The 66,554-nt window shown below is 47.4% G+C and overlaps 1 protein-coding gene across 4 annotated transcripts; it reads right to left on the reverse strand.

The window, feature by feature from the left end:
- Window positions 1–38,396: 38,396 nt before the first annotated feature.
- TRIM29 (tripartite motif containing 29) lies at window positions 38,397–60,089 on the reverse strand. Of its 4 annotated transcripts, none has more exons than XM_056509826.1 (9): window positions 59,139–59,969; window positions 52,142–52,237; window positions 50,777–51,010; window positions 50,265–50,463; window positions 47,346–47,429; window positions 44,411–44,470; window positions 43,458–43,556; window positions 42,560–42,639; window positions 38,397–40,251 (listed from the first exon to the last, which is right to left on the reverse strand). In XM_056509826.1, the coding sequence occupies exons 1-9, from the start codon at window positions 59,967–59,969 to the stop codon at window positions 40,189–40,191; spliced, it is 1,746 nt and encodes a 581-aa protein (XP_056365801.1). In that variant the 3' UTR covers window positions 38,397–40,188. The 4 variants fall into 4 exon arrangements, with proteins under 4 accessions (XP_056365801.1, XP_056365803.1, XP_056365799.1 ...); XM_056509824.1 differs by having other exon boundaries at window positions 38,404–40,251; window positions 43,458–43,559; window positions 59,139–59,991; XM_056509828.1 differs by lacking the exon at window positions 43,458–43,556.
- Between the last annotated feature and the right edge of the window lie 6,465 nt (window positions 60,090–66,554).

Here is a 66,554-nt window from a genome sequence, read left to right on the forward strand (position 1 = left end):
GTGCAGCCTCATTTTATCCCAATTTCCCTCTCTCTTTCCCCATGGGCTGAGGCACTTGAGAGGCACAGACTTCCCAAACACCTGATGAGATTCCCCTCTAATGTATAACCCTCCCTTTCCCTTTTTAATTCTTATACAATTCATAGTTTTTCCCATTGCTCCTTTCATCTAATATCTAATTTCATTTATCAGCAGATCTACAGTTTGTTTGCAAAGGCAAACAATCTTTTTTTCCATTCATCAGTCAGTGGAATCCCTCCCATTGTTTCTTTTATCTCTCATCCCAACAGATCCATGTCTTTATTGGGCAGGGAAAATGGGGACAATCACCCTCTTTTTGGTCACTTTTCTCTTGATCCATCCCAAGATATGGATTTCCTGGGAAGCTGGGAAAGCAGGAGCTGCTGAAATCTCCCTCTCCAATCTCAGCCAGCTCCCAGCAATGTGTGTGTGTGTAAATGCAGATTAAATAAATTTACAGGAACGCTCTGAAACGGGCGAGGATTTAAGGTGGAGCCTCTCCAAAATCAAACAACAGAAATTAAAGTTCTGTGATCACTCTCAGGAAAGATATCCACGACCACAAAGTGCCAGAATCACAGGGGGAAATGATTGCTGCTGAGGGGGATGTGATTTTTTAGAAAATGTTCTTTCCAAGGAGGAGAATATTGTGTGTTTTGACATCCAAATGGAGCAATTGTTTTTGCAAAATGACTTTTCTCCAGTTTTAGGCCTTTTTAGTGGCTTCTCATCTCGGAGCCTTAAAGGAAGAAATTGCTGAAATCTGACAAATTGATAGACCATAATGATCTAATGGTGTGTGGTGTGATTGTGGGAAAGGAGGGGAAGGAGAGCAGAGTCTCTGCTGGCATTTTATGGAAATTATTCCTGGACGTTTGGTTCTCTTTTCCCAGCACTAAGAACAATACCAAGCACCCAGTGGATTTCCCTCCATAAAGACACCAAAACTTCCTGCAGTGCTGGGTGGAGAAGGTTATCCAAATATTGGAATATTTATTTCAAATAAATCCAAATATTATGGAAATCAGCTTATATATATATATTTTTTTTTTTTTTTTGGTCCAATTACCAATGCATGCTCAGGATCTTGGGCAGCAAAGCCCCAGTAAAAAATTAATAGAGGCTGAAGCACTCAGGCAGCCCCAAGGGAGCTGTTATCTTTCACTCATGGGTTAACACCACATTTGGCTGAAGTAGGAGCAGCAGGATAAAAAAGAAATAATTTAAGAAAAGAAATTAAAAGTGATTGCAGTGACAAAACTAAATAAAAGTTTGGCAGTTCTGAATTTTTTACAGATTCTTCTCCTGACTGCAAAGCTTCCCTCAACTCACCCTGATTTTTGTAGTTGCTTCCTGCTGGTTTAAAACTGTTCCTTTTCTGGTTCTGGATACATTTCACAAGGAAACTGAAATGTCACCCAGCTTCAGCACTGAACTTTTCTTCCCTTTTTGCATCTGAAGTCACTGGAGTAGAGATTTCACCCAGCAAAATGCAGCCTGTGAAATTAGGGAGGCAAAAATTCCAAAACAATACAAGCCAGCAAAAGCAGAACTCTGGCTGGTGGCCAGAAGTGGAAATAATTGAATATTTTAGGGATTTGCAGCAGCCAGGGCCAGGGGCAGAGCTGGTGGGGTTGTTTGCCTCCTGTTGGAGATGCTCTGCTCAGTGAAGGTCCAGGAAGGCCTGGATGGGGTTTATCCCTCTTGGAAAGGGAAACAGGCATTCCAGGGGTAGGAAAATATCCAAAATATCCTTTTTTTGGTGCCTTTGTGAGGTTCTATTAGTTGGGCTGGAAGGGAGCTTAAAGCTCATCCCATTCCACAGGCAGGGACAGCTCCCAGTGCCCAGCCTGGCCTTGGCCACTTCCAGGGTTTATCTTCCCCTGTTCAAGGTTTTTCTGGAATTATGGCTTTTGTTTCGTGGTGTTTGGGGTGGGGAGAGCACACGGGTCACTCCTTTGCTTTGTGTCCACCAGAGGGGTGGGAGAGGGGGGAGTTGGATGCCCCTCAAAGTGGTGGCACAGCCCAGATGTCACCGTGTCCTTCCAGCAGCATCTGTCCCTCCAAACCCATCCCAAGCTGCTTCCCAAAGAAAAGATAACTGCACCCAGCCAGGCTTTGCCAAATCCTGGGAATCTCCCCAAAACAGCTCCTGGTGCTGGCCCAGCCTCATCCCAAAGCTGCCAGGACCTGCCTGGTCCCACACAGGGGGAAGGAGAGAGGGCTCTGAATTCCTGCCAAGCAGCAGAATGTGGGCTGGGGAGCAGCTCCTGTAATAAAGTTATTTCAGTCATTAATCCAGGCCAGGAAACTCAGACAATAATCTTAATATCCATAAGGTGACAGTTCTTGTTCCACTGAATGACCAAATAAAAATTTCCAGCTTTCAATGGCCAAACCAAGCAATAATAAAATATTTGAAAGACAAACTCTGGAGAGCACCAGTCTTCCCAACCAGACCCAAAATATCATCGGGCTGGCAGAATTCCTACAGAACAACAGGGCAAGGCACCAACAGACATCAAATCCTTCTCCCACTCCCCCAGCCATTGGTATTCAGGTGGTGCTGGTGCAGCAGCAGTGCAGGGGATGTGTCGAGGCAGTGTCTGTGAGCTCTGGCTGCTGTCTGATGTTCCGGGCTCGTCTCAGCTGTGACAATCCTATCTGATCATTAATAATACAATAATGAAATAGCGACTGGAGAGACACTTGGATAATCATCTGAGCAAAGGCTCATTAGTGCCGCAGAACAATCGCTGCCGTGTAATAACAGATCCCAGGAAATTTCAATTAAAGCTGGAACTCTGTTGCAATTTCATTTTATTTCCAGCCAGCCAGCGCACGGTGTAATTGCAATCAGCCAAGGCAACACAAGCTCCTCTAACTCAAACCTTCCCGTGGGAGTGGAGGTGGGCTGCCTGGCTGGATCCTGAGGTTGTTATCCAGCATTTCATTTCAATTCTGCCCTAACAGAGCAGACACAAGTGGATGTTGTTCCTTGCAACAGAAAGTGTTCCCCTCGTGCTGCTGTGCTGAGCTGGAATTGGGAATCCCAGACTGGGAGCATGGCAGGGACACCTCCCACTAGACCAGACTGCCCCAAGCCCTGTCCAGCCTGGACATTTCCAGGGATGTGGAGTCCCCTGTGTTGGAAGATAAAACAGGAAAATCTTACAAATATGAATGCTCAGATTCTGGGAATATATAAACCATGAACGAAATTGAAATGAAAGCCACGTTTGAGATGCCAAGCCTTAGTTACTGAATGACCATGAAACAATGGGATGGCCCCTGGAGGTAATCCCCTCTGGATAGAACAATGCCCTTGGCCAGAGAGCAGCTCCAAAGGTCCAAAGAGCAGTTTTTAGAGTTTAAAGTGTAACACACCCTGGTAATATAAGGATTCCTATAGGGTGTATGTAAATGCTACAGAATTTGTATCTTGTGTTAGACTGGTGAGTGGAAATTAAAATATTCATCATGGAAGAAGATTTATTGTATTGCAAACGGGAAATCGCTCTCTTTACTCTCTCTTCTTGCCCCTCTCTTACCTCCCTCCTGCTCTTCCTCTCTCCCTCTTCTATTACCTCACCACCCTTTTATCCCATTGCTCTTTTTCTTCCCCTTTTATCTCTTTGTCCTACTCTGGGCTGCACTGGCAGCTCTTAGCAGGGCTTTCACAATAAACTGCAACTTTTAGCTTATACAGACTGAATGAGTTTCATCCCTGGCCACCATCTATCTTGACACAAAGACTCCTGCACTTTCCCAATATCCTGCTGCTCTGCAGAAGTGGAAAAACTGGCAGTCCCTGCCATTGTACAGGGAGCTGAGGCAGATGGAAGACCTTATTTTTGGGAGAATCAGGATATCAGCATGTTGAAGTCCAACATTTAGCCCAAAACACTTCAGCATTTTGTGCCTGGGGAGGGGATGAGGTTTGCACTCTCTGCTTTGATTCTGCCACCGTGCAGGGGTGTCCTGTGCTGCTCCAGCAGAGCTGCCCTTCCCTTTGTCCTGCTGCTGTTGTGCTGTCCCTGTGCTCCCTGCCATGTCCCCTTGTCCTTGGGCAGGACAGCAGGGTGTCCTCAGGGACGTAACCAAAGGTCCCCAACCCTTTTGTCCACCCAGCCTGGATATTGGCTGGCGAAGCTCCAGGATGAGTAATTGCATCTCACCACCTAATTAACATTTCTCTGTGCTCTCCTTCCCTGCCTGGCCCCTTTCATCTGTCCTTGGGTGCTGTTCCAGGGAAATGCAGGGAGGTGTGTGTGTAACAGCTGCTGGAGAGTGGGGTGAGAGCTGAGGAACCCTCCTTGTCCATGGGCAGCAGCTGGAGGAGTTTGGGAGGATGGATGCTCAGGGATGGTTCCTGTGGAAGCTCAGGGTTCTCTCCTGCTGGAGGAAAGTGAGGTTTTGTCCCCAGTGAGGTTTCCCTTCAGGAGTCCTGGCAGTCCTGGCACCTCACACCCTCCCTGAGCCCAGCCCAGCTCTCTGATAGTTCTGTCTGCACAGCAGGCTGTCACCTGGCTGTCACAAAGTCACCCAGTGCCCTGGGAGAGACAATTCCAACCCAGGGATGAGCCTGGAGTCACCATGAACTTCATAACAGAGAGACTCACAGCAAATTTGGGAAATCTAACTCATCAATACCCGGTTTTATTTGCAGAGCTGATGGTTTTGTGCAACCCAAGCCTTGTCTCCTTGGCAGTCACCTGTGGAGGCAGCTCCTGGGGACGTTTGGGATGGAAAGTGATTTTGTTTTAATAATTTATCTAAAGCTTTTTAAAAGTTATTTGTTATCAACTTGCATTTTTCTGTAAGCACCAGGATCCTGGTGGTGCAGAACAAGAGGTCAGAGTGTGTGCAGCAGGCAGCAAGGTGCACTTGGGTCTCCTACACTTTGACTTTTAGCTGGGGATGCAGAAAATGAAATCTCTTGGCATCGCTGCTCCCTGCTCTCCACAGTAATTGTGTACATATTGAGTTCCACGGTATTTGCTGGAGTTTTGGGATAAAAAAATGGCTCTAAGGGCTCACAGCCTGACCCAACACAGGAATTTTCATGTTGTTGAGGAGCTGGAGGGGTCAGTAAAGACACCTCAGGGTTTCTCTGCTCATTCACGGTAGGAATGGAGCTGCACCCCAAATCTCCTGGAGCTCTGGGCCAAGAGGCAGCACAGGGCCCCCTCCAGCCCCCTCCAGCCTGGTGTTTGCAGGACTTGACTGTTCTGGGGGAATGGTTCCACCAGGGTGAGCAGCCACACATTCCCTGAATTCCTGATTTGTCCTCCTTCCCCTTGCCAAGGTGCCCTGGGGAGGATTCCTTCCCAACCACCAGCTGCACCCTCACAGCCCAGAGGAGATTCCATCCCATTCCTGCCTGATTCCCTCCTGAGCTGCTGGACCCTTCCCAGCTGCTCCCACCCACACCTCTCACAGCCTGGAGCACCTTCACCCTCCCAAAATGCTCAGAACCCCCCGGTGCCCCTTGCAGCAGCCCTGCCAAGGTCTGGAGAGGCTCTGGCTGCAGGGGCAGCAGGAGGAGACAGGAATGTGCCAAACACACCTCAGGGAGGGGAGGGAGGTGCTGGAGGGATGGAAGAGCATTCCAGAACAAGGAAAGGTGCTTTTGGCTTGGGATAGGCAGTGGGTGCCAGGGATGAGCAGAGCAGGGCTGTGCCCCAGAGGGTGACACTGTCTGGGGCTGCAGTTCAGGATGTGCCAGAAATGTGAATTCTGTCACAGTGACCCTGATCTCCTGGCACACTTTATCTGCTCATGGGCCATCTTTAAACCAGCTGGGCAATCATCTTTATCTTCCCACAGCCCATCCTCCCTCCAGGAGATATCTCCTGTTCATGGCCACTGAGTCCCAGGGCATGACTGATAAAATTCCATCATCCCACTGGGAGATGCTCCAGCCAGGGGAGGAGCCAAGCCTTTCCTACCCAGATAAAAACTGAGATTTGGGACACCAAGGCACCTTCTTTCCACTGGATTCCAGAGGAAAGCCAGACCTTTGCACATCATCCCTGGAGCTTCAGAGGAAACTGCACCTTCTCCAGGAGCACTGCTCCAGCTGAACCACATCTGCCCCTGCAGGAGGATGCAGCCACCATTGAATGGGACTGTGCCAACACCCTGACTGACTGACGGGTGTCAGCTTGGATTCTGACTCTGGCAGAGTTGGGATTGTTCTGTGTAATACTGCATTTCTATTTTAATTTTCCTAGTAAAGAACTGTTATTCCTAATTCCCATCTCTTTGCCTGAGAGCCCCTTAATTTCAAATTTATAATAATTAGAAGGGAGGAGGTTTCCATTCTCCATTTCAAAGAGAAGCTCCTGCCTTTACTGGCAGACACCTTCAAACCAGGACAGTGACTCAGGGCTGCTTTTCCCACTTTTCCTGCAATTTTTCCCCCATTCCCATGGCAGGTGAAGGGCTGCACGTTCAGCCTGGCTGCTGAATCCTATCTCCCCCTGACAGGTTTCTCCTCTCGTGTTTTGGCACTGCTTGTAGTGCCTGTCATGTCAATAAAGCCTTTCCCCTAATTTGAATTTATCTGAGCATTTGTGCAGGTTTATCCATGTGTGAGAGGAGCTGTGTGTGAGATGGATTTATTTCAAGAGGGATGTGCCAGTGTTTGCCAATAGCCAGGAGTTACAAACACCTTGGAACAGCCGTGCCCTAATCCTCATCTTGTTCTGCTGATGCTCAGACAGCCCCCAGAACACGGCTGGGACACAATGTTCCTTGTCCTGCTTTTTCTCGTTTGACAGGAGCTGTTTAGCACCTCTGAAAGAATCAAACCTTAAACAAATGGCTCTAAAAACCCAATTTCCTTGCAGTGGGTTTCTCCTGGCACATCCCAAACTTCCCTGAAAATGTCTGAGCCCAAGCAGAGATGGATAAAGCAGCTCTGAGGTCAGGGGAGGCTGAAGCTGTGATGATTTGGATCTGGAATTGTCCCATTCCCTGCTAGATCCACACTACCCTCTTTTTCTGGGGCAGGATTTAGGATCTAGAGTTTAGCTTGACCCTAGGACAGGGTTTAGGCTGAAATTTTGTTCTCACCCTGGTGTTTGCTCCCTGCAGCCTCCTGGATGCTGAAAGCTTTGTCCTCTGTGATCTGAGCTTGGCTTTGTCCCCATCTCTGTCAGTCTTTTGTGTTCTTTCCTGATATTTGTCTCATCTTTAGTTGTTTCTTTAATTAGCTGCAGCTTTTTCCTCTCTTTGATCTTGCTCTGGTCTGCTGAGACCATCAATAATCTTAATGGAGAAAAGGTCCTTTTTTTTTTTTAGCTTTCAGATTTTTCCTTTTCTTTTCTTTGAGTCTTTTTTTTGGGGGGGGAGGGGAGGATGGGGAAAGAACAAAAGAAAAGGAAAATTATCATCATTTTACCTGTCTTACCTGCCACTTCCTTATTGAAATCTGGAGATTGAGGATGAAGTGGTGGCTCTGGATCTATTCTTTCACCTCCCTGCATTTCTGAGTGCAGGTGACAGATCCTTGGGCTCGTGCAGGCAAATCCCAAATGCTTTGCTCAGCAGTCAGGTTTGCCTCCTAATCCAAGGCTTTGCTCAGGTTTAGATTGGATTTTAGGAGGAAATTCTTTGCTCAGAAGTGAAGCTGTGGCTGCCCCATCCCTGGAAGTGGGATAATGGAGATCAGCAGGACCTCATCTGCACACCAAAATCAAAAATGACTCATCAGGGCCAGGGAATCTGGGATCCAGAACTCACCCCAGCAACTCTGCAAAGTGGCCAAGCCCAGGAGTTTTTCTTAATTCTAATTAAGAAATGTTCTTATTTATTATTAAGATTTTTTTTTTCCTATTTTCTTAGTATTTTCTTAGTTCTAATTATGCATTTCCTGGTTTTTCTCAGACAGCCCCTGATTTATTTCCATTAAGGAGCTGGGATAATCCCTCTCCCCTGGGGAAACATCCCAGCTGCTTGAATCCCTCAGAGAAAAGAGGGAGAGGGGGATGAAGGAGAAGGAAGTGGCTTCTCCAGCACAGGCACCATGCTTGTTAACTCCAGATCATCCTGCTCTAATTATTATAATTAGGGCCTTGATGAGAATCTGTTGACATAATGTTCCTCAAGCCATGAAGCTCCAAAATCTGTTTCAAACACAATTTTCTCCACCCAGGGCAGAAGGAATGACTGACCATGGAGAGTCTGGAAGCCTGGCCATTCCTGGCTGGGAAAATGATCCTGGAAGCCAAATGTGCACTGAAATATTCATGATGAGGAGGGTGAAGGAGAATTTTGCATCCTCACCCCACTGAAATTGTCACAGCTTCTGTGATTTTGGAGTTTTACTACAGCTGCAGTGAGTGCTGCAACTCCCAGCTCCTGATGTAATTCAATCAAAAAGGAACCGACAGGGAGGTGGGGAAAAAAAGACACAAATCCTTAAATTCCATATAAAAATAGATAAAAGCAACTGGCTTAAAGGATTTGGTTGAGCCTTATTTAAGAACTTTTTTTTTTTTTTTTTTTTTTTTTTTTTTTTTTTTTTAAAGGAGAAGAAAATGAATTTAGCACACACAAACTCTTTTCCTTCGCTCATCAAAGGGTCACAAATTTTCGCTCAGATCCAGATCAGAGCAAGATTATAAAGGTCAGAGAGGGGAAATAATCTGGATGGGAGAGGTGGGAAGGGAGGGCAGCTGCACAATGTCCCCAGCACCTTCTAATTATGCTTCCCTCTGCTTGCCAGCTCTCAAACAGAAGGCAAAATTTGAAATAAAACATCCACTAAAGCACCTTCAGTGCCTGTCAGATTTGCTCTAAGAGGATTCTGCTTGTTACACACTGGTAAGGTTTTTATATTCATAAAATTCCATCAGAGCAAGCCAAAAAAAAAGAGGGAGGAAGAGGAAAACCAGCCTGTGGAATGGGGCTGGGCTGGCAGAAGGCACAGGTGTGGACAGGTTGGCCTGTGCCTCTGTGAAGTGATGTTCCTACCGAGTTTGGGCATATCCAGGGGTGCCAGGCAACAATCCTGAAGGAATCTGGAATTTTAGGGCAGTATCAGGGATTTTTGGGGTGCTGGGGCCTCACTGTGGGGTTTGGAGCCATCCAAGGCAGCGCTGCCAGTTTGGTCAGGAGAGGAAGGGGCATGTAGGATACCCAGAGACAGGGGGGACACTCCTGGAATGATCTGGGATTTACTTTTGGCTTTAAAAAAAAAAATAAAAAATTAAGCTGTGCTGTCCCTTTGCCAAGCTCTGGGTGTGGAGAGGAGCTGGGGGCAGGGTGTGCTGGGATAATTGTCCTTCTGCCTCTCCAACTCTCCCAGTGCCACCTCCCCATCCTTCCCTCCCCTCTATGGCTCTGGGGATTGTTCTGGCTCTTGTTTGGAGTTTTTATCCCAAATTCAGAGCTGGGCTTGCCCAGGTGTCCCCCTGTGCTGTGACCAGGGAGAAGGGCTGGGTCAGGGGAGGGTTGGGTTGGGTGTCAGGAAAAGTTTCTTTTCCCAGGGAATGGCCCCAACCCCGAGGCTGCCAGAGCTCCAGGAGGGTTTGGACAGGCACAGGGTGGGATTTGGGGATTTATCCACCTCAGCAGATCCTGATTCCCTGCAGTTGTCCCTGAGATCCTCCAGAGGAAGGTTCTGTCTCAAATCAAACCCTGAGCAAGCCCTGCAAAGAGGAACACTCTGAGGATGAGCAGCACTGGAAAAAGGGGCAGAACCTCTGCTGGGGATCAGTGAAATGCCTTTTCTGTGTGATAACTCTGTTTGCTGCACTGCACCTCTGTCTCTTTGGACAGACACAAAAACCACCTCTCCCTTCACCTTCCTTTGATGGTTCCAGTCCAAATCTGTCAACAGAGGAGTGGTAGCAGCCTACACAGGCAGCACTTTTATTTAACAAGATGCCTTTTCCTCCCCAGCACCGTTTTTCATTTAATCTTTCAAAGCCATAATTATCTAATATTAATGGTCTCATCATCACAACGCTCACAGGAAGACAGTGGGGCTTTTGTCCACAGAGACAAAGATCTCTGAAATTAATATAACGCTTGTACAGGATTGATTTCAACCTCAGAGGTGCCCTCAGCCGGAGGGACCAATCTGTTTAAAAATATCTGCTGCTAATTACCCAAAGAGCATCATTCAGCTGCAGGATGGAGTGAGATTGTCCTTCACATGTCACATCCACCTACAAATCCTCCCAGCCTTCATTGTTTCCGTGTGGCTCCGAAAACAAGTCGTGGTTTAACCCCAGGCAGAAGCTCAGCTCGGCCCCCAGGGTGGGATGGGGGAGAGGAGTGGAGGAGGAGAGGTGAGAAAACTCGTGGGATGAGATAAAGATGGTTTAATAGGTAAAGCAAAAGCCAGGAAAGCAAAGGAAAGCAAGGGATTCATCCTGCACGTTCCATCATCAGGTGTTCAGCCATTCCCAGATGGGCTCTGAACATCCCCTGTGTCCTCTTCTTCTTCCCCTTCCTCATCTTCCTCTTCTTCTTCCTCTTCCTCTTCTTCTTCCTCTTCTTCCTCCTCTTCTTCTCCTTCTTCTTCCCCTTCTCCTTCTCCTTCTCCTTCTCCTTCTCCTTCTCCTTCTCCTTCTCCTTCTCCTTCCCCTTCTCCTTCTCCCTCTACCTCCATGTACTGAGAGAAAATCAGCTCCATTCCAGCCAAAACCAGCACCAAAAGATTGAGATATTTTATATCTATTCCATGAGAGAAGGGAGAAACTGGGAACTGAGCTATGCAGAAGTGTAAATCTGTGATTGCAATGAGGAATCTGCCCCATCCCTGAAGGGTCCACGGGCAGGGTGTGGAGAATCCTGGTTCAGGTGTCCCAACGTGGCATTGTTGGAATGAGATGAATTTTCAGGTCCCTTCCAACCCAAACCATTCTGAGATTTGGGAAAATAGGAAATGATCTCATCTCCACCTTCCTTCAGAGCTTTGAGAGAGCCCCATTTGGAGAAAAATAACAATAATGAAAGGAGCTTTGGGTGTGCAGATGAGAGATTTAATCTTGTGCTCCGAGAGAGAGGAAAGCTGTGACACCCCGAGCTGGCACAGGGAGCAGTGGGGCAGGAAGGGGGCAGAGGCTGATCCTGCAGAGTCTCTGCCTGAGCCTCCCTGATGGCTCCAGATGGCCCAGCCCACGCAGCCTGGGAGCTGAGACAGCCCTGGGGGATGTGAGGCACGACAGAGGCAGGGCTGGCAGCCAGGACCCTTCCCTGAGCTGCTCCAGGGCACTGGGAATGCAGACCTGCCAAATCCCCTCTTCTCTGGGCTCAGAAACATTCCCCAGACATCCATAAAAATCCACAGGAACCAACCCTCCTTCCTTTAGTTTTCATCTCATTCTTTCCTTGTGTTGATGAAAAAGGGTTTTACTGGAGGAAAGCAACTTGGATGAAAAAAAAAATCAACTTCTGTGCTCTTCCTTGCACATCATCCCTCTTCTCTCTCACCCTCATCCACCAGAGTCACTGGACTGTGTGGGATTAAAGCCAAGGGGGGGAATTCAGGAGTTTTACCTGCACAGGTGTGGCTGTGGCTGCTCAAGTGCTCGATTTTAGGGCTGGGTTTTGCATCACCAGCTCTGCCTTGGCTCATTTTCCACCTGTGATTTTTTTGGAAGGCTCCACATTCAGCTCCTGGTGGCCTTTGCCTTGTCCCTCTCCAGGTGCTGATGGTGTCATGCAGCCAAATCTCCATTTTCCTGCCACCCCCAGCACAGCACAATAATTAAAATCCTTTCTTCTTCTCCCTGACACAGCCCAATCCTGGAGGAAATTGGAAGTTCCCACAGGCAAGTCTGGGATGGCTGCTGGAACCATTTAATTCCTTCACATGTCATCAAGACAGGTGCAGAACGAGCCTAATTAAGCTCAAAGCTCCAAAAAATTCACGAGCTGGGTTGGGTTTTTTTTTAGGAATTCACTCCAGCAGCATCTGTCTGATGGGTTTGGAGGGGAGAGAGGTGGGAAATGCTGGATAAATGAAAATTTCTTGCAAAGGACAGGAGGGGAAGAAGTTGAAAGCAGGAATGTCCAAGCTGAAAGTCCCACCCAGGTGACACCACAGCTGCTTTTGGGTTTGCAGCCAATTTTGCTGCAGAAAATTAAGGGAAAAACAGCAAAAAAAATGGGAAGGGAGAGATCCCTGACTATCCCCAAATTGCACCAAAAATCTGATTTTTGTGGCAGTGCGTGAGAGGGCTTGGAAAAAAAAAAGAGCAGCACTGAGAGGAAAATCTAGGAGTGTGTGGATTTTGTGCTTGGAATTCTGGCAGAGGAAGATTTGCCTTGCTCTGGGGATCAATATCTCCAAAGCCAGGCTGTAAATGCCCCAGCCTGGCATTTAGGGACTTATTTTTACCTTGCTGTATAATCCTAAATGGAACACCACCATGGAAAATTACACTTTTCTGGCCTGAAATGCTCTTTTTTTAGGGGGATATTTCTGCCTCCCCCTTATTCCTCCCCACCTCCTTCATCCCTAGAAGCAGAGCTGCCTCTCCCCAGCGTGACTCAGTGCTGAATGAACCAAACCTTCCCCAAAAAAAAAAAGACAAAACAAAAAAAAAAAAAACCCTGCAGTGCTGGGAGCTGTTTGATCGATCAGAGAGTGAGAAAAGAGAATTTGCTGCAGCACCACGGGCTGGGTGTGCTGGGGCTGCTCTCCCAGTTTGGAGGTTCTGGGAGCCCTGGAAGAGCAGCAGCAGCTCTGAACAGCCCTGGCAGAGAGCTGTGGGATGCTTTCAGATCACTCCTTAATTAATGAGAGGAGCTGCAGCTCCAAGTGGCCTCCCCAGCACTTTGAGTCAAATCCAGGGAATCCCCCGTGGGATTCCAGCTGCTGGATGTGAATTCCTGCCTTTAGTCGGGAGTTTGGTTCCATCTTTTAGCACAGAGATGCTCTGTGCTGTGCTGGCAGCAAGGCAGGGCCTTTCCCAGCCCTGAGGAGCTGCCAGGGAGGGACTGGGATCCAGGAGAATCCCTAAAGCTGCAGCCAGCCATCCCTCACGGGCAGGAGATCCTCCCTCAGCCATCCTCACCATCCAAATGGGGATTTTTAGGTGGGATATGGGGGAGGAATCCTTCCCTGTGAGGGTGGGGAGGCCCCAGAATGGGTTTCCCAAAGGATGTCCCATCCCTGAAGTGTCCAAGGCCAGGCTGGATGGGATTTGGAGCAATCCAGGATGTCCCTTCAGCAAAGAACAGGGAATTCTCAAAGGTCTGTCAGGAAAATTAACCCACCAACACCAGAGGTTTCTGTCCAAAAAGGAGACAGAGGAGTCCTCTTTGCTTCATTCCAATAAAGGGAGAGGCCATGGGCCATTCTCTCCAGTTTTTGGAGGGTGCAGCCTCCTTTTATCCCAATTTCCCTCTCTCTTTCCCCATGGGCTGAGGCACTTGAGAGGCACAGACTTCCCAAACACCTGATACCTGAGATTCCCCTCTAATGTACAACCCTCCCTTTCCCTTTTTAATTCTTACAGAATTCATGATTTTTTTTTTTTTTTCCCGTTGCTTCTTTCATCTTCCAATATCCAGTTCCATTTACCAGCAAACCCACAGCTGGTTTGTAAAGACAAATCCAACATTCCTCTCAGGTCCTTCCCAAGCCAGGCCATTCCATGACACCAGGAGGGGATGAATGGATGTTTGTGTTTTCCAGAAGAGCTGCTTTGATGGTTTTTTTTTGGTTTTTTTTAAGATGACATTAGCACAAGCAGTCAGCTGTAACCTCTGGGCAGATCAAAACCCTGCTGGAGCAGCTGGCTGGGAAAAAACAACCACTGAGGTGCTGCTAAATGCTTTTATTTCCTGCCACTCCGTTGTTTGAGATCCTTGTCAACGAGGAAAGGGAAAAAAAAGTTTAATTTGCTCCAAACCCGTGTTCAGTATCTGGGTCCCGGCCGAGCTCAGCAGCACAGACGCTCCTCTGTTGTTCTCCCTCCCTTGAATAATTCTGTGAATTAAATTGGGAATTGGGTGATTCACGGCGTTTAGAGCCTATTTTGGGAGGAAATGAGCAGGGCTGTGTGGGCTGAATTCACACCTTGCTGCGGCTCTTTGCTGCTGCCACTCATCCCAACCATCCCACCCCTCTCCAGGATCCATCCAGGCACTCAGCACCTTCCCAGCACATCATTTCCTCGAAAAATGCCAAACTTCGGCCTTACTTCTGGAAAATTCAGCTTTTTTTTTTTTTTTTTTTTTTTTTTTTAATGTATGTGCTTCCTCCTTCTCCCAATCCCACTGTGCTGCAGAATTGAGATTTTTTCCATTCCTTTTCCTAAAAATGATCCCATTCCCTTACCTCTGCAAAGAGGGGGACACCTCCACCTTTAAATTTGGATCTTCAGGGCAGCAGAACTTTTCCATTTTGGAGTTTATGGCCTGGCAAACCCCCTTGGGAATAATTCCTGCCACTGTGACACCTCCCAGACATGAATTTTGGGTGGCCACAGGTGGCATGAGACACTGGAAATGTCACCAGGATTTGTCCCTTCTCCCTCCCCCAGGGATGAGTTGAGGGACCAGCCCCAAAATCTCTGCTGGGGGAATTTCAGAATTTCAGGGAGGTTCAGAATTTCTGCACTGCCCATTTCACCTCCTGCTTAGCTCAGCATTTTTGTCACTTTTTCAGGTTTTTTTTTTCTGTCAAAACCTCCCCTCTGTACCTTTGAATGGGCTGTGCATCCTCAGGGCAGGAGGAGGGGAAGGAGAGGCTCAGAAATAAGGGGGGAAATGGGAAAAATGGGAAAAATGGGAAAAATGGGAAAAATGGGAGAGTGGGATTCCCAAACCCCCCTTATTTAATACTAAAGACTGAGCCAAGTCAATCTTCCCATTTTACTAAAACATTTGGCCATACTGTGTATTTAGGTCAGGAAAAATATGTTTTTTAAGTGTAAATATCACATTTTGTAGGTTAAAAGGAGGAACAGCCCAACACCAGCAAGGCAAACACACAAACCATCCCTTGAATTTTATCTCAGTGTCTCAAAGTGGGGGAAGGGATATATATCCCAAAATATTTGGATTTTCAAAGCAAAATCCCTTTGAGAATCCATCCCAGGATGGATTTTCCCTGCAGCCAGCTCGGGTGAGGTGCTGCTCATCCTGCACACGACTTTTTGGAGGTCCCAGCCCATGTCAGCTCCTTTCAGCTAAAAAAGGACCCAGCAGATGGGTTCATGCATACATTTAGCTCAGACATGAGGAGGTTTTTATAAGCACTGATTTAACAGGAGCAGAAAAAAAAAATAAAAAAAAAAAAAACTTTGACTGTTTTTAGGTGGATCTTGGTCAGCTTTCAAAAAGAAACAGGTTTGCTTCAGTGCTGGTGTTTGTAACCTCTCACATGATAAATTGCAATTTCAATCATCTCCCAAAGCCACAGCAGGGAAATTATTCCAAAACTGCCAAAGCAGAACACCTCATCATTGTCAATATTCTTTTATCCCTTTCTGGTCAAAATTAGCACAATTTCACAACATAATTTGCTTGGGGATGAATGACATTTTCACATGGAAAACAGGCCCCATTCAGCTGCTCATTCATTTGATTGGGAATGAATTTTTTAGTGGCAGTTTCACACACTTTGCTTTCTGTGAATACTCTGTGATTGCAACTTTCTCAGACGTGTGTGTGTGTTGGCAACAACAGATTCCAAAAAAGAGTTTCTCCTGATAAATCTTGGCCTAAAGCTTGTCACTTCTGGGTGTCTGGGAAGAGTATTTGGAGCAGCTTTGATTCTTGTCTGTGGCATGTTTTAAATCCCTGATTGGATGAGCATAAATCATGTCCTGTATAAATTTTCGTGTTTATCAAGCTCAGATTTGTTTTTTTTTTCTTAAAAGAGTGTCAAAGACACTTTTTTTTAAGCAATCAATTTACTGTGATTCTATTAAAATAAAAACCCAAACCAACATGAAGAGCCTCTGGACACTTCTTATCTGGAGAGCTTTTATCCCTTTCCTTTCATTGCCTACATTTGTTTATTACTTATCCCCATCGTGCTTAATTCTGGTTGAGATCACAGGGGCTTCTCAGCAGCATTTATCTCCCCATGTGACCACACAATTTCCAGCATAAAAGGAGCCTGTTCTGCTAATAAATAGCCCTGGAGGAATTAGATTTAGGGGAGATACTGGGAGGAAATATTTCAGTGTAAAGGTGGGGTGGGACTGGCACAGGGTGCCCAGAGAGAAGCTGGGGCTGCTCCATCCCTGGGAGTGTCCAAGGCTAGGTTGGACAACCTGGGATTGTGGAAGGGTTGGAACTGGATGAACTTTAAGATTTCTTCCACCTCAAACCATTCTGGGACTTTATGAAAGAATATTGTTCGTTTTTGCAGTGGATGTGTTGGGGGAGCCTCACCTGATCCCCCAGACTGAGGCTGGGTCTTGCTGCTACTGAACTTGAAGAAGGTAAAAATGCTTTAAATAGTCTTTAATTTACTGTAGTTACCCAATTTTTTTTCTCTTAGCTGTAAGGCTGGATCTTTTCATTCCAGAGCAGAGCTGAGGACACTTTTCCCTCTGTTACTGTCACCACACTGCCACTGATGGGTGCCACAAGCCAGGGCTGCAGTTTGAGGGTGTCAGTGCCACTGTGGCCAGGCAAGAACTGATCCCAGTCATCCCTTCCATCAAAAGCTGCTGTGGACAGGGAAAAGTCCCTCAGGAATGTAAGTGAGGCTTTGGGACAGCTCTCTCTCCAGGGCAGGAATCTGTATTCCTTTCAATCCTTTATCCCCGAGACTCTGGGATGTTCCTTTTTTTGGGACAATCCTCTGTCGGTGCTAGATCGCCACTGCCTAACTGCTCTGCGTGTGAGAAGAGTATTTCCTTTTATCAGCTCCAAATGAATCCTCTTTTAATGTAATTGCATCCCTTTATTATGGAAAGCAAAGCCAGGAGCCTCCAGCTGATCTTCCCGTGCACTTTATCACCTCACACGCCTCTACCACGCCACCTTTCCTTCCTCTCCTCCCTCAATTAATCTACTTTAATATTTTTAATCTCTCCTAACACAGAAGCCTTTGCAATGCCCACATCCTCAGGGCTGCAGCCAGGCCCTGTCCTGAGCAGGGTTTTAGCTCTGAATGCTGTAAGGAACTTTTAAGGAGTGATGGGATGAGTGATTGCAGCTCCTGGCTGGCTGTCCTGGTTTGCAGGACAGGTGTCTGCCAATAAATGCAGAAACTTCTCTTTGAAATGGAGAATGGAAACCCCCTCCCTCCTAATTATTATAAATTTGAAATTAAGGGGCTCTCAGGCAAAGATATGGGAATTAGGAAGAACAGTTCTTTACTAGGAAAATTAAAATAGAAATGCAGTATTACACAGAACAATCCCAAACCCTGCCAGAGTCAGAATCCAAGCTGACACCCGTCAGTCAGTCAGGGTGTTGGCACAGTCCCATTCAATGGTGGCTGCATCCTCCTGCAGGGGCAGATGTGGTTCAGCTGGAGCAGTGCTCCTGGAGAAGGTGCAGTTTCCTCTGAAGCTCCAGGGATGATGTGGAAAGGTCTGGCTTTCCTCTGGAATTCAGTGGAAAGAAGGTGCCTTGGTGTCCAAAATGTCAGTTTTTATCTGGGTAGGAAAGGCTTGGCTCCTCCCCTGGCTGGAGCATCTCCCAGTGGGATGATGGAATTTTATCAGCCATGCCCTGGGACTCACTGGCCATTAACAGGAGATATCTCCTGGAGGGAGGATGGGCTGTGGGAAGATAAAGATGATTGCCCAGCTGGTTTAAAGATGGCCCATGAGCAGATAATGTGTGCCAGGAGATCAGGGGCACTGAGACAGAATTCACATTTCTGGCACATCCTGGCCCCAGACACTGGCTCTGGTGGCCTGGCTGGACTCGCTCTGAGCCAAAAAAAAATCTCATTAATGAGCATCTCTTGGGCTGGGAGTGCTGCTGTGCTGGATTCCCCATCCCAAATGGAGATTTGGGAGGTGGCTGGCAGCCTCCCAGGGGCTCAGAGATGGGAATAAATCCCTAGAAAATTTCTGCTCCAGGGTTTTCCATGGATAACACCAGCTCAGAGTGTTCCTACAGCACAGCCTAAGGGTTAATCCTGGCCTGTCCCAAACCATCCCCACCTTTGGTGGAGGCCTTGCTCTTATTTCCAATTATTAAATCAAATTTTTCCTTCTCTTTCCCTTTCTCTTCCCTATCCACATCCATAAATCCTTAATAAAAGATTTATGAAACTAATTTGAACTTTTTTGGGGTTTTTTTGGCAGGGGTGTTCTTGTCACTCTAACTCCAAACAGAATTCTGAGTGTTCCCTGTTTCCTGTGCTGATCCCAGTGGGGTTTTATTTTAATTTTTATTTTATTTTCCAGGCTGCACATCCCAGGCTGGAATGACCCCCTGCAGGAATTTGTGTCAAATTTCACCATTCCCATTGAAGTCAGTGGGGTTATTCCAGATTTTTGATGAGATAATTTGTGTTCAAGCCTGGGGTTTTTCCCAGAGAAATAACAACAGAGGATCCAGCCACTGTTCTTCCAGAACAATGTATTTAATCCCAAAATAAATGGAAAATAAAGATGATGGAGAGGAGGTCACCAGTGGATAACTGGAAGGGGAAAACATCTCCTAAGATAAAAATTTCTTCTCCATAACATCAGGATTGATATCCTTGAAAAAAACAGGAATAAAAGCAAATTACTGAGCTCTCCCCTTTATATTTAAGTATTTTTTTCCTCGAGGCTTAGTGCTAATTGCCTAGCATTTAATTGTCTTGTATTTTTATTTGCTATTCATTTTTCCCAAGGATCGATGCAGTAATTCAGATAAAAGATTGGGAATCAGCTGCTGAGCCACTGAGAATTTATCATTATGTATCGATTCCCACGGCATCAGCAAATGAAACTCTTGTCCACATCATGAAAAAAATAAAGCAAAGTGGGATAAATGAAGAGAGCAGGAATGGCAGGGTGGGGTTGAGGAAGAGTTGCTCAATTTTTGTGTGGCCTTTGTGACCCAAAGAGGGCAGAGAAGGGGGGAAAAAAGGGAAATATTGTGGAGAAGGGGAAAAAAGGAAAATATTGTGGAGAAGGAGGAAGAAAAGTGAAATATTGAGGAGAAGGGGGAAGAAAAATGAAATATTGTGAAGGGGGAAGAAAAGAGAAATATTGTAGAAAAGGAGAAAAAAGGAAAGGAGGAAGAAAAGGGAAATATTGTGGAGAAGGGGAAGAAAAGGAAAATGTGGAGAAGGAGGAAGAAAAGGGAAATATTGTGGAGAAGGAGGAAAAAAGGAAAATAGTGTGGAGAAGGAGGAAGAAAAGTGAAATATTGTGAAGGGGGAAAAAAAGGGAAATATTGTAGAAAAGAAGAAAGAAAAGGAAAATAGTGTGGAGAAGGAGGAAGAAAAGGGAAATATTGTGGAGAAGGGAAAAAAAGAAAATATTATGGAGAAGAAGGGAGAAAAGGGAAATATTGTGGAGAAGGAGGAAGAAAAGGGAAATATTGTGGAGAAGGGAAAAAAAAAAAGAAAATATTGTGGAGAAGGAGGAAGAAGAGGGAAATATTGAGGAGAAGGGGAAAAAAGGAAAATATTGTGGAGAAGAAGGGAGAAAAGGAAAATATTGTGGAGAAGGGGGAAGAAAAGTGAAAAATTGTGGAGAAGGGGGAAGAAAAGTGAAAAATTGTGGAGAAGGGGGAAAAAAAAGAAAAATATTGTGGAGAAGGAGGAAGAAAAGTGAAATATTGAGGAGAAGGGGGAAGAAAAATGAAATATTGTGAAGGGGGAAGAAAAGAGAAATATTGTAGAAAAGGAGAAAGAAAAGGAAAATAGTGTGGAGAAGAGGAAGAAAAGGGAAATGTGGAGAAGGAGGAAAAAAGGGAAATATTGTGGAGAAGGAGGAAAAAAAGAAAATATTGTGGAGAAGGAGGAAGAAAAGGGAAATATTGTGGAGAAGGGGAAAAAAAGAAAATATTGTGGAGAAGGAGGAAGAAAAGTGAAATATTGAGGAGAAGGGGGAAGAAAAATGAAACATTGTGAAGGGGGAAGAAAAGGGAAATATTGTAGAAAAGGAGAAAGAAAAGGAAAATAGTGTGGAGAAGAGGAAGAAAAGGGAAATATTGTGGAGAAGGAAGAAAAATGAAATATTGTGAAGGGGGGAAAAAAAGGGAAATATTGTAGAAAAGAAGAAAGAAAAGGAAAATAGTGTGGAGAAGAGTAAGAAGAGAGAAATATTGTGGAGAAGGAAGAAAAAAAGGGAAATATTGTGGAGAAGGAGGAAGAAAAGGGAAATATTAAGTAGAAGGGGGAAGAAAAGGGAAATGTGGAGAAGGAGGAAGAAAAGGGAAATATTGAGGAGGAGGAGGAAGAAAAATGAAATATTGTGAAGGGGAAAAAAAGGCAAATATTGTAGAAAAGAAGAAAGAAAAGGAAAATAGTGTGGAGAAGGGGGAAGAAAGGGAAATAGTGTGGAGAAGGCTGCCAGGCTTTTGTAGAACATATATTTGATATAACATATATTTTATAGAATGTGTATTTGATAAAATCCATGTGTATAGAATATACATAAATATATAATATAAATACATAAATATATGTATTCTACATATAGAATGCATCTATTAGAGCCATTCAGTGCAAAATCCTGATTTTATATTCACCTTAAACTCGAGGCCAACCAAGAAATCTCCATGGCAGAATTATGATGTCATGATTTTAAAAGAAAACTGGAAATTCCCTCTGGGATTCCAGCCTGAGGAAAGTGAGTGAAGCGGATCAAGGATATGCAAAAAAATTTTTTAAGTCATAGGAAGAGCAGGAAAATTGCTCTGTGGATCCTGGATTTCTCAGCAATCATTTGTCAGGATGGAACCTCAGTTGCTCACATGTCCCTTTGTCACAAGCAGTTAAAGTGCTAAAGCAGCCTTGGAATGTAGAGTAGCCCCCAAAGTGCTCTGAGGAGGCAGGGAATTTAAAAAAAAAAATAAAAAAGGAGAAAGAAGAGGGGATTGAAATCTGAATTCAGAGATTTGGGAGCCATTTATAGCCCAGCAGCTCTGGGGTTGATGATGTTTTGTAATGGGATTGCTGCTGTACGTGAGATAATTATCTCACTTTTTGTTTAGGTGCAGTTAATCCCCCCGGTGCTGAGAGGAACAAGGACTCTGCAGAAGGATGGTCCTTCCCCTCAGACAGCTGAAATTAAATGTGCCAGGGGACAGAGAGTGAGCACAGACAGGAGTGAGGCAAAGAGCAGGGGTAGTTCATCATGATGGGCCAGGGATGCAGCCCCAGGAAAAGCTTTTTTTCCTCTTTTTCCACTGCTTTCCTCTGCAAAGGTGTTTTCAGGAGAGCCATGAAGGGGAACAAGGGTTTGGCTTTTCTCCTCTGGACTCTGAGCAAACTCCAGAGTGCCACACAAATGATAAAATAAATCAAGAGGGCTTGGCAGCCCCGTGTCTTTGGGAGAGACATCAATAACTCAGCAGCCAGGAGCTGAAGGGAGGAGAGGAAATGAGAAAAGCAAAGCAGCTGCTGCTCTCAGCTTGGCTGGAGGACCAACCTCACAGCAACACTTCTGCTTGGTCTGTAATTAAAGCTGCAGTGCCAACTGGGCTCCAGGGTGGGGAGGATCCTGCAGGGATCCCCAGAACCTCTCTGGAACCCCCAGGACAGGGATTTGGCTGGACAACATAACTTTCAGATTTTTTATTTTGTCTCCTTGACTTGATTTTGCCTTGGGGAAAGGAATTTTCTTTAATTTTTTTTTTTTTTTTAAAGAAATGTGCATCACTCTAAGGAGATGGGCTTGAGGTACCAACAGACTGGGAGTAGCCCAAATGAAAATTAAATGCATCAATGGAACATCAGATGCTGCAATGGGCAGCTGAGAGGATTTGTTAAGGATCCAGAACTTTTCTTAAACTCAAAACTGTGTGTAAACCCAAATTTTGGAGGATTGTGTGACTGAGGGGTGGGTACCCAAGAGTGACACAGGAATACAGAAGGATTGAGGCAAAAAAGCAGGGTGAGCCTGGCCAAGGGGAGAAGGGAAAATTCAGGAGGGGAGGAAATTCAGAGGTGGAATTAGAGGGAAATCAGCGTGTTCATGCAGAGAGAAGGACAGATAATGGGGAGAGGCAAGAAATGTGAGGATCAAAGTGGGTATTGCTGCTGCAACAGGCCGGGGAGGGATCAAAGGGGAGATATAACAGGTTGCCAAGGCATCCGAGGCTTTCTTCACATCCCAGCCCCCCTTCCTTGAGAGGCACAGGAACAGTGAGTGCAGTGCTGGGGAGCTGCATAAAGAAATCCCAGCCCAGCCTTGGCCTTTATTTTTGGTGTTTTTAAAGGTGAAATCCAAATTCTCCCATTCTCCTGATGGGTTTCTCCCTGTTTCTGCACAGTTTGGGTGCAACCCTTCCTAAAAATGGCCCTGAGCTGCTCACTCCGTCCTGCACTGACACAGTCAGGGGCTGCAGCAGCCCCCAGAGCATCCAGAGCTCTCCCACCCCACCAGTGCCTCACAAAATCCCCAAACCCTGGGCTCCTCTCTGCAGGAGTCTGTCTGGGATAGATGGTGGGACTAAACTCATTCAGTCTGTATGAGCTAAAATTTACAGTTTATTGTGAAAGCCCTGCTAAGAGCTGCCAGTGCAGCCCAGAGTAGGACAAAGAGATAAAAGGGGGAAGAAAAAGAGCAATGGGATAAAAGGGTGGTGAGGTAATAGAAGAGGGAGAGAGGAAGAGCAGGAGGGAGGTAAGAGAGGGGTAAGAAGAGAGAGTAAAGAGAGTAAGAGGTAAGAGGGGGAGAGAGAGAGAGAGAGAGAGAGAGCAAAGGCAGGAGGGAGAGTAAAAAGGGAGAGAGAAGAAGAAGAGAGCGATTTCCTGTTTACAATACAATAAATCTTCTTCCATGATTAATATTCTAATTTCCACTCACCAATGTAATACAAGATACAAATTCTGTAGCATTTACATACAGCCTATAGGAATCCTTATATTACCATGGTGTGTTACACTTTAAACTCTAAAAACTGCTCTTTGGACCTTTGGAGCTGCTCTCTGGCCAAGGGCATTGTTCAGTCAAGAGGGGATTACCTTCAGGGCCATCCCATTGTTTCATGGTTATTCAGTAACTAAAATTTGGTATCTCAAACGTGGCTTTCATTTCAATCTCGTTCCTGGTTTCTATATTCCCAGAATCTGAGCATTCATATTTGTAAGATTTTCCTGTTTTCTCACCTGCCCGAAGCCCTGTGACCACTGAGGCCATTTGAAGTGGCCTCCAGGCCAGGGAATGGGTGAAAATAAAGGAAATAAGAGATGCAGAGGAAGCTGCTGTGTTCACAACATTCAGGGTTTGTTCCTGAGCTATTCTTGCTGTTATCCAGATGGGCCCCGTTCCAGGTGGATGTTTGTGCAGCTCCTGGGGGGCATCAGAGCTCTAGATCAGCATTTTAATCTTCCTTCAATTCCTGTTTTCTTGTCTGGCCTCTGGGGACCATTCAGAGCTTTTAGAACATTAATGGAAGATTTAAAGTGAGATGAAGGGGGCTGGTGCACGGTAGGAGATGCTGACCCCAAAAAAATGGGAATTTCCCCAAAGTTTTCTCAGCTCTGCAGCTGCTCTGAGCTGTGATGACTCTGGAAGAACCTGCCTGGCAACCCAAAATGCAGACACAGCTCGATTTGAGACAAATCCCCCCCTGCCAGCTCCCAAAATGCACAAAGAAACCTCCCAGCCTTCAAAGCAAACCCCAAATTAGCAGGAAATGACTCATCCCACAGACACAGACTGGGAAATATTCAAGTTCTCATCCAGGTAGGAGAAAGAAAATCCCTTCACGAGGGTTTTGTGGGGGGATGTTTTGGAGGTCTCAGGTGCTCTGCTTGTCCTGTGCTGCTTTTGAGAGATGCCAGTGGAGCCTCTGCTGTGTGATTTATATGTGGAAAAGCTTTTCCTGGGACTCAGAATTGCTGCCCACACCATCCAGCCCAGCAGCAACTCTCTTGCCAGGTACAGGTAATTAGACAGGCAATACCCAGGTAATTAGACAGGTAATTAACTCTGACAGGAAACTTGGGCATCCCTTCCTGGGGTCATAACTCCAGGATGCATTTCCCACTGCCTCCAGAAAATAAATTTTATCCAGGGTGTGTCTCTACTGTTTAGGCTCAACTAAAACCTGTTTTTCCTTGGCAGTGCCCAAGAATTCTGTTCCACTTTTATTTCACGTGGGGGGAAGTGGATAGGGAGTGACAGAAGAACAAAACAAATCCAAAAATAATCCCCTGCCCTTGCTTTTGCTCTGTCCCTGGCTCCCTCTGGCTGTGCTGACATCCTCTCATGGGCATTTAATCACATTGATTACACTGAGATTGTTCTGTAGGGCTTGCTCTGATTCTTGGGAAAACAAGCAAAATAAAACTCTGCTGGACCAGGGGTAGCTGAGGAGTTTGGGGATGTTTTCCTACATAAATCCAGGTTTTGGGATTTTCTTTGGGGGAGAGATGGCAGCAGGGACAGTGGAAATCTCAAGGTCTGTGTGAGTTACTTTGATTCCCACCCTGTGCCCCTGCTGGGTTTAAATTTCAGCTCATCACGTTCTGCTGCTCCCATTCCACAGGGAATTCTCTCCTCATTAGGAAGGAAGCTTTGCTGAGACAGGACCTAGGGGGGTGATACTGGATTTTTTTTTTTCTCTTCCTCAACTCAGCTGTGGTAATTCTCATCAAGGATCCTTGGGTTGAATTTTCCTGATATATTAACCCCCCAGATTTGGGGGATTTCTGTTATTAATACCCTAAAGACAATCTGAACTGTTGTCCCAACACCAAAACCAAAACAATCCCAAATAAATAAGCAGAGCTCAATCTCCTCTTCCCCATTTAGTGTCTCCCTTTTTGGGGATGTGTCAGACACTGAGCTCATCCTTCCAAGCACTGTGCTAATGTAGAGGAGTTGTTCAAATTTACCATGTGTAGATGAATTAAAAAAGCTTGATCTGTTTATCTGGTGGGTGGAAATGTTTTTCTCTTAGGAGGTTCCAAGCAAAACTTAGTCCACTTTTCCCCACTGTCTTTCCACTGAACTGAAAAAAGATTATTTCATCAGATTTCCTTGATTTTTTTTTTTTTTCTAAATTTTTTTTTAGGCTTTTCTTAAAGCTTCACCTCCATGAATCATGTGTTTATCTTGAAAATCAAAAAAGAAAAACTCTCTGGCTCCCCCAGCCTTGCAGTGCCATTAAAAATTCTAAAAGCTGTGTAGCCTCAGAGAATAGCCTTTCCAAAGACATGAAAAAGAATTGCTGATTTATTTATTATTTATAGACCTCATTATATTTTAACTCCAGGGGGTGGCAAATATAGAATAGACTCCTTCAAACAACTTGTGGGCCCTCCAGTGGTGCTCTCCATGGTTTTTTTTTTTTTTGTTTTGGAGAAAGGAGGGAAGAGCAATTCCAGAAGAAAAGTGAAGTGAGGACAGGTAGGGTGGGAAATTTTGGGAGATTTGATGGATAAGGAATAAGGAATTTGATGGATAAGTTCAGCTGGGAATTATCTGGAATGGGATTCAGAAATTTGGGAGCTGGAGGGTTGGAGGAAGGGAATATTCTCCTTGAGAGTGCAGTGAACACTGAGAATTCCCAGCTTTTCTCCCCTGTTCCTGCAAAGGAACCTGCAAAGGGTCTCAGATGGAAAATGAGCCCTGGGAGTGTGGAAAAGGCAGAAAAATGGCCCCAAAATCCAAGGTTAATGAGCAGGGGAATTGTTTGGCAACCCACTCGGATTTCTGGTGGTTTTCCATCTCACTGGGACAGGGAGAAATCAGTTTTTGGGAGGGACTGAGCTGATTTTTGGGGCTCCAGCCCTGCTGCTGCTCAGAGTTGTTATAACCAACACCCAAACCTTCATCCTGCCCTGAGCTCCCTCATCCCCACGGGCCTGTCCCAAATCTCAAATCACATCTCACTGCTGCTGGCCGTGCAAATTCACAATAATTACAGGAGAAAAGTGCCCTGCCTTAATTTCCAACACTCAACTTTTCAACCTTCCACTTCTCCCTGTTTTTAGAGGGTTTGTGATGACAAAATGCAGATTTTTTTTTAATCCATTTTTTTGGTTTTTTTTTTTTCTAATTGTGACTCCATATCACAACTTTGGTTAAATTCTCCCCAAATCCAGCTCATTACCATAATTTGGGTGAATTTCTTCTGCATCTCAGCACTGCCTCTGATTATTTGTTGATCACAAAAAAACTTTGATGGAGAAGGAGACAAATACTCCCTCCCTTTGCCTATAATTCCTGATGCAGGTGAGTTTTGGGGGTGCAAACAAATGCAATAAAACATCCTGAGTTGAGGCAGGGGGAGAATTTTTGTGTTCCTCCATCAGGTGTAACAAAATTCCAGGAGTTGCACAGACTTGCTGCAAGTCCTTTATCTTTAATCTGGTTTTTTTATTTTTTTTTTGTGTTTTTTTTTCTGGTTTGTTTTTTTGTTTTTTTGTTTGTTTGGTTTGGTTTTGTTTTTTTTTGGTTTTTTGGTTTTTTGTTTTTTTTTTCCTGCTGATTAGAGCTTTCCTAATATTGAGGGTGTTCATTTATGTAGATTTATGCACCCTGGCAATATTTATGTGAGTGCACACCAGGAATAAGGGGGGGAAATTGTGTCAGAGATGTCCAGAGTGAGGGGAGCATCTGGAGAGGGAAGAAACTCTGCATCCAAATAAATTCCATCATTTTGGACATGAGGAACCATCTCAACCTCAACAGGGAGAAAATCAGGGAAATCTCAAATTGTGATAATATTCCAAGAGTTTTTTGCTGTTTAAATTCCCCAAGGGGAGAGGCAGCTTCTCCTGGGAGCTCAGCAAAGCTCACCCCAAAATCCCAAATTCCCAAATTCCCAAATTCCCATGGGATGTGGGGATGATTGTCCCAGCAGGAACAGATCCTGGCAGAGCCTTTCCTGATCCCAACTTGGATTTCCTGATCCCAACCTGGATTTCCTGATCCCAACTTGGAATTCCTAATCCCAGCTTGGAATTCCTGATCCAAACTTGCATTTTCTGATCCCAATTTTGATTTCCTGATCCCAACTTGCATTTCCTAATCCCAGTTTTGATTTCCTGATCCCAACCTGCATTTCCTGATCCCAGCTTGGATTTCTTGATCTCAACCTGGATTTCCTGATCCCAGCTTGGATTTCTTGATCCCAACTTTGATTTCCTGATCCCAACCTGGATTTCCTGATCCCAATTTGGATTTCCTGATTCCAGCTTGCATTTCCTGATCCCAATCTGGATTTCCTGATCTCAACTTGCATTTCCTGATCCCAGTTTTTATTTCCTGATCCCAGCTTGGAATTCCTGATCCCAACTTGCATTTCCTGATCCCAGTTTTTATTTCCCGATTCCAACTTGGATTTCCTGATCCCAGCTTGGAATTCCTGATCCCAACTTGCATTTCCTGATCCCAGTTTTTATTTCCCGATTCCAACTTGGATTTCCTGATCCCAACCTGGATTTCCTGATCCCAACCTGGATTTCCTGATCCCAGTTTTGATTTCCTGATCCCAACTTGCATTTCCTGATCCCAGCTTTCATTTCCTCATCCCAACTTTGATTTCCTGATCCAAATTTTGATTTCCTGATCCCAACCTTGATTTCCTGATCCCAGTTTTTATTTCCTGATCCCAACTTGCATTTTCTGATCCTGACTTTGTTTTCCCCATGGAAACTCACTCTGTGTCCTCAGCAGCTCCTGGATTGTTTTCTCCTTTGGGAAAAATGAGGATTCACATCTTGTTTGTCACTGTTGTCTCGTTCCTGCTGCTGACCCAGGGATAAGGATCTGGCACAGAACATTTTATCAGCTGTAGTAGATGTTCTTTCTTTATTAATTCCATTTGAGATCAATAATTAATGCTGCTGTCTCCTTTACAATCCCCCTCAGTGGGAGAGGAGGTCAGGATATCTCAGCTTTGTGTTTCTTGAAACCCTCACAATCCCAAAATACACAAGGATTCCTGTATTAAATTATTTTCCTTGTTTAGGGGTCAGCAAGATCCCAGTTTATGGGGACAAGGTGGATAATTGGGAACAGAATTCCCAGCACAGAGAAAAGATGGCAAAGACTGAGCAAAGATCATCCCATCCCTCCCTGGTCAGAACCAGAATAATTCAGAGAGACTTGTGGGGCAGAAAGTGAAATTTAAATTAGTAGGAAAAGCAGAAATAGAGAGGATTTCTCTGCCCATCACAATGCTGAGAGTTTCCTGACCAATCCTTTTGGCAGAAATCACCAAATTCCAGGTTTGGAACTCCACGTGCCCAGTGCTGATTCCAGGGTGGTCCCTTTGTGGTCCCTTGAGCCAATGCACACCCTGGAGCATCTCTCACCTCAAAAACCAAAGTGCTTTGGCTTCCAAATTCCACAAAACAAGCAGGGCAGGGCTCAGGAGACAGAATTTCTCTGGCTTTTAGCTGTCCTGAGCTGTCAGCTCCCTTGGGCCAGTGCACAGCACACCAGGGCTCTTCCTTGGCTGCTTTTCTGAGGCATTAACAAGAGCAGATAAATCCTAAGCTGAAGTTTATTTCTGGAACAGCAAAATGCCAGGGTGGGATCTCTGTGCCAGCAGCACAAATCTCAGCCCCACGGGCGGCTCTTGACCCTGCTGTGGGCAAAAAGAGAATTTCCAAAGGTGGCAGAGTAGCTGATAAAGGCTCAGTTATCTCAGGGTGAGAGTGGCAGGGGGATTTTGCACACCCTGCTGATCCAGGAGATGTTTTCCTCCTTCCAGGGAAATGAGGATAAAATTCCCAATTCCCATCTTTTCAGGTGGTTTCTTCTTCCTGCTGTCTTCTCACAGCTTCTTCCCTCCCCTTCCCCTTTGCCCTTAGTCAAACCCAAATGTAAAAATGGGGTTTAAATTCATTTACCTGACAAGGTGTCACAGCACTCAGCCTGCCAGCAATTCTGGGATGGATATTCCAAAGCTCCTCCTGGGAAGCTCTGGCTCCTTCATCCCAGCATCCCAGTTTGCTCCAGTTTGGCCCAAGCTGCCCAAATCCAGGAGAGATCTGGAGCAAACTCCAGTGTGGATAATCAGGTCCCTGCAGAACCTGCTGGAAAAGCTCCTCCTGCCTCTGGTGTTATTTTTTCTGTTGTTTTCCTCTTGCATCCCCAGATTTTTGCCAGTGGGGGGTTTGATTTCAGTGCCCAAGCATTTCTCCTGCTGTACCATTGTTATTTCCTCCTTCCTGGCTCTTTTTGCAAAAGATCTTCAAGCAAAGACCTTCAATCCCAGATTCAAAACTTAGTTCACTCTGGAGGTTGCTCCTTGCCCCCTGTTTGAACCCATGGATATAAACTGAATTAAAATCACCTGGGCCATCCTCTGCTTTTGCAAACACTCACTGGAGCATTCAGATTTTTCTTTCCTCCTCCACCTAAGGCATAAATGGGATTATTCCACAGCATTCCAGTCAGCCACAGCCCCCAAACAGGGAAACAATGGAGCTCTCTGCCAGCAAAAGTGAGTGTGGGATTCAGAGCCTAATTAGATGGGGAGACTGGGAGCAAATATGTAAATAGCAGGATGACTATTGTAAAAGATATTTTCAGTTATTTGTACTGCAGGATTTCTTGATTTGCTGCTGGGACCCCGAGGTTTATCTCTGTGGTCTCTTAGGGAAGGGGGGAAATGCCATGTAAATCAAAGCTTTGTTTTTCAAATGTGCTGGAAAGGGGGAAGGCAGGTGAGCATCACTCAATTAAAAGGAATGTAAGAGGAAAATGAAGAAAAAAAGTGTCAGAGATGCTTTGGGTATGAGTGGGGATGTCTGAGTGGTGTAAAATGTGGATAGATCCACCAAGGATCCACTAAGGAATCAAGCAGTGACACAAGCTGTGCTTTTTTGGGTGTTTTTTTAAATAAGTAGAATAAAAAATGTGTGGCAAGAAGAGTTTAATGAGCCAGGGATGAGGCAGAGGGATAAATGTCCCTCCTGGATGGGATCTGGACATTGCAGCAGGTCCATGTGGGACTCAGGGCTTGAATTCCCAGGCAGGAATTGGGGTTGTGTGGCAGGAAGGAGAGTTTGTGATGCCCTGATTGCCAGGAAGGAAGGAAGAAAGGAAGGAAGGAAGAAAGGAAGGAAGGAAGGAAGGAAGGAAGGAGCTGGGCTTGCTGGAAATGCAATTCCATCTCAGATCCACAGAAGGAAGAGGAAAAGCAGCTGCTGGAGGAGAGAGACCTGTGAGTAAAACTGCAGGAAATTGCAGTGGGCCCTCGGGGGAGGCTCTGAGGAGATGATTTCAGAGGGGTCAGAGCAGTTCTTGGCCCAAATTCCCTCTGTAATTTCTGCCAAGTGCCAGCCCATCCCCACTCTGAGCCCAGCATCTCCCACAACCTTCCCTGCCACCATCATCCCCTCCCCTGAACTCTGAGCCCATCTGCTTGAAATAAAAACATCTTTCCCTTTTTTCTGTGAAGCACAGACTTGAATTTATCCTTCCAGAGGAAGCAGATCCTTGCACCAAAGTGCTGGAGCTCCAGCTCTCTCTTTTCAAACAGCCAAAAGTTCAGCAGCTGAATTACATCCCTCAAGCACAACTGCAAGAGAAAAAGAAAAGAAAAAAGAAAAGAAAAGAAAAGAAAAGAAAAGAAAAGAAAAGAAAAGAAAAGAAAAGAAAAGAAAAGAAAAGAAAAGAAAAGAAAAGAAAAGAAAAGAAAAGAAAAGAGAAAGGAAACATCTTTTCAGCTGGCAACTTTTGCCCCATTTGTTTCCTCTGTGGCAGAATTCCTTCCAGTGAATATCCATGGAATTAAAAGGGGATTCCATTTCCATTCCCCAAAATCTGTGGCCACCACGTTTTTTCCAGGGTAAAACTGCCCAGTTTCTGTGCACGAGTTTGTGCTGCTCCTGATTTCTCCACTTTTTTAGGTGCCTGCAATGAGCAGAAAAAGAGAAATTCTTCCTCTTCAAGTGGCAGGAGCTGTGAGATTTTCCTCTCCTTTTAGCAGGGAAAGTAGGGGCTACTTAATGAAATAATTGCTCCTTTAACAAATTACCCCTCATTAGCCAAGCCACTGTGGCTGTGCACACTCTGATCTGCAGAATGAAAAGATATTACTTTAAAAATCCTCCTAATAATTGGCACAGCTGAGCTGCCTGGCCACTTTTAGCTGACAAAAAGTGATGCCCTGTGCTGCTGACAGCTATAATAATAATAATAATAATAATAATAATAATAATAGTAATAATAGTAATAAAGGATCACAACACAGATTTGAACTCCCACCTGGCTGGTTCAAAAATTTTGGTTTTTCCTGCAGGCTGAGGAGTTTGATCCTGAGGTAACAGAGGGAGTTTTATCTTGGGGTAACCCAGAATTGCTGTCCTGGCTCAGAAAAATGAGATATTTCCCACTGAACAAGGTCCATGCTGGCCTTGGACACCTCCAGATCTCCACATTTTTTCTTATATTCCATCAGTCCAAACCAGCCCTCTGTCCTTTATTTAATTCTCTGTGTTCCAGTCAAACTCGCTGCCTCAGAAGTGATGGAACTGGGGCATGTGGAGAGGTTCAAACAAGGATTAATAATTTCTCTGGGTGATGAAAATGCAAAGTTATTGTGTTAGCTGTGAAGGGCAGGAGTCCCTCATGCCTACTGAACATGAGAGGATGTCAGGATGAGATTTTTGTTCTTGATTATTTCCCTCTCCTTCCACTACAGCTGTTCTTTTAGCAGAAGCAAATGGATTTGGGAATATTCAGTCATTACTTCTCCCTGAAATTATTTTTCTTCTAAGTATATCAAATAATAAGTGTTTCAGCAGGGAAAATGTTCATTTTCTTATACTTTTTTTTTTTTTTTTTAAGAAAATGCATTATTCTCTTTAGCTTCCTCTGCTTCTTTCATTGTGTCTGTTATTCCATCTCCTATCTGAAGCATCCACACATAAAATATTCGAATTATTAACTACATTTTGCATAGGCCAAGGTTGCCAGAATAGAGAGAGATTTTAGACTAGATATTAGAAAAAAAAAGCAATCTTTGCTGTGAGGGTGGTGAGGTCCTGGCACAGGTTGCCTAGAGAAGCTGGGAAAAAAATTCCTCTCCTCATGGTCCTGCTTTGCTCCAAACTCCTTTTCCTTAAGAAAAACCCTTTCTCTCTGTTCCTGACCCCTTTGGGCACTCCCATTTGCTGGGGAAATCAATTCAACAGAGATGCTGATGCTCAGCTGTTCTGCTAATGGGCAGCCACCTCAGGTATGTGGTTAAGATGATTTAAAAGTGCTAAAAGTGGCATTAATTAGGGCCATAAGTGCTCACTGATGGGAGTGTCCCCAAGGGCAGCTCCCCCACATCTGGGGTGACAGCAGCAGCTGCTCTGCCAGATGTGCTGCTCTGCCAGATGTGCTGCTCAGCCAGCTGGCCTTGCTCTGCTTCCCTCTGCACCTCCTGGCTGATTTCCACCCCAAAATGTTCCCCTTTGCCATCTGCAGGGTGTCAGTGGCTGCAGAGCACGACCCACGTGGGAACCTGACACACCACAGGCTCAGGAACTGGGACCAGAAATCATAAATACTGCTGGCTGCTCACCTCTGCAAGCCCAGCTGTGGATTTTTCCAGCCCAGCCACCTTGTTGCCACCTGAGGTTTGGGTGGAGGGAGATCCTGAGGTTAATTCCCATTCCTTATGGAACCAAACAGGACAAGGAAAAATTTCCTTGCTGGTCACTAAAGTCTGGTGACAGCTTGGGACAAGGAGTTGGATCCCCTCAATGACGAACCACGGCCCAAATTGACTGAGCAGAGAGAAATAAAGTGCAGAATTCAGCACATGAAGCGTGGAGGTTTGGCACTGCTGCCCCAGCCCCACACAGGTCCTGACAGGCCTGTGACACTCGTGGCAGCAGCCAGCTGAGTGTGACACCAGGCAGAGCTGCTGCTGGGTTTTAATTAGGCTGAGACTAAATTACACAGGGCTCGGAAAGCCCGTCCTTTTCAGCGTGGCTTGGGGAGAATGAAAAGACGAGCATTTTCAATTTAAGGTTTAGTTAGATAATGCCTGTTGGTGCCAGTAGATTACAGAGTGGATATTAAATCCTCCAGGATTTGCAATGGCAAAGTACTCCCAGAATCCATAAGCAGGGAGGAGAGCAGGGCTGTGGAGCTGTCGTCCCCTGGAGGAGCCGAGCAGGAGGAGAAAATGGGAAGTAAATCTTCCCTTTGCAGGGAGCTGCATGTAAAGAGCACACACGGGCAGGCTGTGGCCTTTAAACACCCCTGCTAAGGAGATTTCCTGCTCCTGACAGGGAAAAGGTGATGGGGCTTGTTTGGAGCAGGGGGAGGAGTGCAGAGCTCCTGCTGGGGGTGTGGGGACAAGGATCCCCTGTCGTGGTCTGAAGGACAGGTGTCTGCCAAAAAAGGCAGAAACTTTTTTTTGAAATGGAGAATGGAAACTCCCTCCCTCCAAATTATTATGATTTTGAAATTAAGGGGCTCTCAGGCAAAGATATGGGAATTAGGAATAACAGTTCTTTACTAGGAAAATTAAAATAGAAATGCAGTATTACAAAGAACAATCCCAAACCCTGCCAGAGTCAGAATCCAAGCTGACACCCGTCAGTCAGTCAGGGTGTTGGCACAGTCCCATTCAATGGTGGCTGCATCCTCCTGCAGGGGCAGATGTGGTTCAGCTGGAGCAGTGCTCCTGGAGAAGGTGCAGTTTCCTCTGAAGCTCCAGGGATGATGTGCAAAGGTCTGGCTTTCCTCTGGAATCCAGTGGAAAGAAGGTGCCTTGGTGTCCAAAATGTCAGTTTTTATCTGGGTAGGAAAGGCTTGGCTCCTCCCCTGGCTGGAGCATCTCCCAGTGGGATGATGGAATTTTATCAGTCATGCCCTGGGACTCAATGGCCATGAACAGGAGATATCTCCTGGAGGGAGGATGGGCTGTGGGAAGATAAAGATGATTGCCCAGCTGGTTTAAAGATGGCCCATGAGCAGATAATGTGTGCCAGGAGATCAGGGTCACTGTGACAGAATTCACATTTCTGGCCACATCAATCCAGCACAGCCCCCAAAACCCCTTCTGGGAGTGTCCCTGTCACCCAGACAGCTGTGCTGTGGTGTCTGAGCTGCAGAGACCCTGTAACCAACTATGGCCCTGAAATACTGAATAAAATCACCCTGAATTGGTTCTGAGCTGATGCAGGGGTGATGAGCAGCTCCTGATTGCAGCAAAGCAAACCCAGGCAAGCCTTGGGGTGTGCAGCCCTTTTACCCCAGCTGCAGCAGGATTTGGGGTATCTAAGATTTGTCAAATTCTTCCTGGAGCTCATCAAAGCCAGGCTGAACCAGGTTTGGGGTGCCAGCCACAGGAAAATTGACTGGGATCGGGTTCTATCAGGGTAAACAAACTCTGAGACAGAGTTTGAAAGAATTTGCTGTGAATCCTCCCCAAAACACATCCCAGAGCACGGGGCTCAGGATCAGCAGGGCCAGGGAAGCTGCTCCTGTTGGTCAATCTGTGTCCTTATCAGGGGGAAAGTGTTGAAAACTCAAACTCAAACTCACACCAACATTAAAACTCTTATTTACAAAATACTGAAAACTTGGTAATAACAAACAGAAAGGACAAAACATTCATCCTTCATTGCTCTCATACATAAGAAGCTTTACAACTCCAGGTCTAGATACATGGCTGATGGCAGAGTGTAAGATTAATTCGTTTAAAAGCACTAAAATGTGCAAATTAATTACCACAACCATCCATGCGTGTTTTAGCTGGCTTAAATGCTGGGCTGTTTTCTCCAGGTTAAGGGAAATATTAACCTGTAAGGAGCTCAATCCATCTCTGTAGCCTGAAGAGCTACAAGCCCAAAGATCTGAGTCCTGGCAATGAAAATTCAGGAGCTATCATAGCCTTTGATTGAACATCCCAATAGTTTCATTAAGACCTCGTCCCTGTGTTTTATGTTTGCTAATTAGCAAATTCAAACACTTTATCTCCGTGTTATCTTTGTGCAAGAGAGTGGCAAATTTATGTCATTATAAAATATTGCGGGAATTTAAAGGTTCACGAGCAATTAGATTTTGTAATTCTTGTTTATGCCTCGGAAGGATTGTTCATTTTCAAACTTTGTAGTCAATATGTACAAAGATAAAACACTGGCCTGCGTTGCTCTGGTGACTGAAGTCAAGTGGTTGAGTGAGCTGAATTAGGAGGGAAAAATGTTTGGGAAGTGGCTGCCCTGATGCTCAGCTGGGTGTTTATTTTTTATTTATTTTTATTTTATTTTATTTATTTATTTATTTATTTATTTATTTTTATTTTAGGGAATTTACAGCCGAGCAGAGTCTGTGCCCAGCTTAGTGAGATTTTCCTTGGCCTGGTCCCGGTTAGGGAGCCGGGGACGATGCTCAGGGAGCAGGATGGAGCACAGGCTCGCTGTGCTGGCTGTCACAGCCGGGATTTGTTGGTTTTTGAGGGTAAAAAGCGATGGATGCGGCGCTGGAGCGGCGGGGATGCAGCGCGGAGGAGCGATGACCCCTGCTGGCAGCAGCGACCTGGGCTGGCCAGGGGGGCCACATCCCCGGGGCTGTCCTGGGATTGTCCTGGGATTGTCCTGGGACTGTCCTGGGATTGTCCTGGGACTGTCCTGGGATTTTCCTGGGACTGTCCTGGGACTGTCCTGGGATTGTCCTGGGATTGTTCTGGGACTGTCCTGGGATTGTCCTGGGACTGTCCTGGGATTGTCCTGGGATTGTCCTGAGGTTGTCCTGGGATTGTCCTGGGACCGACCACATCCCCCTGGGACTGTCCTGGGATTGTCCTGGGATTGTCCTGAGGTTGTCCTGGGATTGTCCTGGGATTTTCCTGGGATTGTCCCGGGACTGTCCTGGGATTGTCCTGGGATTGTCCTGGGATTGTCCTGGGACTGTCCTGGGACTGTCCTGGGATAGTCCTGGGATTGTCCTGGGATTGTTCTGGGATTGTCATGAGGTTGTCCTGGGACTGTCCTGGGACTGTCCTGGGATAGTCCTGGGATTGTCCTGGGATTGTTCTGGGATTGTCCTGAGGTTGTCCTGGGATTGTCCTGGGATTTTCCTGGGACTGTCCTGGGATAGTCCTGGGATTGTTCTGGGATTGTCCCGGGATTGTCCTGGGATTGTCCTGGGATTGTCCTGAGGTTGTCCTGGGATTGTCCTGGGATTGTCCTGGGACCGACCACATCCCCCTGGGATTGTCCTGGAACTGTCCTGGGATTGTCCCTGGGATCATGCAGAGACCCAGCACATCCCCTGGCATTGTCCTGGGATTGTCCTGGGACCAACCACATCCCCCTGGGATCGTCCTGGGACTGTCCTGGGATTGTGCAGAGATCCAGCACATCCCCTGGGATTGTCCTGGGATTGTCCTGGGATTGTCCTGGGATTGTGCAGAGATCCAGCACATCCCCTGGGATTGTCCTGGGATCGACCACATCCCCCAGGATTGTCCTGGGATTGTCCTAGGATCGACCATATCCCCCAGGATCATCCTGGGACTGTCCTGGGACTGTCCTCGATTGTCCTGGATCAACCACATCCCCCTGGGATTGTCCTGGGACTTCCTGGATTGTCCCTGGGATCAACCACATCCCCCAGGATTGTCCTGGGATTGTCCTGGGATTGTCCCTGGGATCATGCAGAGACCCAGCACATCCTCTGGGATTGTCCTGGGATTGTCTTGGGATCGTCCTGGAATTGTCCTGGGATTGTCCTGGGACTGTGCAGGGACCCAGCACATCCCCCTGGGATTGTCCCTGGGGTTGTCCTGGGATCAACCACATCCCCAGGGATTGTCCTGGGACAAGTGCCAAGCCACCTCCTGCCCCCAGCTTCTACCCTGGGGTGGTCCATGGAGCCACCTCCTGCCCCTTGGATTGTCCCTGGGTCTGGTCCTGAGCCACCTCCTCCCCAGGACCGGGCCCAGGCATGACCCCAGAGCTGCCACCTGCTCCTGGGATCCATCCTGGAATTGTCCACAGAGCCACCTCCTGCCCAGGAGCAATCCTGGAGCCACCTCCTGTCCCCAGGATCCACCCTGGCATTGTCCATGGAGCCACCTCCTGTCCCAGCAGGTGACATCCCTGCCCATGCAGGGTGTGCACTGGGATGGCCTTTAAGGTCCATTCCAACCCAAACCACGCTGTGATTCCATGATCCAGCTGGTTTCACCCCATGGGTGTCACTGAGCCTTGCTCTGACAGCCCCAAGTGTCCCCTGCACCCCCCAGCTGCTGGGGACCAGGGAAACCCATCACCCCTGTTCCCTAGGGAACCATAATTTGGGTGGGAAGGGACCAAAAAAAGCTCATTTAATCCAGCCCCTCACATTAAAAATGTTCATTATTCCATTCCAGCCCTGCTCCCTGCTCAGCTCCATCACCATTTCCTGGTGTCACTGAGCTCAGGGGATGCTCAGAATTTTCTTCTGCTCCAGTGGTGGAGCTGAGAGGTTCTGCAGCAGTTCCAGGACAGGAAGAAGATGTATCTTTGATTGCTTTTTAATCACAGTAATAACAGTAATGCAGGCAATGAGTGGAATTGATGGGAAAGAGCTGAGCTCTCTCCTCTGCCAACTCCCTTGTGGGGTAAACAAGGAGGATTTAGCAGCTCCCCCAGTGAATTGTTGGGATCCTCACTCTTCAGGATGAGTGCTGGTGATGTCTGGGGAAAAATCGCTGGTGTTTAGTGCTGGGAGCAGAAATATGCCAGGAATCCTCTGGAAATCTTCCTGGGAATAACCCTCCACACACAGGGATTGCTTCTTTAAGCTTCCATCAGTGCTACATCTGCTGTTTTTGGCCTTGAACCTGCACCTGTAGCACCCCAGAGGGGTTTTATCTCCTCAGGGCAAGGAGAAGCTGTGATGGATTCAGCACCTTTGGGTCCCCAGAAGGATCAGGTGGGTGGAGGGTCCCAGCAGTGCCCAGAACCAAAGTCCTGAGGAGATCCAGCTCCAGGCTGGGGCAAAATAATCTTCTTTTGGCCAGTGGATAGAGGAACAAGAGTTTCCCTGCAGAGGGAACTGCTGAGGTTTGACTCTGGCACAGGCTGAGGGGTTTGTCAGGACTTTTGTGGCACCAGTGTTGGGAATTGACCTAACTGGGTATTTTGGGGTGTTGTACTAGAAATACTTCCATCAGCTTTTGACCCTTAAGGATGTGGGAATCTCCTCTGACCTTAAATAGCCAAAAAAAAGCAGTGAAGGAGCCTCTGAGAGTTGGCAAAATGGGTTCTCCAAGCCTGCTGCTCACATGAAGGATCATTTGGAGAGACTCAGCCTGACTGAGAGCACAGAAACAGCAAAGACAGAGCTCAGCCCGTGGGTTTTGGTCAGACATGGAGCTTTCTCCTTTATTTCTGCAGTGTGGTGCACACAGGAGGGGCCCCTTTACATCACCAGCCGTGCCCTGCCTGAGGAGGAGGAAGGATCCAAACAGCTCCTGCCCACCTCAGAGCCTCCCTGGAGCCCCCTGGGAAGCAGAGGGACCACAGGGCTGGGGTGTGCCCCAACCCTGGGGGGAAAAGGGACCCCAGTGAGGTCCTGGCAGCCTCCAGGGCTCCATTCCTGGAGGGAATTTGGGTGTGGAAGGGCTGTGGGGGCACAGAGAGGGCAGGGACAGCAAAGGGACAGTGGTGGCCTCAGGCAGGTGCAGCTGGCACCACACAGCCTGGTGTGGGCAGGGAGGGGTTTGAGCATCCAAACTGAGGAGCAGGAGGAGGAGGAGGAGGAGGAAGGGTCATGCCCACATTTTGGAGCATAAAAAGGAGGTGCTGGAAGGTTTTGCTGAACCTGCTCAAGGGCAAAGCAATAAGACCTGGAGGGGGCTGGTTTTATCCTTTCACACACATCCTCAAACCCCTCAGTACTTTTCCCAGCAATTCCATCCCCTTTTTTTACATCCCTTTGGTCACATCCTGCCCTACCACACCAGCCCCTTCCCCCTCTGGTCTTTATGGGGAAAAAACAAATAAAAAAATCATCATAAAGTGACATTTCAAGTGCTCTGGAGCAAGCATTCAGCCCCAGGAGTTGTGGGTGAGGTGTTGGGTTAAAAAGCCATGAGTATCTTTATGAAGGGATGAGCCAGGAAGGAATTTTCAGGTGGGACCTCTCTCAGCAAGGTGCTGCAAGCAGGAAAAAGTGAGGGGAAGCCATTCCAAAATTGCTTGAATAGAGCAATCCATGAAAAGGAGCTTGGTTTTCATAATTTCATCTCTTATTCCCATTTCTCCCCCTGCATGGCATGGACTGAACCCCTCAGCTCGTCCATGCAGAGGGAAAATCACCTCAGGGAGATCATGGAATGGTTCTCCAGCCCTGGACATGATTCATCTGTCCAGGGGACAAATACAAAAATATTATCTTGAGCAAAAAGCTGTGGCAGTAATTCTCATTGCCCACTGCAGGGAAAAAAAAAATAAAAAATACCTGAACTACAGTATATAAATCAATTTTGGTTTAGGGGAATTAAGAAAAACCACCACAAACCAGAAAAGCACCCAGCACCTATGGCATCTAATCAATCTTGTATTACTAGGATGGATTTGCTTTTTATTTCTTAATTTGAAAAGGTGGCTGGAGGGGCACTTTAATGGGCTGGAAATTCTCCCTGCTCTCCTCCAGCAGCTCTGGGAAAATCCTGCTGGGGTTTTTTGGCAGAGCTGAGCTGCTGGAGGACTCTGGGGACAGGTGATGCCAGCAGGGGATCTGAGCCCAGAGGGAGCTGAGTGTCCCCAGGGAAAAACTGGAGTTTCTCTGTGCTGGGAAGAGCTTTGGGAACACCCAGCAGGGTTTACCAGCTCTGGGGACAAGGGGACAGCTGCCTAGCAGGGGGTGCCACCCAAGCATCCACGATTCCCAGGAGGGGCAGAGCAGCTGGGGACAGGGAGGGGACAGGCAGGGGACAGCAGAGGGTGTGAAGGCCTGCAGAGCTCTCCAGGTGAGAGATTTGGGGGTGATTTGGGGGGAAAGTCCTGCTTTGCTCAGGGCAAGGCTGTTCCCTGGTGCACTGCCCTGGCCCTGGCAGGGATGGGAGCAGGAGGGGTGGCAGAGGAGCAGGAACATCCATGGAAATCTGCAGCTGAGCCTCTGCTGCCAGCTCTCCCAGTTCCTCAGCAGCTCAGGGGGCCTCGTTGGAGGTGGCTCCGTTGCCTTTGTTGACGTAGAAGGGGCGATAATGTGACTGCAAGGCAGAATTTGGGGACATCAGTCTGACCCCCCTCCTCTTCCTACCTCACCCACCCATCCACATCTTCAAATTCCTCAGCTTTTCCTCCTGGACACCTCCTAAAGGTGCTGGGGACATCAAATGCAAATAATTTGCCCTTTTTCCTTTTTTTTTTTTTTTTTTTGAGCCAAACGATGCCTCATGTAAAACCTCAGACTGTGACTCACAGCTCGATAAGAGGGATTTTTGTGGGTTTTTTTTTTTTTTTTGGCAGAAGGGGAATGTCACCTTTATTTTTATGCCTCTGTCAGTGTGTTTTAATTGCTCACTAAGCTGACAGCTCAGGGGAGCTGTCACACTCCCAGCTATGAAAGTTGTGTGGGGTTTTATTTGTGCTCTCTGCCTGCCAGACCCCAAACTCCTGGGCATGGGAATTCTCACACAATGGGGTTTGGTTTTGGGAACTGCAGCACCCAATGGCTGCAAACAGAAACAGAAGTGGAGAGATGGGGTAAAACCAACAGGAATTGGCATTTTCTGCCTCTCCAGCTCTGTTTGCTGCAGTCCCTGAGTGATCTCCCCCAGCAGGACCTGCCCCTGGAATTTCACTCTGACCTGCCCCATTTCAACCAGCAGCACGTGGCACAGCTGGGCTGGGCATGGTGCAGAAACAGCAGCCAGTTTATTTACTGGCATCACTGGCTGCACCATCTCCAGCCTGGGCTGGAATATCCTCCCCCCACTGAGGGAATAACCACAGAATTCAGGAAATAAATGGGGCTTTGAATGCCCAGTCTGCCTCAGGTTTGTTCTCTGTGGGGCTCTCCCACCTTCTGCACCCCTGTCAGTGCAGAACAATTTAATATCAGGAACAGCAGGAAGCACAGGCAGAGCAACCCCAGCCCATCTCCCTGCTCAGCACCTCCTGCTCAATGTTCCCTTTTGTCAAAATTCTTTTCACTTTATGGCTTTAATTTCCAACAGAATTAAGATATGAAAGAGGGGGGGCTGCATTTAAAAGAGCTGCCTGAGCATGAAAAAGACCTTCCTCCTTAAACAGCACAGTCCTTGGTGAAAATTCATATTTACAGACCTTTTAGAAGGTGTATTACTTAAATACACATTTAAGGCTATTTTAAAAGCCAGATTATTAGCCCAATAGACCATAAAAGCTCCTGCAGAGATACTGCAGCCTGGAGTATGGATTTCTATTTTGGTGCTTTTAAATGCTTGTATTTATCAGCTCAGTTGTTGGGTTCAGGGCTGGGTGGGGAATATTGGCTGTAAAAAAAAATGGTCATTACAGATGTGTGCATGGGAGAGGAAGGGAGGCAGGGAAGGGATGGTGGGAGATTTTCTCTGTGGGGATTAAGGAGAAATCACCAGGAACACAATGGATGTGGGTGATGATGTTTTAGAGGGTCAAACCCCAGGCAGAATTTTGCTGCAGCACCTTCAAAGGCTCCAGGCTGGATTTCCTGGAAGAATCTGCCAAGGAACATCTCTTGCACAGGAATTCTCCTCCTGGGGAGCTTTGGAAAAGGAGCAGGTCCAGCTTTCTACCTGTGTGTGTTTGTGGGAATGCTCTCAGCTCCTACCCCTGCTCCTTACAGCTCATTGCCACCAAGCAGTAAATCATCTCTCACAAATGTGCAGCCAGAAATTACCAAAAAAAATTAAAAAATGTTTCATTTGTGGTGGCAAAAGCTCAATAATCTTAGTTCAGATCATGCCAGGCCTTAATGTAGCACGGTGTGAATAAAACCAGATTAACCTGGTGCTCCTGCATTAATTCTGAGACAACAAGCCCTAAAACATCACTGCCCTGTGCCTCTCATCATGATCAGTGTGAAATGAGTGGCTCAGGGATGTTGTGGTGATTTCTGACCCCTCATCTTTGATCCTGCATTTGCAGGACATGACCAGCCAGCACTTTCATGTGCTTGTCTCTGGTGTCATTTACACACTGTGGATGTCACAGAGTAACACAGAGTGGGTGACAGCCCTGCAGGCAGGAAAAGTCCTGCCAGTGTAATTTTACAGGATTTGCACAAAATTCTGCATCAAATTTTTACACCAAAAGGTTTTCAAACCATCATTTTTGCAGCACTGATTAGAGCTGTGAAAGCTGGGGAGGTTAATCTGCATCCTGAACAGGAGCTGTGAGGTTGAAGCTTTAACTTCCACACTCCCCAAGGACCCACCCTTATTCCTGAAGCCCCCCTGGAACAGGCTGAACCTCTCCCAAGGAAAAAATTATTTTTCTTACCAATACAGACTGCTTTGAACCTCTCCCCAAGGAAAAAAATTGTATTTTTCTTACCAATACAGACTGCTTGGAGGAGGATTTCCACGTCTGTGGCGTCACCTTTGCAGACTGGTGCCTCACTATGGAAGGGTAGGCTGGGAAAACACAAAAACACAGCCAGTGATGGCTCAGCCCTGTCACTGTCACCCCCCCTGTCCCCTGGGCAGCAGGACTGGAAGTGCCACCTCATCAGCATTGCATTGCTCAAGGCTGGGACAGACAGACAGACAGACAGCCCTCAGACAGCCTCTTCCACCACCCAAGCAGGCAGGAAAAGGCAGGAGAGAAGGGCTGGCTAATTAAAACCTCTGAGGAATGCAGAGAGGTGGAATGCAATCAGAGCAATTAAACTCAGGCCGAGTCCCCCAGTCAGCATTCTGCCTCTGGCAGAGAGCACTGCAGGCTGGTTAATTAGTGCAAGGAGCTGAGCCCAGGGCTCCTGCAGCTCCTCTGGCAGCTCCAGCAAGCCCCAGCCCTGCTGTGCCTGGGGTGCAGCAGTGTCACATCACACCTGGCCCTGCCCCACCGCCCCAGCCCATCACACCTCACCCTGCTGGGCAGGTTCTGGTGCTCTTGGGTTCCACCTCTGGTGGGTGATGAGATGGTGAGTGGGGGTTTGGTTCTGGGGAAGGAGGACAGGCAGCTCCTGCATATTTTTATTTTGTAAGGTCGTGCTCTTTGTGTTATTTTGCAGAAGGGCAAGTGGCCGAGGTGTCTTCCTCAAAAATCATCTAGAATTTATTTCTACCCATTGCCAACAAAATCAAAAATCCCTCCACCTGCTCCCTAGACAAAACTTTAATATTTTTTAGCACTCCTTGTCGCCCTGCTTCAGCAGAGAGAGCCAGGCCAAGGTGCAGGGCTGCTCCAGGGCAGGATGAGGTGTGTGCAGGGGACACTCAGCTCCCAGTACCGGTCTTAGTGAAGAGGCTCCCGTCAGACTGTTTGCTGAAGTCACCGGGCGGATTCTGTCCCACCGAGGAGAACTGAAAAGGCAGCTTAGTGCCATTGCCTACTGGAAGACAGAAGAGGTTGTGTTATTCCACGGGGCTCTGTGGGCTCAGCAGAATTTCCAAAATCCTACGAGTGTGCCTTCTCTTCAGGCAGGGACAGCCGTGTCCCTCCTCTCTGTCAGGGACAGAAGGCAGCTGAGTGTGGGTGTGAGGTGATGCCAGTGCCCCAGGCAGGGACCAGCCTCTCTCCTGGAGCCCCACAGCCCAGGTGTGGCTCAGAGCAGCAGCTCCTGCACCTCCAGAGCAGCAGGGATGACTCCAGCCTTGCCTCCCAGCAGTGCAGGCTTCATCCAAACCCCGTGACATGAAAGCTGCTCCTCCTGGGGGGTCAGGGCCTGGCTGCCAGGAGGAATCTGAGAGCTGGGAGAGGAGGGGGACACAGCCCAGGCAGGGTGGCCCTGGCTGTTCCAGCACCAAGGGAAAGGCTGGACCTTGGAGGAACGAAGCAAAGGAGGAGAATGTTGGAAAAGGAAGATGGGGATCTGGGAAGAACAGGCATGAACGTGGGCCAGGCTGTGTCTTTGAGAACTTACTAATAAATGTGTGATGGGAAGAAGCACCTTGTGCTTCTGAGACTGGCTGAGAGGATTTGGTTGTGCCACAACCTCCAGAGTGTTCTGATCTGTGGATCTGTGCAAACTGCCTCCTGTGTTTTCCACCTCCTTCCTCTGGGGACCAGGAGAGCCTTTGTGGAGAGCCTGGCTCAGGTGTGTGCAGGCAGTGCTGCTGGCCCAGCAGGAGCTGCTCTGGGGTTCTCAGGTGCCAGGGCAGCAGGAGGGCAGCAGGAGGGGGTTAGTCAGGCAGAAAGCTGTGGCACGGGGGGTTAGATCCTCTCACACTGAATTACCCGTACCAAGTGTTTCCTCGGTCGCTTGGAAGGAGGAAAATTCCCATGACCGTGGGTTGAAATTGGCTGCAAAACAAGAGCATCCAGTTCAGCAGTCAGCTCCTGTACCTGGCACTGCTCTAGGAAAAGGTCCCTCAACAGAACTCTGGGCCCAGGCAGCAGAGGAGAGCCTGGGTTTTACCCCTGGGAAAGGGGGAATAGGGGAATTCTGCCCTGAGCAGAGCTCTCAGTGACACAGAGCTCAGGAAATTGCCAGCTCAGGGTTGTGCTCAGCATGAGAGGTTTGGGTTCAGAGCCCACAGGCACCAGCACAGGGACATTTCCCAGCCCTGTGTGCCCCAGGCTCCCCCAGGACACACACTGGTGCTCTGCAGCCCTTTGGGGAGGCACTGGGCTCCCAGCAATGCCAAAAGAAGATGGTTCTTGGAGCTGCTCTGCTGCCATCCTGTGGGCTGCTTCTCTCTTTAAGATGTGTTTCTGTTTACACAATTCTCTGTGTGTGTGCCTGAGTCCCTTCTACTCTTCATTCAATGACTTTCAAGGTGATTTTTCCAACCTTCTCCTGGCTTTGGCCAAGCTGTTTGACACATCAGGAGGAGAAAGTTTAGTGGGAGAGGGCAGAAAGGAGCGTGGAGCAGTTGAACAGATTGTTGTTCTGTTCTTGAGGCAGTGTTTGAAATGCTTTATCCCCCTCTGCCTCATCCTGTCATCCCTGCAAGAAAATATTGGATCATAGAATGGGTTGGGTTGGAAGGGACCTTAAAAATAGGACACCTTCCACTATCCCAGCTTTGTCCAAGCCTCATCCAGCCTGGCCTTGGACATTTCCAGGGATCCAGGGGCAGCCACAGCTTCTCTGTGCCAGGGCCTCACCACCCTCACAGGAAGAATTTCCTCCTAATATCCCATCTAAACCTCCTCTCTTTCAGTTTGAAGCCATTTATTATGAAACTCAAGACTCCTTGAATTTAAGCAGGGCTTAAAAACCAATAAGTTCAGCTGGAATCCAGGCAGCTCCTCAGTTTGGGCTGCTGTAATTAGCACAGAGCATTCCTCAGTCCAGCAAACAGACTTTCCACTGTGGCCTGGGGCAGAGTCTGCAGTGACCCAGCCTAGGCAGAAACAGGGTGTGTAACAAAGCTGCCATGAGGTATTGAAGGAGTCCCAGCGTGTTACACAATGCAGAGGGTGGTCCTGGCCCTTTTCCTCCCTTTTTTTGGGATTCTTTAACAAAGATGCAATCAGCTGCTCTGCTGGACTTGTGGCAGGGCACAGAGAGCTGCAGAGTGCAGTGCTGATGGGATGTGTCATTATTCATGGGGTGACCCTTGGCCAGCAGCCTGCAAGCCAAGGAGGTCACATCTCCTGCTTTGCCTGCTGTTCACCCTGCTCCCCAAAATCCCCCCCAGTGTGTGGGATCCTTCCTGTCACCCCTGAGCCCTGACCCTGCTGGGGGCTGCTCAATCCCCCTCCAGCACAGCTCTTGGCCTTGCTTGTTTTGGCCACAGTCAGTCTGTTGATAGAAAACATGGAATGAGTAATTGGGAAGGCAGCACTGTCTGTGTTTCCAGGAAAACAGGGATGTGGAGGTGGAACAAGGCATCCCCAGGGTTTGGAGAGTCAGCAGAAGAGGGGAATTGTGCACACAAACCACTGCATGGAGCTGGCAGTGCCTGGAGATCCCTCCTGGGCCTCAGGGGCTGATCCCAGCTGGAGCTCAGGCACTCAGGCAGCACTGACCATGCTGTGCCACTGCCAAAATGGCCCCTTCCTCCTTTTCTCCCTTCCTTTTAGCCAGGCTGGCCATGTCCCCATCCCTGCCACACGTGGGGTGACACTGTCCAGTGCTCCTCCCTGCCACACTCCTTAATGCCTTTGGGGCTGTTTCCACCTGAAAGCTCCACATTTTGGATAGAGGTAAGCTCAGCTTGTGCAATGTTGGAGTTGATTTTCATTTCCCTCGGGGTTGGAAAGTTTTGGGTGAGTCTGTGGCCTCAGCAGAATTTCCCTGACAGGACAGGGATGGAAACCCTGAGGCAGCTGAGCAGGAGAGCAGCAAAACAAACCCAACCCTAAAAAAAAGGCCCCTGTGCCCCTGAACTCAAAGGGGCAATGCAGACAAAGGGCTCAGTGCTGGGCTCTGGGTGATGCTCAGAAAACCCCAGCACAGGCAGGAATGTGCCCTCAGGGGGTGTCCCTGTCCCTCCTGTCCCTCCTGTCCCTGTCCCTGCCCACCCTCTGTTGCAGAACAACAGCTGGAAACACCTGGTGAGCCCAGGCAGGGCTGAAATTTGGTTACTTGTTCCATGCCACCCTTCCTGTTCTTTATTTCCTTGCCTTGCCTGGGCTTTCAGCACTCTCAGCTCCTGGCTGTGGATGCCAGTTTAGAAATGTGATTTCAGAGCTGGATGTGCTGGAAACATTGGTTCACTCCAAAAATTCATCCTGCAGTGGCCACACAACAAGTGGGACATAGCAAATCACCCGAGCTTTTCAGAGCTCAGGGAGGAGTTCCACACTCCTGCTTTTCTTTTTTGTTTTTTTAATTTTAGGACACATTCCTCATTTCTTCTGTCCTTTCCCTGTAAGGAAAAATTATGCTTGGTGGTGAAAGTAAAATCTTAATGCTTAGTGCAGCTTTCACTTGATAGCCCAGAGAGATAAGCTTTGGGTGGAGAAAAACACTGATTTTATGCTGGTAACCCATGATAAAACTCCCCTAAATTCACTCTTGGATAGAGTTCAGTCACTCCAACTCTTCCCCATCAAACTGAGAACCTTTTCTGCCTGATTTGAGGCAAAACCTTGACAGAGCTCTGTGAGCTGAAAACACACAGAGGGATGGATCAGAACTGTGAGGGAGAGCAAATTTTGGGACACATCATCAGTGAAGTTGCTTTGCTGGGCTGGGAGGGAGCCTGGCCACCTCTGGGATCCATACCTTTGGGAGACAGGAACATGGAAAATCTCTTCAGGTTGTCAGGCTGGTTCCACTCGTAGTTGTTGATCATGAAGCGGTGATCCCCTGGAGAGCAGAGCAGGGATGAGCTCAGGGAGGCACCTTGGGGGTCTTGGGTCCCCTTGGGAGATCCTGCCCTGTGAGTTAAAGCAGCTCTGGAGCTGCCCAGAGTCTAAGATAAAAGGTTCCCTCAGAAACATTCAACCTCACAGCACACACAGGATTTTCTAAAATCCATAGGGACACCTGAGGGTTGAGGTAATTCCTGACCAAGAAACTGGTGTGGCTAAGAATGACTCCAAAAGTTTGAGTTTGGCTCTTTTGTGTGTTCAGCCTGAGCACAGGGCTGGCTGATGGAGAATTGCTGCTGCTCAAAACTCCAGAAATCACTTCTGGGAGGGTTACATGGGTTGGCTTCTCCAGTTTTCAGAGAGAGATGCTAAAGCTGAGCTGCAAACAGCTTGAAACTCTTGGACAAAGGTTCTGGTTTCATGGATCAAACTTCCCCCTCCACAGCCTGGCTTTGGATTTCTGACCCTGATTCACAGGAAATGAGGCTTTATCACTGCACTTGCTCATAAAAAACATCCTTTGAAGGCCTCTATAAACCTATTGTTCTCTGCCAGGAAGTAAATTCAGTTTTCATGTTTAAATAGCTCCATTCTTTGATTCTCAAGTCACTGAAGAAACTTTTCTTTTATTTCTCCCATTTATTCCAGTGCTATTTAAAGCTCCCTGATTATTTGTCTCCTTGCCACGTAGGTACCTGTTATGACAACTAAAAGGACATGGATTCCCTTTGGAGTCTGCTATTAAGCAGCTTTCATTCCATTAATATAATATTTCTTCCTGGGAAGTTTTTTACAGCAGAAGATCAAGCCAGCTGCAAATGAATTTGTTGCAGTGACTCAGGGGGAGTCCGAGTTAATAACTCCACAGCTCCTTAATGGATTTAATTCTCTGGATGCAGAGTGCTGCCCTCTTTCATCTGTAACCATGGCTTGGAGAAGGGAGAGCTCTGAAGCTCCTGGGACTCGCCAGAAATAACATTTCCCAAATTTTCATTAGGGCAGAATCCAAGTTGTGTCCCTGGTAAAGCAGCCAGGTTACTGGCTGGAGTTAGAAATGGTTTTGGCACTTGAATTCCATGGATTTCAAATAAAAAAAGGCTCTTCTGGCATCAATAACATGGAGGAGACCCCAATTAAAAGATTCAAGAAGTAATCAGGTTTTATCCTGAGCTGCCAGAACTGAGTAGAGCCTTGTTGGGTTTTAAAAATGTCCAAGGAAAATGCTCCAGGAGGCAAAACTCAGCCCAGCAGATGGAAATTCTGCACAGCTTCAGGTGAATAAAGAAAGGAAAACGCACAGAAGTGATTTTTGGGTATCTGTTTGTCATCTATTGATATTGAGTTATTGTCAAGTTTCTGGGTAATTCTGGAGCATGTGGAGTGTTGAGAATTTAAACAGGAATGTTGCAGTGTTGAAAGATAAGTAATGTTCCATTTCTGGTGCTACTTTAAAGGCAGGGAGACTTTTAAAACTGTGTCTAGCTGAGCACTTTGGGATCCCTGACCTTCCTGAAAGGTCCAGAAGGATCTGATTATTTAATTCCTGTCTAATGCAGAATGATGGCTCTGGACAGTGTCATTGCTAATAGAGGAGGGGTGTCCAGTAAATCCAGTGAATTTGAGTGAATTATCAGTGATTCTGCAGATTTGCAGCAGAGTTCCTCAGCTGCCTGTGTTGCATGAGCTGCCCTTGAGGTTATTCTGCCCCTTCTGGAGTCCCACATCCCTCTGGAGGAGCAGGGTGCTGTTTATCCTCACGTCACCCACTGCTGTCCTGCTGCCTGGGGCTCCTCAATGGCTGAGAGATTACACCCAGCTGAGATAAGCACCCACTGCCATCCCTGCTATTCCTGGGGCAGGAGGTCATCCCTGGGATTAGGCAGGGTGCCCAGGGTTACAAAGGCTGCCTGTGGGAAGTGCAGCCAGCACAGCCCATTGTGGAGCCCTGTCCTGATCTCAGGTGTGAGCCTGATGCAAGACAAGTCCTTCACTCACAGCTAATTGGGAGGAAGTGGGTATAAACCTAAAAGGTTCATTTTGGTGCTGTGGTGTTGGCTGTGACCTCTGTTCACCTTGAAGATCACCTTGAACATCACTGAGGTGTGGGGAGCAGCCTGGATCAGGGCAGGCAGGAAAACTCTCCTGGAGTGAGATCAGAGTCAAGTTGTAGCTTAACACACAAATGGAGCCCTTTTAACTGGGAAAATCAGATTTTCAACTATTTCCTTCTCAGTGACAGCTGCTGGCAGGGATTTCATGTTCCAGCCAGGCAAGCAGAGGCTGGAACCCTGCACTTGTAATATTTGGTGTCACAGCAGAAGCTCACATGTGCTACAAAGAGGATTTCAGACTTGCCATCCCACATCCACCTCGGTGTCACTGCCTTTACTGAGCTGCCTCAGCACATCTGTGGAGTTTCCCCTGCTGGAAAATGTCCTGCTAAACCTCCAGGGGTTTGCTGGAGCCTGGCACAGGGCAGGAGGGAAGGGTGGCTGTTGTGGGTTCCACACAGGAGGTGGCTGAACCCATTAAATCCTAAACATGAAACCCCAAATGAACCAAGAATCAGAGAAGTGATTGGTGTCCTGCATGAGACACCCTAAATCCCTGGCAGTTCTGCTGATTCCAGCCCCACACAGGAATGGTAAAACAACTCTGATATTCCAGAGTTCACACCCTAACAACTCCCATATTCCAGCATTAATTCTGGCTACAGGAGCTGCTACTCCCACTTTTCCCCCAGTTTCTGCTTCACCAGGAGTGCTCTCCACCCTCCTCACTCTGGGGGAGCAGGGAGGGAGGGGAGGGGGATATTTGGGGTGTTTTTTACCGTTCTCCATGTGGTTCCTCTCGATGAAGTTGCGGCCCAGGTCTGCCTTGCAGATTTTCTCCACGTGCCTCATGCAGACGTTGAGGAGGTCGTCCCTGAGCAGCCCCATGGATGGGCTCATGCTCTCCCCTTCCAGCAGCACGCTGTAGGTTGGGAGGGATGGAGGGGGCACGTAATTCCTCATCAGAGCCCCGAATTCCTGCCAAAAAAATAAAAAAAAAATAAAAAGGATCACAGTTAATGAGGAGCGTAAAGAGGCTGAATCTGGGTGAACTGGTTGATGTCAGACTCCAAAAGTGCAAAGGGAATTAGGGAAGATGGGCAGGGAAATGTTCTGTCCATGGTTTGCAGCAATGGCGTGGCCAAGCCCACTCCTCACCTCACAAAAGTGCAGGTGGATCCCTGCCATGGATGTGCAGCAAGCTCACACACCTCCCACTTCTTTGGGATCACCTCTGGGACAAATGCCATCCTCACAGGGACAAAGGGAAGGGAAATGAGGTCTCTGTCACCTGCAGGAAGAGCACGGAGTCGCTGATCTGGTGGATCTGCTCCCTGTTCTCCTTGTCCTCCCGCAGCAGCTTCGCCCTCTCCTCCAGCTCATCCACGATTTCCTTCACGTTCTCCGAGGCGATTTTCTCTCTCTGATCCAGGGCAGCCTTCACCTCGTCCCTCTGCCTCTCCAGGTCACGGATCAGCTCCTTGAAGTGCTGGTCCACCGTGGCTTTCTCGTTGGTGGTGTAATTCTGGATGGGGAAAGGGCAGAGAAAAAGCAGCAGGAAAGAGACGCAAGAAAATATTTAAATTTCACTGAGTTCTTTGAGGGAGATAAATCCAAGGATTCAGCATTTAGAGCATAGAAACTCCAGCTATGCAAGCAAAGTTGTGCCAAGAGAAGCAATACCTGTTCCTGCAACAACCACATGGATGCAATCCAAAAGGGCCACTGCCTTCCCAATGGTAAAGAATATCTCCTATTTCAATTCATGCACTTAAAAACACTCTGCAACCTTCTAAATCTGGGTTCTGGCTCCTGGACAATTTGAGGAGCAAATTCCCACCATTTCAAAGGATGAAAGGTGCTGAAACACTTTTTACAGGCCTGACCTCGAGGTGCCTCTGCAACATTCCTGAGAAGGACTGGGGATGTAACTATATTGAGAGACAAAATTTCTAGGTCAGGTTTCCAATAATAATAATAATAATAATAATAATAATAATAATAATAATAATAATAAAGAAGCAGATGAAAAGCAGAGCTGGTGAGCCAATGTGCTTGCACCACATAAAAGGGAGAAGAATGGCTTTGCCTGTTAATATTATGCAAATTTCTGGGGTGTCTCCAACTTGTGCTTTCACTGCTTTATTCAGTTAGGCTATAAATGAAAAAAATAATACCATGACTCTATTCCAGCCCTTACCACGGTGCAAGAATTATAAAGGAGCTCTCTCTCAGCATGGAAACAAGCTGTTCCACCATAAATAAGATGTTTGTTGGGGGAAATTCATCTGCTCCTGCTGTCTTATCTCAGTTTGGGCAACCCAGAGCCCTTTTGCAGGTTATTTGTGGGTTTTGTTTCTAAATCTGCCTGGCTGCTGGTGATGGAAGGGCCATAAAGGACCTAAAAAAGGAGGCAGAGCAGGGAGGTGCCTTGGTTTTGTATCAGGGCTTGATCTCCCCGCAGGGAATGTCGCAAGATGACTTCAGTGGGAGTTGTTGTTTCCAAGATTTGGCTTGGAGCTGGGGATGGGGATGAGATAGAGGCTGGGGAAGGGATGGAGAGAGGCTGGGGAAGGGATGGAGAGAGGGAGAGCTGGAGGGAAGGAGAAATCAGTGATTACAGGAGCAGGAGGGGGACTGGCCATCCCGAACACACCTTGATGCGGTCCCTCTCCTTCTGCCACTTGTCCACCTCATCTTCCACCTCGATGATCTTCAGCTGCAGCTGCTCCTTCTGCAGTGACAGCTCAGCCTGCGGGGAGGAGAGGAGAGGGGAGGGAGCCTGGTGAGCTGGGGCTGAGGGTGGCTGGAAGCAGCAGCAGGGAGGTCCAGGCTGCAGGAGCATCCCTGCTGCCAGCGGGCACCATCCCAGCAGATTCAGCACCCACCTCCCAGGCTGCCAGGGCGCTGCTTTTAATCACATGGGAGTCATGAGCTCCAGGGGAAGGCAGCTGTTTCAAAATTCAGCTGTGTGTGCAGAGCAGGGCCCAGCCCAGGGTGTGCCTGTGCAGCAATAACAGTTTTCATGCAATTACGGAATGACGTTGGACGAGTGTTGCAACAAGAGGATGGTGCCTCCGGCAGGAATTCTGTTTAGACAGGATTGTGGATTAATTTGCTCTGAATTGAGAGCTTTCATGTAGTGATGGAGCTGGGGAATGCTTGGAAAAAAAAAAATTTAAAAGAGGAAAAAAAAAAAAAAAGCCACAAAAGGAGGAGGGAAGAGGTGCAGTCAACCTGCTTGGCTGAGATCAGCAACTCTGCTGGGTTCGTTTGCATTTCGTTGTGCAGTGGTTTCCCAGAGAAGCTCAGAGCTGAGGCTGCACAGGAATTGGTGGCAGTGCAGCTGCACAGACCATGCTCTGTTTCCCTGCATCTTTTTTCCTTAGATCAAGCCAGGAGCTGGATGTTGGCAAAGCCTTGCCCTGTTAACTCCAGCAAACTCCTGGCTCCTTCCCATTCTCCATCCCTGCCCCACAGATCCTGCCCCAGCCTTTGCTGCTGCATTTCTGCATTTCATGTGTGTGCAGGTTGCTCTGGGCCATGGCTGGAGGCAGCCTGGCTGTGGGACACCCAGCCCAGAGCTGGCAGGAATTCCCTGGGTTCTGTCATGAGAACCTGCTGTTCACGTGGGATCTGGAAAATTGTTGGATTAACCCAAACCACTTAAATTCACACCAACAATTACAGGCATGGATGGATAAATCCACTCTCACACTCCAGAAGAACAGGATGAGACATGAAAATCTGGCTTTTCATTGATCAGAGTGTAAAAATGTTCAGCTCTGCACTCAAGATGAAGAGCAGGGAAGAAGCTGTGAGCCAGCCCAGGCAGGAGCTCTTGTCCTGATGCCAGTCAAGTGCCTGAACAGCCTCTGGAGCTGGAATCCAGCACAGCTGCTCTGAGAGCCACCAAGCCCAGCTGCTCCCATTTAGAAAATCTCTGTTTATGGAGGGAGAATGATTGCATGGTGCTTTTGTTGCCTTAGAAAACACAAGAAAAGTGGGCAGAGAAAAGGGAAGTGTGCTCAGAGGTGTCAGTGCCACAGAAGCTGCATCCTCACGTTGCTTTCAGGAGTTAGGAGAGCACTGACTTTCTAAATTTCATCCACACACTCTCAGTAGTGGCCTGAACCTCCATGAGCTGATTCTCACCCTCTCCAGGGGTTCAGGGCACACAGGAAAGGATTTTGTGGCACAGCTTCAGCAGGGAACCCCCACTGGCTTCCAGATGAGAAAATCTGCTCTGCTACTGATGGGAAGAACAAAGACAGGAGTTTGATCCCATAATTTTCACATTTTCAGGACAGTGACTTGGAGGAATTCCTGCTGGTTTCCATTCCCACCTGCAGTGGGAGATGTCCTGTGCATCAAGACTCTGCACAGCAGGGAAATGCAATGAGATGAAAATATTTTACATCCATTTATCCACTGCATTAAGCAATGTGAGAAATTACACCCAAATTCCAGTTGTTTCCTCGTGCCATGAATTGTTTGTAAAGCAAAAAGCTCATCTCCAGAGCACTTATTTCCCTCCTCATCCCCAACAATCAGGACATGAGGATCCTGTGAAATTATATGAGAATGTGAGGGAAATCCTACAGAGAAAGACTGGATGGAATTTTTGGGGAAGGGCAAAACCTTCACAGCCACATAGACACTCCCAAATTCAAGGGATTTGCAGAGAAAATGACAGGAAAAAACCATCAGGTGATGGCTGGAAGGTGGTGATAACAATATTATGCTTTTATAGTCCTTTTTAATTAAGATGGGTCTCTGAGGAATTTTGGGAACTATTATTTGTAAAAGTGATCCTGACTCTCAGCAGCTCCAGAAAAGTGGTGTGGGGTGTAATGACCATTTAAGGGCAGAGTCACACAACAATTTGGATTTATGACTTGCAAATGGGAATTACAGAGATGGTCCCAACAGCCAGGATGCAAATCCCACACTCAGCCAGATTTGGCAAAGGGGAAACACCAGCACAGACTCCAGCAAGGGCAGGGGAGGTGAAGGGAGGTGCCACTGTGGGGTACTGCAAAAAATTAAATAAATACTACAAAAAAAAACGCCACAAAAAATGTTAAAGAGAGGTGCAGAGAAACTCTGGATTAGTGGAAAAACTGGTGGCATAGGCAGAAGGGTTCAGGAAGGGTGCTCTGGACATGGAGCACAACATCAATGGCTCAGGAGGAGATTTCCTGATGGATTTAAGACTTTTTTTTTTTGTGTGTCTGGGAGTTGCTTTGGCTACCCATGGAAATCACAGATTGGGGGCCACAGGTGTTAGGAACAGGCAGTGCCTCAGCTTCACTCCCTAAGAGAAAACTCTTATCTGTCTTCATATTTCTCAGATTTTCCAGGGTCAAAAGTCCTTGATGGACCATCCAGCACAAATCCATTGGAAGATTTGGGGTTTAGAGAGAAATAATACAGCAACACCCTCATCTTGGGGACCAGAAATAACAGGAACAGTGGGGAAAAAAAAATCCAGAAAATCCAGATTGAGCCAATTTTAGAGGCTGAGTAATGAAGGCACTGAGAACCTTCAAGCTAAGATTGGGTGTCCCATGAGAGCCTCAGTTAATTAGGGCAGTTAAGAGGCTCCAGTGAAAGTTCAGAGTGTGCATCCCAGCCCTGCTGTGGAGGAGCTGCAGCTGGTGAGCCCTGCACGATGATGCAAGTGGTTTGTGCAAGGCAGCAGCACAAGCAGCATCATGCCCTGAGAGCTCTGGGAACAGCCCTGTGTCCCCAGCCTGGGACAGCTCTGCTAATTCACCTGCCAAAGGAAACCTGGGAGCTGCACAAGTGCTGTCCCAACTCGTTGTCCCAGGCTGAGAAGTCAGGGAGTTGTTTGAGATGATCTCTGCTGGGTTCACTGCTGCATTTTCCCGTCTGACAGAGGCTGACACCTCTGGAGACTCTGCCAGCATCCTGTAAAATGCCACACAGAGTCTCTCTGCACAGCTTGGAGAGAATTCCTTGCTTGCAAGGATTCTGGATTCTGTCCTCAGGGTAGAGGATTAATGCAGAATTCAGGCAAACAGACAAATTTACTCCAATTTCCAGATGGGAAGAGTGCCCTTCCTGCAGGAACTGGGGAAAGAACTTCTATTTTCAGCTGTGTCCACAGAGCAACCACAGCTGGTGGAGATAAAATCTCACAGCCACGCTGCAGCAGTGAGAAAGGCTCCCAAACCCTTCCAAGGTTTCCTTTTGTTTGCTGTCTGCTCAGTGAAAGTGATGCAGGGATGGGAATCCCTCTGGATCCATCTCTGTGGATGGTTTTCTTCAGCCTTTGTGAAATCCCCCCCTTCCCAAAGCTGCTGTGTGGGAAGGAGGAACACCCAGCTCCCCCTCCTGCACAGCAGCTCCCTGGACCCACAGTGAACTTTGCTTTAAAAACAAAGAATTACAGAAAAAAACAAATCAAAGTGTTTCTCAGCAGAGCTGCCCCAGCATGCTGAGCACCAAGGAAGGGAATGCCAGGTTGTTTCCAGCTCTGGGACTGGCAGGCACAGGTGAAGTTGTCTCCTTCAGAGAGCAGCCCTGTAAAACAGGTTTGGGATGAAGGATCCCCTTTCAGAGTGAGGGATGCTGGCTCCACGGGGGGAGCTGATAAATCAAAACTTTTATTGGGCTGTGGAGCATTCTCACTTTTCAAGAGTGAGTGGTTATTACCCACAGCCTCACAGACCTGGCTGTTTTTTGTACTGCTTCTGGTACAAAATGTTACTCTTTCCTTTAAACCTGCAGCAGGAAACGAATGCAAAGTGGATCTGGGGAGAGCATTAAAGGTTTGCTGGGTAAAATAGGCAAATAGCACAGGGTGGGAAGTCAGGACAGATGTCTCTGTCTGAGTCCCTGTGCCTTCCACTTGTGTCTGCTCAGCAGGAACAGGGGGTGAGTGACTCTCACCCCAGGCTCCTGAAAAGTGGAAGATGCTGCAGTTCTCTGTCTGAGACAGAGATATCAGGCTTTGCACTGCCCTAACTACAGGTCTGTGTGTTCTGGCTTGTTTGCATTCCTCTTCTCTGTCTGAGACAAGCAGCGTTTCCTAATTCCACAGAAGGATCTTTCCCAGCTCTGAAGCACAGCTCCTCTCCTCCCTGCAGCCCTACAGCAACGACAGGCTGAAATCTGCATTCATTCTGCAGAATGAAGGGCAGATGGACCCAAACCAAGCTTATTCTGTGCCACCTCTGTGCCACCAAACCTCTGAGCTCCCAGCTTGGCAGTGCAGCACAGCAAACCCCAGTTCTGGAACCCTCTGGAGTCACACAACAGCCAAGGAGGAGGAAATCCTGCAGATAAACCCTGGACATCCAGCACTGTGTGAAGGGCTCTGTTTGTTCTGGTCACCACTCCAGGGCCAGGGTGGGTTTGGAGGTTTTAAAGCTACTCTGGAGCTGCTGGGATGCCAAAACAGGGCAGGGATGGGGGTGACCTGGTGTGAGGTTGGTGCTCATCCCTTCCAAAAGGGCAGCAGCAGCCACTCTCCCAGTTTGTGGTCACATTCCAGCTGGGCTGATTTGATAAGGAGAGGTGTTACACACACCAGGGGCTTGGAAATATTCATTGCTCTTTGTGGCTCCTGCTGAGGCTCCACCTCTGGTGAATAAATCAGGGGTGGGAACAAACATTTGTAGGCAACAGCTTTCGTGCTAATTGTTTTTGTCTGAGTGAATGCTCGCTCGAGTTCCAACACGATCAAACTCGCTGTCAGGAGAAACTCGCACAGGGGTGTGATTCATGTTGATAAATCCCAAATCCTTTAGCAGAGCCAGTGCAGGAGCTAAAGGTGGCACAAGGACTCTGAGAAAGGAATCAAAAAGTATTTAAATCCCTGCTCATCCGTGGCTGTGTCTTTAAAATCAAGGTGCTGGAGGTGTCTCCAGCCCCAGGAGGAAGGATCTGAGCAGCTTTGCTTCCTCAGGAAGCAGCTGCTCCCCTCGTTCAGGCTGGGCTTGGACACCAGGCACAGCTTTGTGTTAGAGCTCTAGCTCAGGGCTGACATCAAAACCACCAGGACAGGCAATTATGGAACAAACAGGCTGGCAAGCCCTGCAGGAATTTGGGGAAGGCTGTCTGAGACAGGGAAAAGGCTTTGTCTGGTTCCAGCCCGGCTGCAGGTGGAGATGGCACAGCAAGAAAAGAGCAGAGATAAGCTCTGCACAAGATGCTCTTTCAGCCTGATGAGATAAATCTTTCCAGCACCTCAGAAAGAGTAAAATTGTTCTTCCCATTTGGGGAACTCCAGAATTTCTCCCAGCAGGTAGCTGTGTTTGCCACATCACAGCTCTGGTTTGGGGTTTAGGAGATTTTGTGCCCTTCCAGGTCCTGACTGTGTGACTCCAGGCACATTGTTTTATATAATCATTATTTTTCAGGTCTCCTTTTTTGGCATCTCTCCTGCCCTGTCTGCTTAGAAAGTTTCTAAGCCAGGTCCTGCTTTTACCACAGGGATGTGCAGCAACAAATGTGGTGATACTCTGATTTTTTGCTAGAACAAGTGGAATCCTCCTCATCCACCCAGAAAGCAAACAACATCAGGCTTTGGGCAAACAAAGGTGAAAGAATTTCATTAGTGAAATCTCCCTGGATGTCCATCCTCTGGACCTGTTGTAACACTTCAGGGGAAATCATCAGGTTTTGTGCTTGCACCAGGGTTTGGTTTTTTTTTTTTTTTCCATTTAAACTTCAAAAGATTCTTTCCATAGGTGTGGCTCAATAGAAAAGAAAAAACCCCAAACCTAATCTCCCTCTAAGGAGCTGAGATAGCAATTTTCAGCAGTTATTAGCACCCATGAGTAACTTCAGCAGCCACTGATTTGGCAATTTGTATTCTGGAGGTGCTGACCCACCTTTCTGTGGGTAACACCACACAAACAATGTCAAAACTCAAGAATATTTTTTAAAAATTTAGCATTTTAGGGCTCTGCTGGAAGTCAGGTGTGCTGGCAACCAAGTTCTCCATCCCTAAACCCAGCCTGCAGCCAGGATCAGGAGAACAACAATCCCATGGAAACAGCAGCCAGGAAATGTGAATTCTCCACCAAACCCTTCCCATCCTCCCCACTGCATCCCAGGATTCCATCCCAGGCACGACCTGAGGAAGGATTGCAGGCTGGGCTGTGACACTGGGATCTGCAGGAGCAGGAGGAACAAAAGGAGGGATAAAAGGAGGGATAAATGAGGAATAAGAGGGATAAAAGGAGGAATAAATGAGGAATAAAAGAGGAATAAAGGGAGGGATAGGAGGAATAAATGAGGAATAAAAGGAGGAATAAGGGGAGGGATAGGAGGAATAAATGAGGAATAAAGGGAGGGATAGGAGAAATAAATGAGGAATAAAAGGAGGAATGAATGAGGAATAAAAGGAGGAATAGAAGGAGAAATAAAAGAAGGATAAAAGAAGGATAAAAGGAGGAATAAAAGAAGGATAAAAGGAGGGATAAAAGGAGGAATAAAATGAGGGATAAAAGGAGGATAAAAGGAGGAATAAAAGGACAGATAGAAAGAGGAATAAAAGGAGGGATAAAAGGCGGGATAAAAGGAGGAATAAAAGGAGGGATAAAAGGTGGGATAAAAGGAGGAATAAAAGGAGGGATAAATGGAGGGATAAAAGGAGGATAAAAGAAAGATAAAATTACCTCTTTCCCCGCCTTCTCGATCTCCACTGTCACCGTGCTGTGGTTCTTGTGCTCCTGGAACATGCACAGGTAGCAGATGCACATCTGGTCGGTCTGGCAGAACAGCTCCATGGTCTTGCCGTGCACGGGGCATTTCCTGGCCTCGAAGTCCCTGATGGGGTCCAGGAGCTGGTGGTCCCGGAAGGCGGCTCCCTCCAGGTGGGGCTTGAGGTGCAGCTCGCAGAAGGAAGCCTGGCACACCAGGCAGGACTTGACAGCCTTCTGCTTGTTGTCGATGCAGGAGTCGCAGAGAACGTCCTCCAGCTTCACGCGGGGCCGGGAGCCCGCGGCCCGCTCGGCCTTGTTGAAGGGTCGCCTCAGGTCCCCCGTCTCCACCAGGGGAAGGGAGGGTTTCTTCAGCTCCCCCGCAGAGAACAAGGATTTCCTCGCTTCCCCGTCAGCGGGCAGGAAGCTCTTTTTGGAATCCAAGGAGAACAGGGACTTCCTGAGGTCGCCTTTCTCCGGGAAGTTGAGGGCCGGCCTCCTCATGTCTCCGAACTGCATCTTCTTGGAGTCGGCCGAGTCCATGCTGAAGTAGGTTGACCTCTTCTCGTCGGATGACTCCACAAACTGAATGATGGGCCTCTTCCAGTCACTCCCAGAGAAGAGGGAGCTCTTGATTTGCCCTGTCTCCAACGCAGCGCCGCCCGTGCCTTTTATAGCTTCTTTCTCGCCTCCGCCAGGGCTCGTGGCCTTCTTGGCCTCCTCTTCTTTCTTGGGGGCAGTCGGGCTCTTCACGTCCTCGGCTTTGCTGGCGGTGCCGTTTGTCCTGGCGGTGCTGCCCGTCTCCATGGCCTCAGCGCTCCCTCTGCTCGCTGCTCTGGCTCTGGGACGGCTCTGCAATGCGGGACCCAGGGAACCTTCCTGCCCCAGTGACGCACCCCGGGCTCCTGAGGAGGAGCGGAGCGCCCCGATCGCGCCCAGGTGGATGCAGGGGGAAAAGAAAGGAGGGAAGGAAGCAGCAGACGTGGAGGGATCAGAAGCTCCAGCTGTGCAGTTAATTATACAAAGCAGTCCACACCCAGGAACATTCTTGTCTAACCAGGTTGGTGAGGAAGGGCTGTTTATATACATAGAAATGTCTCCTCACAAAAAAAAAAAAAAAAAAAGTCATTTTCATTAAGATGTAGCAACCAGTTCCACCGCTTGTTTCAAAAATAATTTGGCCAGCAGCTGAGGTTCCCTCCTTGCAGAGATGGGCAGGGTTGGGGAGACCACGAGATGCCCAAGGTGGGTTTGTTAACTGGGTCATAGCCGTGCACCAGAATAATTAGGGTTGTAATTAAAATGAACGCCTAGAATAAAGCATTCTTCAAGCAGGCTCCCCCCAGGGCTTGCTGCATTCAGGAGGGAGGAGAAATTCATGGTTAATACTGGGTTTAAACAGCTCTATTATCTTTATTTTGGTTTTATTTTGGGTTTGTGCAAGGTCTGTCCATCTAGACCTGGAAATAACCCAGCCACGGATCAGCAGAGGTAAAAACTGCCTGGCCCTGCTTTTCCCACAGGCCACACAATCTCCAAAAGATGTGGTGAAATAAAACCCCCATTGTGTGCTCTGAGATAAAGGTTCAGGTGTATCCTATGTAGCTCTTCCCATGAAAGTCCTCAGAACTGGAACACACCTGGAACACACCTGGAACACACCTGGAACACACCTGGAACAGGAACCATTTTGCAGCTTAAATGGTCAAAATATCTCTTGCCAGAGAAAAGAAGTGAAAAAGTTTTTAAAATTATCTGTGTCCAGCAGCTGAATTCCTGAGAGATGTTCACTTGTTGGAATCACAGATGATTTCAGGAGATAAAAAGCTCTTTATGAGCACTGGTGGATTCTAAAGGATGAGGTTGATCTTCCTTTCACATCCCTTCAGATCACACTCAGAATTTCAGTGAGATATCTCTGAGATGAATGCCCAGGGTGCAAATTAACCACGCCAGAGATTTGGGCTTAATTGAGTTTTCTCAGAACGCCCTGGTGGTGCTGCTGGAGAAGGTTTTTACCTGTAAAAAATCTCCTTAAACATCCACCAGGAACTCCCTGTTGGAAGAGATTTGAGTAAAAATCCAACTCTGCATTTTCCAGCTTTTTTTGATGTGTGAAGGAAACAGAAGCAAAGCAGGAACAGCATAAATTCTGGATCTGATAGGAGAAGGAAAGAACCTGTCTTACAAATGCAGTTTCTAAAGGTCTTGTCTGTGCAAAATGAGAGAAAAAGGAAGTGAAATTCTTTTCCTGGGCCCCAGGCTCACAGATCCAGACCCTCTCACTGCCTGCATGTCTTTACAACTCTCCCTTTATGAAAAATGCCTCAGCATTCTGCATTTTTTTGGATAATGGTCGTTGGGAAAGGGCATTTCTTTCATTAATAATTTTTTATTAATAGGCCCACAGCCTTTCATGAGTCAGAACTCATTCCCCAGCTCAGGAAAGGGCAATGCCGTTTTTTAAGACCCGATTTCATAAAGGAAAAATTTGACTGACATCAATGCATTTCTTTTCCCCTGGCTTGCTGGGCTGAGCTGTTCCTCAGAACATCAACAGTCCTGTAAGTCTCCAAGTAATTAAAAATACTGCAGGGTGGAGGCTGCTGTTCTCACGTGTACTGAGGAGACTCAGCAGAGCTGTTCCAGCCAAGGTTAATCCTGGAGGAACAAAAAACATCCCCAGGAAGAGTTCTGCCTTGGACAAAGGTGGCCTTGGTTTGTTTTCCTGATGCTTTCATAAGATTTTGGTGTGGGCAAGGCAGATAAGAGGTTAAGGATTGAGTTTTTAGCTCTTGGATGTAAATCCAGAGTAAATCCCAGAATAATGGGATGGGTTGGAAGGGACCTCAAAACCCATCCAGTGCCACCCCTGCCATGGCAGGGACACCTCCCACTGTCCCAGGCTGCTCCAAACCCTGTCCAGCCTGGCCTTGGGCACTGCCAGGGATCCAGGGGCAGCCACAGCTGCTCTGTGTGTCTGCCTGCCCACCCTCCCAGGGGACAATTCCTTCCTTACATCCAGCCCAAATTTCCCCTCTTGCAGTTGGAATCCATTTCCCCTTTCCCAGTTCCTCCCTGCAGCCCCTCCAGATCCTGCAGGCGCTCTGAGGTCTCCACACAGCCTTCTCCTCTCCATCCTGAGCATTCCCACCTCTCAGCCTCTCAGACCTGCTCTGACACTTCCACATCCTCCTTGTGTTGGGCACCTTCTATTCCAGGTGCCAATTTGTGCGCACACACATTTTCCAGACAATTTAGGAACCAGCCTGGACATCTCCTTATCTTTGCCCCTCCCAGGGGTGGCTCCTGCTGCCTCCAGCATGAGTTCATTTGGGTAGGAGCATCCCCTGGGACTGTTGCTGTGGTCCCTGCACAGGACAGGTGTCCCCTGTCCCAGCACACAGGTCCCTGGCTGTGCTGTGACTCAGAGCACACACCCACGGGTGGCATCTGCAGCTCCTTTCATCTCCAGGACTCGGCAGAGTTTTCAAAGGTTCGCAAATTAAACCTGACAACACCTTTGCAAAATAGGTCTGGGCTGGTAACCCCACGTAGCAATTAGGGAGACTGAGGTATGCACTGGGGAGCTGGCAAATTTTTCAGCAAAATGAATTTTTTTTCCCCCCCTGAAATCGTTGTGCAGCCTTTTTGCTTTCTCTTATTTTTTTATCTTTTGCATTCTCTTATTTCTCATCTTCTTATTCTTCACGGTTGTGATCCCTCTAAATCCTTGCTGTTTTTTATGAATACCTCATGCTGATGCTGCTGTTGTTGAGAATTCAATTTTTTTGCCACTGTGCCAGAAATTTTGGATGTTTTATTGCTGGTACCAAACCATTTCCACTCTGCAATATCGCTGCACATGGCTGGTGTTGGAAAACCAATCTCCCCAGGATGAAAAAGTGAAAGAAACTGGGTCCACTTCAAACTAAATAGAACAGAAACAGTTAAGCCAACCCCGGGGCACTCCTTTAGACAGGCTCCAGAGCAGGTTTTCAAACAGCAGCCGGTGATGAAGTCATGGGGAGTCAGGGAGAATTAGCTCAACCAGCCCATGATTCACTGGCCCTGGTTCTCACAACAGCTCTGAGCCAAGCAGAGCAGGGAACCTGACTGGTAATTGCTGCTCCCTGCTCTGCCCACTAATCCACAGTGCCTTGCACATCCTACATATTTCCAGCCCTTTCTCATTTCTTCCACCTTTACATGAAATCAATCCCCGGCGCAGAACGGCGACGCCGAGGTGCAGCTGCAGGAGAGCCCTGGGATCCTCCTGGAGCCACCTGGGGACCATTGGGCAATGGCAGGGCAGCAGAGCAGCTGCCAGGGTGGCAGCAGAGCAGCTCCCAGGGTGGCAGCAGAGCTGGCAGAACGAGTTCAGGGCTCTGTGCTGCTCTCACGGGGATCAGCAGCACATCTGTGGCTCACTGGGGCTCTGCTGGGCTCTCATTTCATGGTTTGGGGTGGAAGGGACTTCAATCCCATCTCATTCCACCCCTGCCATGTTCAGGGACACCTCCCACTATCCCAGCTACTCCAGCCTGGCCCTGGACACTTCCAGAGATGGGGCAGCCACAGCTGCTCTGGGCACCTGTGCAGGACCTCAGCACGCTCTGAGTAAAGGATTTCTTCCAAATATCTGTTCCAGCCCTGCCCTCTTTTAGTGTAAAACCACTGTCCTCTTGTTATCCACCCATCCAAAAAGTCCCTCTCCTACTTTTTATAAAGCCCTTTAATACTGGAAAGCCACAGTGAGATCTCCCTGGAGCCTTCTCCTCCCCATGCAGAGTTTATGTGAGATGGACTCAGGTTAGGTGAGATGGACTCAGGTTAGGTGAGATGGACTCAGGTTAGATAAAATGAACTCAGGTTAGGTGAGATGGACTCAGTTTAGGTGAGATGGACTCAGTTTAGGTGAGATGGACTCAGTTTAGGTGAGATGGACTCAGGTTAGGTGAGATGGACTCAGTTTAGGTGAGATGGGCTCAGTTTGGATGAGATGGACTCATTTTAGATAAGATGGGCTCAATTTAGGTGAGATGGACTCATTTTAGATAAGATGGGCTCAATTTAGGTGAGATGGACTCAGTTTAGATAAGATGGACTCAGTTTAGGTGAGATGGACTCAATTTAGATAAGATGGACTCAGGTTAGGTGAGATGGACTCAGTTTAGATGAGATGGACTCAGTTTAGTTGAGATGGACTCAGGTTAGATAAAATGGACTCATTTCATAGGCATAAAGTGAAGCCCAGATGTTTGTGACAATTTGACCATCAGTGTGTCTTAGATCAGGAGATGAAGGGAAGGAAAGCTGAACCAACAGGACTCAGTAATTTTAGGGATGAATTTGGTTCAATTCTGGTCAAATCCTGCTCAGGATTTTAATTCCTACAGCAAGACTTGGACTTTTAGGGTGCTGTGAGCATCTGAGGAGCTCCTCCAGGGCACCACACGGGCCAAACAACCTGCCAGGGTTAAAGCAGCTGCAGGCTACGAGCAGGCCCTGGGCAGTCCCAGTTACTGGCAGAAGTTGCAGGACAGAGGCCCCGTTGTGTAAGAGCGATACCGGGCGGGGCACGAGCAGGGACACGGGTGTGACACTCAGGATTTGTGCAGCCTGGGGGACAACCCCTTCCCTGGGCTTGTGCTGAGTCTGGAAAAGCTCTGAAGGGAAAAAATGACAGCTCAGCATTCAGTCAGAGGACAGACAGAGGGGAGTCTGAGCTAAAGGCCAATGTCAGATCAAAAAAGGTGAATTTACCCATAAAAATCCCATTAAAAATCCCATTAAAAATCCCATAAAAAATCGTGGGAATTAGGGGAGCACCAGAGGGGCAGAGGCCAAGCTTTGGAGCAGCCTTGGACCCCAGAATCCAGGACTCTGCAGCCATCCAGACGTTGCATAACTGTGCAGAGGATCCTGCATGCCTTCCACGTGCTCCCAGGGCTTGTTGCACCATGTTCATTTTGTTTATAATTAATTAATTAAAGCTGCCTTTCAAGGCTTCTGCTGGTTGCCTGCTGAGGCCAGGAAGGATCCCCCCCCCACACACTTTGATGATTAACTTGGTTTCTGTGTCATTGGTTTTGAGTTTTTGTTTTCTTTCCCACCTCCTTTTGACTGGAGGATGGCCCAGGGGAGAGGGGGAATTTGGGTGGAGCTGGCTGCTCCTCTCAGGTGTCTGCTCAGCACTAAACACCAAATTTGGGATCAGGAGGGGACATTCCCCAGCTGGACTGGGAAAGGATCACTGGAGGTTTCAGGCTCAGTGACTCTGGAGCTGGGATTTCATGGATGGCTCCCCAGTTAAACTCTGGGGATGGAGATCCTGCTCTGCTCCAGCCTCTGGGAAGTGCTCTGGGATCCTTGGGAACAAAGCAAGAGAGAGATTATTGATGTGGAATTGACAGTTTATAGAATCTTATACTTTTGGGGGGCTGTAAAAGTCTTATAAAACATTCTTCTCTTTTCATTGTTTATTTATTTATCCTGCAGCTGGCAGAACTGACTGCATTGAGATCTGGGTGGCTGCAAGAGGTTTGATTTCCACAAAATCTTTGGTGCTGAGGTGTAGCTGCTATCAAGTGTCTGTGGCCCCCAGGATCTCCTTTGAGGACACTCTTTTTAATCTCAAATTAAAACTTTCAGCATAATTTGCTGTTGCCCCCAGCAGCAGGAACCCCTTTGTTAGTTTAGTTCTCTCTGGATTTGCATCCCAGCAAGAAATTCCCCAAGTCCAAAGCTGCAAAGCCATCTCCATCTTTTTAAAATGAGTTGCTAAAACATTATTTATTGTAGAAGCACATCAGTTTTAAAAGGCACAGTCACAGACATCAAAGTTCATACTAAGTTTTAGTTTAGAGTTCTAAATGGAAGCAGAAGCTGCTCCCAGAGGTCCTGGTGGGGCAGTGTTGCTGCTCCCCAATACATTATTTTATATAGAATTTTCTTAACAAGCTAAAACACAAACTCAGACTACTACTTTTTAATTTATTAAAATTCTATCTTTTAACACACTAGGTTATGTATAAACTACACATATGACTTATTCTGTTTAAAAAATATAAACAATATTTTTACTTTATCACTGTTATGTTTAAACATTGTCTACAACTGTGGTCTTAGAACTTCCACTGAAAACATCAGCATGTTTTTTTAAACATGCACTTTTACTTTAATATCTAAACTTTTTACTTACTGAAAGCATTAGAGCTCATACTAAAACTTATTTACATATCCTAAAACTTAAACTTACACCTCTACCTTATGTGCATACTTCCATCTATCCACAAGCTTTAATTCAATCCTTGCACTAGAATTTCTCTCTTAAAAATCAGAAACCCCTAATTCCAACATGACTGGAAAAAGCTGTGGGTGATTAGAGGT

This window comes from Oenanthe melanoleuca, chromosome 24, assembly GCF_029582105.1.
Source record: "Oenanthe melanoleuca isolate GR-GAL-2019-014 chromosome 24, OMel1.0, whole genome shotgun sequence".
Taxonomy (NCBI): Eukaryota; Metazoa; Chordata; class Aves; order Passeriformes; family Muscicapidae; genus Oenanthe; species Oenanthe melanoleuca.

Bases quoted from the DNA above. Each gene is read 5' to 3' on its own strand.
- TRIM29 (XM_056509824.1), bottom strand. From the start codon at position 59,969: ATGGAGACGGGCAGCACCGCCAGGACAAACGGCACCGCCAGCAAAGCC. The intron at 50,464-50,776 runs GTGACAGAGACC...TTTTTTTGGCAG, and splicing joins ACTCCGTGCTCTTCCTGCAG to GAATTCGGGGCTCTGATGAG. The intron at 47,430-50,264 runs GTAAAAAACACC...TCTGCTCTCCAG, and splicing joins GAGGAACCACATGGAGAACG to GGGATCACCGCTTCATGATC.